Source organism: Fistularia commersonii, chromosome 22, assembly GCF_037954325.1.
Source record: "Fistularia commersonii isolate RoL2024-O1a breed Wild chromosome 22, RoL_Fcom_v1.0, whole genome shotgun sequence".
Lineage (NCBI taxonomy): Eukaryota > Metazoa > Chordata > Actinopteri > Syngnathiformes > Fistulariidae > Fistularia > Fistularia commersonii.
The window spans coordinates 8613213-8678207 of record NC_141305.1 but is presented as its reverse complement, the minus strand read 5'-3'; the positions used below and the strand labels follow the sequence as shown (position 1 = coordinate 8678207).

Genomic DNA, 64995 nt, shown 5'->3' with positions numbered 1-64995 from the left:
TCATTTTAAATTCCATTTATTTATCTATTTCTATAGACGCATTTATAGGTGTATATTTTCTGACAGTGTTTTTCAGGGGTTTGCCGCAGCCAATCATCTGCCTCCTGCTAACCTTATTTTTTGCACTCTCTTCTCTTACACCCAGTAACTTCATGTCCTCTTTCACTACATCCATAAATCTTCTCTTTGGTCGTCCTCTTGACCTCTTGCCTGGCATTTCTAACCTCAGCATCCTTCTTCCCAGGTATTCACTATCCCTACTCTGTACATGTCCAAACCATCTCAGTCTGCCCTCTCTGTCTTTATGTCCTATAGGACAACATATTGGTCGGACAGATAAAACCATGGATGGAAACAAATACCTGCCGTTTAAATAATTCGAAGAACTTGGCAGCTTTTTTTTCAGTTTGATCAGTATTTTGAGGTGTCTCCTGCAGATGGTGCCAATGTGCAGTGATAGCAAGCTATTCATTAAATAACATTTATAGAAAGATGATGAAATAAAGGTAATTTTTTCTGTATTGTGTTTATTCACCAAACACCAGGGCCGTGTTTCTTCTTCTATATGTGCAGTTATACTGACCCTTCAGCCGGCTGCTTTGCAGGAGACTTTTTATGGACCGCAATACTTCAGTTGACCGGCGTGAACTGGGATATAAAACAGAGGTCAGGATTTACTGATCAGATTTGGTCAAACAGAGCATGTGACAGCAGTGTTTTCATTGGCTATCAAAGCTATTAAATTCAGGAAAAAAAAGCAGCAAAGAGTTGCTGTTTTCATCCTTGTGATACAGATTATTGGAACAGGCAAAGTAATTAGGGAGATGATTTTTTAATACAAGTCCAGTATCTAGATCTAGGACGATGTTTCTCCCTGCTGAAGGAAGGGATGCCGGTTCTTACTGAAGTAGAAACAGTGAGAAAGCCCAGAGTTGGCATATCGTGACCAGGACAACACTTGTAAATAGGCATTGATGCAACTGATGTGTTCACTGGGACAGGGATAGTCCACGAAGAAAGGGTGATGTTTGCTCACAGGGTAGTTTTATAGCCATAACTGAATACGCCATCAATGAAAAAAGAAAAAAATATATTTTTAGAGTGTCACTGGTCACTACCTTCCAAGGTAATAATGTTTTCTAATATATTCATAATTTCTTACAGCGTCATTCAAATTCTCAGGGTTTCAGAGGGACAATCAATCCCCACAGGCATTCCTGCGCCAAATGTATTTTGTAGCCTCATTATACTTTCCATGGTTAGCAACTATTAAATGGTCTGATACATCTTTAAGGTAATGCTTTCATCAAAAGGGACCTTTCTTAGAGACTGAATGGCATCTCACAGTAACGTGGTCCATTTTTTGCTGGATTTCACTGTAGTGACCAATAAACGGGCAAAACAAAACTCAATATACCAAACAAAAGCAAACTGATTTAAATCCTTTTTTTTGTTTTTGTTATTTTGGCACACAGTTGATATCTCACAAACTCCAATCAGGTTGTTGCTGGTCTCCAAACATAAAGGCAATCCCAATAAAAGCCATAATTTAATCATCTGAGGTTGGGAGGGCTTGAATATGATCATGGCACTGAAAGAAGACAATGCATTGACAATTTTGATTTCGATGCAAAGTTAGTTTGTGTAGAGGCAGATTTTTTTTTTTCAAATCATTGTCACGGGACATTTAAATAAAAATACGACTTGTAACGGTCAAAGAAATCTAATTATTTAAATTGTATTACTGGAATAATATAATTTCTTTTTGTGAAGAAGCACATCTTCACTGCTCATAGGGGGGCCAACAGTTGCTTAAGGTCACTCAATGTCAGACACCCTTACTTATGACCACAGACACCGTTTATTCTTGGCTTGTCTGGTGGCAGGATTTTTCAAAAGAGATCATTCCTATTGACCAAAAGCCACCAGGAGACCCTCCCATTAACCACAGATAACCCTCCAGCCATCTCCTCTGACAATGATCCACTCCCTTCAGCTTGCCTGGAAAGGTGACAATCAGCTTTATAAGGATATCTTCTTTTAAGAGACTGATAATAATCTAGGGTCAATGCTGTTGTGCGGTCTGGAAACTTGAGCTGATTCCTGCTAGAGCGTTCTCACTTGCAGTGACCAACTGGTTCTGCCTGCTTAAAAGTGACTTCAGGAAGCCATCTTCACCAACACCATCTGTTACCTCCCTTTTCTACCATCCTGTCCATCCATTTCACATTCAAACTATGTAACACGACTGTGGTAATATCGATATAGCAGTATGGTTCCATTTCCTGTTTGACCATCTTCCAACTTGTCCAGCAAGGCCTTTTTCTTTTTTTTTTTTTTAAGTTTAGACTCTTTGAGCTTTTCAGCTTTTGTCTCTCCACACCCTAATACCTGATGTCCCTGGAGTCTCAATGCAATGCCACTCTTTTTCAAGACACCCTAATCTGGGATGCAGATGTGTAGCTAGACATTGCTGCTTCTCCCATTAAGTTGCTGATGTACTTTGGCTATAAAGTAAACCACACCAACTGTAGAGGTAACTACTGACTAGTAAGAGTAAAGAACTTAGGATAGAATGCAATGTTGGTCGCGTTACACACTAAACTAGCTAGAAACCAGACTTACATCCTGTGGTCAGACAGGTCTCACACCCATCAGTGGTTATTTGATCAAAATGCATCGGTAAAAATGGATTAGCTACCCGAATTACGTATGATTTTTAGTTGACTGGTGGTTTTATAACACTAACCATAAAAAAAACAAAACCTGTCCCCACCTTTTTCCTCAGCAAGGCCCTGGACTCTGCTGGGTTAAAAATCACTGTCATTGTTGAGAAAAGCTTTTGTATTTCCTCACAGGACATTACCCTCTCCATACTGACCATTTTCTCATTGCCTAAACCTTCATCATGGAAAAAAAAAAATTGACGTTTTTGTAATTAGTAATACATTTTTGTATGCAAAGATGTGATTTAAACAGTTTGATTTAAAGGAACAGTTTGATTTAAAGACCCCTCCTGTTCCCTGAAGCACAAATAGGTGAAAAACTAAAAAAAAAAAAAAAACACATTCAAACATTACTGTAGTTTTGTAAGCCATAAAAAAAAATCCCCTCTGCCTCATCGAAGCAGTTTTATGTGTCCCATTCAAGCACAGGTCCTCTAACAGAGGCCTGGGAACTTGAGGGTTCTGCATTGCTGGCTGTTGATAGGACTGCGCTCTTCTAGACAGAGATCTCAGATGTTCATCCAGGAATCTGCTGGAGCCATTCTCCCAGCTTGGGAGTTACTGCTTTAAGTGACCCGATCACTACTGGGAGTTTTTTTCGCCTTCATGCTCCACATCTTCTCATACTCCTACCTCATACTGGTATTTCCTCCTGATGTTGTTGTCACTTAGGATCGCTACATCATCCACTACGGCTGTCTTCTGCTTCTTGTCTGCCACTACTGTACCACTGTATCCAGTTGGTTCCCTGTCACTAGTTTGTCCATCTGGAAGCTTAGATCAGTCATTCTGGATCACCATTGGAGGTGTCTTCCGTTTTCCATTTCCTGGATTTTGTTCTCGCCATTCAGCCTGCTTTGAAGGACTTCCCTTATCCTCTGAAGGTATTTGGCTGGGGCTGACCTCTGTGCTGCCTCATGGTTGCTGTTTGCCTGTGGGATCCCCGGGTATTTACAACTGTCCTGTGATTTTTCAATATTGCCTTCAAATAGTTCAAGCCCTTCAGTAGCGATCATCTTACCTCCTCTCCGTCTACATTTATCCAGTCCGACTGACATCCCAATGTTATGGCTGTGTATCCTGGTGAGGTGAATGATGTCATACTCATTCTTGGCATACAGCTGGCTGTCAACCGTGGAGTTAATTGATGTGAAGTAGTGGTCGAAGCACACTTCCTGTAGGAACACTTTCAAACTTGCATTGGACGACTGCAACCCCAATTCCCATCCTTCGACTTGCAAATGTACCCCTCCTTTGACATACCTCGAAGTACTTAATCTGACCATCTGGAGACTCAAATACAAATATCTTATAACCTGTAGGGCAGGTCCTGTCTGGAACAAATTGTCTAATGGGACAGTGGCCCTCAAATGGGGTAGATTTGCTCATCGAGGAAGACTTTTCCTGGTTTCAGGAGGTGAAGGTAGTCTTATACGCCCCCAGGAGCGTCCTTGCTTTTCAAAGAATTGTCTTTCTTCTTTCTTCTCCTCTGTCACATACAGACCTTCAGTGAGTTTCTTAATACGAAGAACCTGTTCCTTGTTATTTTCCACATTATTAATGGCACTTTGGTTTTGCTGCCTAAAATATTTTGATTCTGGGAAAGCCAAGGAAGGCCATGCGGACAGACATGCCCAAGAAGATCCTCATTTCTTCAGTGGTGGTGTTTAGGGAGACACCCCTCATCTGTAGCTCTACGATTTGTGAACGCTGCCAAGTATACAAAGGCTTTGTCGTCAATGTACTGTGAAAAGAGCTGAAAAGGACTTTAGTTTCTACAAATGGCATAGGTTTGAATATATGATGGGGAAAAACCCCACATACAATCAATGATGCAATTACACTTGTATTTTCTATCTGTCAATTGATTTATCTAAGTGCTGCTTTTGGTCCACAGAAGATCAGTTTTCCTGTTCATCTGTCAGCTTATCTGATGAGCCTCCTGCCTCCTCTAGTCTGCTCTCTCTTCTCCTGCATGAGCAGTGTCAATTTTAAAAATGTCCTTGTCTGACAATTACAGATCTGAAATTCTCTCTGCCTCAGTTCTGACTCATACAATAATGTAAAAATTAAAGAGGTTAAATATTAAATGAAAAAACTACAGTATTTATTCATTCCTTAAATGATTTCTCATAGAAAATATATTAGATGTGTTTGTTGGGTTCTGGGGCATACATTTGAATGTAAACAAAGCTATTATGTAACCTCATTAAATCGTCCTCATGTCAGATAGAGTTGATAATTATAAAACTATAATTTTCAAACCTTCAAACAAAAGGTTTAACTGAACTCGGACTCATATTTGTGTTCAAAAACACCAAAATATATAATAACCACAGGTTAGCTTTATTCGTCTAACCTTTTCTCTTTCCCTGGCATGTGCGTTTTAATGCAGTATCCCTTTTGTCTCTGCATGAAAACAAATTACATTATACATAAGTTATCATTGTAAAGGCCAGGATCTGCTCTAATGAACACACCAGGACATGGTAGGGCAGCTCATATGAGTTAAAAGATATTTACCAAAAACAAATGCTAGCAACACAGGACATAAATGAATAGCCTGGATCACAGCAGACAACGTTCTATACTGAATACTAAGAATGAAGAATCAGTATCAAGATTTTTTCTCTATCCCTCACAATTGCAAGCATCAATCCACCCCTTGGACAACATCCAGGTGTACTCTATGTAAGAAATGAGTGAAATAGTGTCCAAATTGGAGCTGATTTAAAATCCACTAAACAGATTCTCCTCCCTCTTCTATTCTATATTATACATTGTTTTTTTCATCAATGTAAAATCAGTTTTTCCATTGTGTCCCTGATGCTCTATTTTAGTAGGTCCTAATGAAAAACAAAAATACCTAAATCGATACATTAATGTGCAGTACTGTGGTGCCCATCCACAGTGATATTATAGACAATTTGTTTCACCCGTATGACATCATCGCTACAATGTTATAAAAGAGACAATTTCCCCAACAATACAGTAAGACACTTTTTCCTCAGAAAGATGTTCTTGGAGGTGATTGTTGCTGTGGTTGCTGTGATTATACTTGTACATATACTTCACCGCTATTTGTCATGCACACACAGGGAAGAAACATGAAGCAAAAAACTTTTAACAATTATCCATCCATCCATCCATCTTCTGCCGCTTATCCTGCACTCAGGTTTGCTGGAGCCCATCCCAGCTGTCATTGGGCAAGAGTTGGGGTACACCCTGCACTGGTCGCCAGTCAATCGCAGGGCGACATACATAGACAAACAAACATTCACTCACTCATTCATTTGGGGCGATATTCCCAATATCTTCCAAATTAACCATGTTTTTGGACTGTGGGAAGAAACCGGAGAACCCGGAGGAAACCCACACAGACACGGAGAACATGCAAACTCCACACAGAAAGGTTCCCTTGGCCGAAGCACTAATACAAAAAATAATAAAGGTTTTCCATCTGGAAACTAATTTAGAAAACATCTCAATATATTGTAATTGACCTGTGAATATTAATTAATTGCCCTTATTGCATTGACCATATTTATTGGCCAATTTATTGCCAATTCTAAATAGACAGGCCATTCAATCACAGGCCACATTCACTCCCATTCATACATTCTGGGTAATTTAGAGACTACAATTAACCAACTGCACATTTTGGACTGTGGGAGGAAAGGGATAAACCAATGTAGACACACGAAGAATGCAAACTCCACAAAGAAAGGCCATTGTTGGTGTCAAACCAGGAACCCTTCTCATTGTGAAGCAGGTCTCCTGCCCAATATGCCCCTTATATCACCCAATTATATATCAGATCAAGAGTTCTCTTTTGCAGATGGTAGGAGAAGGGAAGGTGTGAAGCTGCAATGTCACAATGAAAACAAACTTCGATGCCACAGGCAACAGAATTATTACTGGTATCATCTCACAATATTGAATTCACGTTTCTTATAAATTGCACACTATGTTTTTTTGTGGTGTCACAATGGCTACTGTGGTCATCTTATAGTTATATTTTCTCTCACTGTTTGATTTCTGTATCCTTGTTGCAAGCCCTATGAAATAGTGGGTCATAAAGTTTTCTATTGCAGCCCTTAGAACAACATTCAAACATTATATCAATCGTCACTGAAAATGCCGTTAAGAGTTGTGACTTGGACATTTTGCACATTGGCTCTATGGCACATGCTTTGATTTTAGCATCACAGACAGTGATGTATCTTAAGTTTCTCTAATCAAACAGAAAACAGTAAAACAGCACCATCATGCAAAATAAGGAGGAGAAATGGCTGTAACTTGGACAGTGCTTGAATCATTTATGAGGTGACTAGATGGAACTGTGGGGTGGAGATGTAGGAGATAATCCAGAACCATCTAATGCATTTGCAGCATTACTTGCCCATAAAATAAAAAAGTGAAAAATTATTGCTCTCTCCGAGGCAGACAGTAAAGAAAAGAGGCAATAAACCAAAGATAGCTTCAAAGGTCATGTCTCAAAAAGAGATCCCAACTTAAGTCATAGCTCTGCAAACCATATTTTCAGAAATAATTTAAGACTGCAATAACGATTAGGACAACTGCTTACACCGATCTTAATAAAACGTCTGCCGTTCTGTTCTATATCATAACATCAGACTAATCTATAATGTCTGAAAGGCCATACTTTTTACTATTAGGAGTATTTTTATTATTCAGAATCAAGTCATCATATGCTGTTAATAGGCTTTTGAGTCAATATTTCCTAAAGGGTTTAAATTTTGTAATCTGAAGAGAGTAACTGATCCCCCCAATTAATATAAATGTTGGACCAATTGGACCAAGAAGATAAGCTTATCAGCCTTGGCTCTGGAAATGCTGTTCAAGGACCTCCATATATTTCCTACCAAACAAGAACTACAGAGAGACATTCAGTGGCCGAACCACTGGCAACTGGTACAGATGGAGATGAAACCTTGTGATGGAGTGTCAACTGTGATGGCCTTTGCAACCATCGTGACAGCTCTTTGTTGCAACTTTGCCTTTCACAAAAGCTAAGCCCTGGGTTTTACAGCAGGGGTGGAGACCTTTTGACCTCGACTATGGACATTGTTAAGCAGTGAAAAGAGCATTTCAAGGAACTCTTAAATCCAACTGGCATGCTCTCGGTAGAGGAGGCTCAAAAGACCTGAAAGAGTCTGACAAGACTTTGTCCATATATGTGGCGGAGGCTACTGAAGTAGTCAAGAATCCCCTCAGTAGCAAGGCATCAGGTATTCATGATGTTCTTCCATAGTAGCTAAAGTTGGTGGACATTGTGGAGCTGTCTTGGCAGGTATTCCTCTTAAATGTTACAAGGAGGTCAGGGATAGTACCTTGGGAATGGTCGACCAGGTCAGCTGTCACCATCTTTAAAAAGTTGGACTGGTGGCTGTGTGTAGGAAAAGAGATATGTAAACAAATGTGGATTCCATCCAGGTTGTGAAACAATGAAAAATTTCTTCTTTAACATGGCGCTGCTGAAAAAGTTTGCGGACAGATCCTTCTCTGTATACATTTGCTTTGTGGACCTTGAGTCCTATGTTTGAGTTGGATAGGATTTCTTGGTTCCTCGGGATCTCTTCTCTGTATGGAGGGTGTGTCTTGTTCACCTCATCACCATATGACCTCCAGCTGGCACTAGGCCACAGTTTATGGCCAAATGTGAAATGGTCAGGGTGAGAGTCATTACCTCTAGGTCAGAGTCTTTGGTTCAGTCCAAGAAACTAGGGGAGTGCCTCCTCCAGATCAGAAAGGAGTTACTTTCTTAAGTGAAGAAATTTAAACATCTTGGGGCCTGTCAATGTGTGAGGGTACAATTAAGTATGAACTGGACAGACAGATTGGTATAGGATCCACAGTGATGGATGAGCTGCATCAATGTGATGTAATAATATGAAACTATTATGTCATGATAATTACTACTCTCACCTATGAGAGGCAACAGGCAATAGAATTAATTTCCTCTGCTTAGTGGCTGGGTTTAGCCTTGGAGATAGACGGCACAGACATCTGAGAGGAGCATGAAGTAGATTTGAGCTTCACATCAAAAGGAGTGAAATAAGGTGATTTGAGTATCTGATAAAGATACCCTCTTGGTGGATCCTGTTTTCTGAGTTCCATGCACCATCTGATAGGAGACCTGACGGTCAACTCCTAAAATCTTGAATGGATTATAAATATCGTGGGCTGTAAAACACACACACACACATGCACAGAGTACATATCTATATCTCTCTCTATATCGGGAGAGACAGCATCAGCATATGGTTCTGAAATTGAGAAAAAATAGGCTTGTAGTAGGTCATGCTGGCCGTACACAAACCTTCAAATCATCACCAAACTATTGAAATGGACACTTGCAGTTCTTATCAATACCCTCCTATACTGTCTGTGATGTAACTGTGATGACCATTCAATTTAATGACAAAAATGACAATGACTGTTAAAGCATGATACACACATCAATTTAGCTATGGAGCTAGGTTTCAATATTTGCTGTGAAAGGGGAAGTGTCATTATCAAACTACAGCACCCTGTAACATCACAGCATCCTCTATGTACTTAATTTGTGATATTACTACCATAACCCAATGTCCTGTGACATCATAGCATTCACATTACGATTGTGATATTACAGCATCTGAGAACACCATACTTGTATTTCCTGTATTAGAACCATATAAACTAAACAAGGGCATGAACTATGTCGACATCAAAAGCTACAGATAAGACTGAAGATTTGGAATTAAATCCTTGCATTTCATTAGAATTAACAGTCTCTGAAAAACATGAAGACTTTGGCAGGAGGACTATGTACACCCCAATCAACGTCAATGCTGCACTTCACAGGTATTATGGTGCCAGTGATGAAGTAATGGACATGATATGGGAACCATATCCTGCATTTCAGCCAGTGTTCATGAACTCGAGCAAACTCAAAGAAGAGGGCAAGCCACCCATCTATGTTGGTAGGGTTGAAGAGCTGCAGAAGAGACCATACCTTCCCATAAATCACATGTACATTGCACTTCGAGACTACTACAGCGCTAGTGATGAAGTTATGGATATGATATGGGAACCTTATCACGCTTTTTACCCATTGCTGACAACTTCAGACAGGCATAAAGATGAAGGCTTGAAGGCAGCCTGCAAATCCTAACAGCCCATCCTGACTGGCCGTCCATTGCATGCCAATTTCCATGCTGCAGCAATTACTTTATCTCAATCTCGCTACAAGACAGAAGTATGAATTCCCTATAGCAGGACACTCCATTCAATTCTGCATGTGTACTGCAGGATCTTCACAGTGAGCCATCCATCTATTCTGCAGTATAAGGACCCCATGGCATTACACGGTGTCTCCCCATGAGGTCTGACATGCAAAAAGCCCACACACGGAGCCTCATGGAGTGCTTACAGCCGTCAATGGGGTGTGAGTGTCTTGGGCGCCAGGTGCCTCCTTCATGCTGCTAAAAATGTCTAAAGGCTTCCGGTTGGGTCCTGGGTGCCTTTATCAGGTCTAGAGCACGACATGCCGTCTGGAGCCTCCATTCAGAATATGAAGTCCTCCAGAGACCCGAGAGATTCCTCCACCAAGGGCTTACTGGTCATCCTGGTACGACCTTCACCATCCACAAGCCTCCAGCTCGGTTTGAGGGCTGACACTGCAACCTGGATAAGGCAAGACACAGAGTGAAACAATCACAATAGAAACTGAAAACTGAATTGGTCAGACAATCAACACAACATTAAAATTACTAATAGAGAAACATTAAACTGAATCAGATGGTAAACTTGAAAAACTACCTACATTTAAGGTTAATTAATGTACTCAAGAATGCCCATATGTCTTATTACAGTTGTATGCAAGGGCCTTGTCATGACAGAATGACAACAGTGATACCTGGACAGTTCATTTAACTATAAATATCCGGTAAAATATTTCAATTTGGTCCAGTGCTTTCATAAAAAAACATATTCAGTGAAAGATTCAACAAATGCACAGTCTCAATAAGGCATCATTCACCAAAAACACAATTTACAGATTTCTTTTTGTACATTTCTCTTTACTTTTTTTATATATATCTAGAGCAATAATTGATGCAGTCGATGCCTATGATTAAGCGAGTATTCCAAACCCACAAAAAGATCTCCGTTTAAATCAGTACTTGTAGTGAATGGGACTTCTATTTGAAATTTTTCCGGTGAACAAAGAGGCAGGTGATTCAAGTCAATTATTCCGAAAATTGGTTTTATTAGACATGTTTACAAGAAATAACCAAATACATTTTCCCATAGTTGTTTTATAATAATAAAAATAATGATGTTGCATTTAATTTGAAGGTTTTATGGATGTAGCAAAAACCACAATATAAACACCTTATATGAAATTTTATTTCAGGTCCTATCCTTTAGAGCAGTAAACAAAATTCAAGTGTGAATCAAATTTAACAAATAGAAAGTTAATATAAACTGTATCATGTGTTGTATAGGCACTATTCAAATAATAGCTACAGGGAAAATGCAACTGTCAAAGACGAATCCTGCAGTAAAATGGACAATATACTGCATGACCCTGGACTCAACATAGCCGTGCACTGATGTTATTATCTCACCATTTTTTATTTTGTTGCCTCATATATAAATGAAAATTTGATGGGTTACAGGTGTCTACTAAAAGTAACCATCATAGTGTCAATAGTAATATTTTAATGCTGCAGAATTCCAAGTTCAAAAGCTCAGGAGCTTGTGTCTATTAAGATGGCGTCAAAACTGTTTTTCAAATCTACTTTTCCTTGAAAAATTAAATATGTATATAATCCACTCAACACTTTCTCCACATCCTGATTTACTTCTGGTTCTCCCATCCGCAACATTCTGTGCGTTTCAGCATTACATTTGGCACACGTTAAAGAGTAAATCCTTCAATTCATCGAGAATATGGTGACCTGGTTTATCCTCAGACATTTTACCCTCTCCAAATGATGATCTTATGTTGACTTGCGTGACTTTTTTAATAGTAAATGTTGCCATTTGTCTGCACTTTGCACTGAGCGTGGATGTGTTGAACCCCACCTGGAAAGTCACAGTGGTCATCTGACAACCCCGTTGCTGGTGTAGCTGGTGGCGGCGGCGGATGAGGTTTACGTCTGGTGCTATTCTTTTGCGCTAGCTCGCCGGCTCTTGAGCTGTCAAATCGTGATGTCGTCATGTATATTTCATCACTTGATTCTTTAATCTCAGAAAACTTTACGGCGTGTCTCTCCAGGAAAAGCAGTAGGATCATAATCACGCCTCCTGGACCCATATTCTCCGCGCTGTGTATTCTGGGAACACACACAGTAGTTTCAAGATGGCGGCGAGCAGGAGGCTGGCCAAGGTAAATCTCCCGATTCCGTTGTAGATTTATCACCTGTAACGTTGTTAAGCGCATTGGATATCACGGGATGTTGACAATCGTCGCGGAAGCTACCACTAAACAACATCGTCGTGTGAAAATGGAGACAACCTCGGCGCTCGTATTGCTACGGATGTAATAAATCGAGAGGTCACTACTGGCCAACTAGCGTACCAGATATTTGGCAGCAAAGCACCCGGCAAATTAGGCCAGCATCAAAAACTAACCGTCCGGTGTGTACCTAAGAACCAGTGTTTCGTCCACATGGAAACATCGGTTTTTAAAGCGATGGGGGTTTCATAAAGATTTGTCTGGACTCATCGTGTTCCGATTGCTAACGTCAAACCGTGAGCGAATTACCGGGGCACAATGCTAATGAGCTAACTTGCTCTCCCCGGTCTGAGCTGCGTTTAGGCTAGCTAGCCTCAGCTAAAGTTGAAAGCTTTCACAATCGGTATGTAAAAGACGAGTTGAGGTTGAGCTGTTTTAATTTTTTAAGGATTCCTGATATGTATATGTTCTGTTGTAGTAACATCAAGGATTTGGGCTAATGGTACAAGTGCCAATCATACACAAATTGTTTGATAGTGTTTTCTGTACGGTTTGCACGTAATGAACTGAAGCGCTGCCGTTACATCATCTAATTCCTTTATTCTGACCCAACGAACCAACAGATCGAGTTCCTCATATCAAACTCTTTTATTAAGTTGGCTAATGCAGTTTTCTAACAAAAAATGAACGGGTATAAATCTAGGTTGTATGTAGATATTTCATCAAAATCGCATGTTTCACGGCTATTGTTGACGGAAATGAAGTAACGTCAATAAATCGGTACGGTTTGTCTTGTTTACTCCCATTTGCGCAGGCGTGCTACGACCTAGTGCAGGCTATGCCATATGGGTAGAAGTATCGTTCTGATAATTCATTTTAAAAGCATAAATTAATATAATGAATTTACATAATGAGCAGGTAAAGCAATTCATATAAAAGTGTTTGAAATGGCAGTAATAGTTGACTGAACCCCAAAGTTGCACAGCAAGAGAAATAAGCTTTGTGGTATAATATTTGTTGTATATGTGTAATAAAATAGTATGGTATTGAAGCATATGGCAAGATAAAGTACTAAACACATATGACGGGTGATCTGTATGCAAATTGAAATGCGATCAATACAAGGTAATTCAAAAATACAAGATTTTTCACGTGAAGAGCAGGGATACTGGAAGTGACAGTGACAACAGTACTCTTCTTGGCAGCTGCTGAAACTTTGCCAGATCTGTGAACACTCAGATGAAAGGGTGTGACAGGCTGTAGCTAAGACAAAATGTTGAGCTTATGGATTCAGTATAAACTTGCCTTTGTGCTTGTTTGTTTGTTCATGTAAACAAAGTTAAATCTGAGCTTTACTTTTTCATCCAGGCCACGAGAACCAAAGGCAAACAAACATACAGCATTAGTTCTTTTCTTTAGTTTTCATTGCCTACAACCCCCAAAATGTATTCTGTTGTCACTTCCTGATGGACGTGCCGATAACATTTAACAAACCAAATTAACAGCATGGGAATGATACTAAAATATAGTTCAAGCTAGGATTAACAGCTGGTCAATCAAACAGAACTTTGGTGTGTCCGTGTTTGCTTCAGTGGGCATAATTTTATTGTGTTGCTATTGCAACTGATTATTTTTTAAAACACTGAATGTATTTTTCATGTGTTAAATGAGATAGGGATCCATGTTTTTATTTTGCATCATTATTAGCGAGGTAATCAGTCCAGTTGCATGGTCATATGTCTCAAAAGTCTACAATCATAAGTAGAATGGAAAACCTTTTTTTATTTTGTGACAACAGAACTGAGTAATTCCATAGTAAAATGAGTCCTGCTGTCCTTGCAGTGTGTTGTTTGGATAGTTTGTCCGTGATGGAGGGCAGTTTGTTCTTTGATGTCCTGTTCCTCTGTGTCTCACATGTTTTTGCGTTTTAGCTTATCATGATTTCAGCCTGGCAGATTAGTTTATAGATCCTGTCAGCCTATCAGGTACTTTTCCCAGGACCAGAGATAACATTTGAAGTTTACAGGAATTGAATTTTGTATGTGAAAGTCTTAAGCTTTGAAGAAGAATGCCTTTAAGAACAAGTAGATCACTTTCTGTTTCATTTTCTGTCAAAAGCAATGAGAAGCTACTATGTCAATATTGTCTCCATCATAAACAGCGGGGCCTCTCAAATAATTTGATTCACACCTTTTAAAATATTAACTAGGAAAAAACAGCTTCACAAAGCAATTGAATATTTAACCAGCTATTACTAGCAAGTTTGTCTGTGCCCTATTAAGTAAATTCCAAATAGTGTGTCCCCCAAGGTAGTTCATGCTTTTACTTTCATAAAATAAAACCATATTCGTAAGTAGTTTCGAAAATTGCTGCCACATTGTGATTCTCACAGCATGATTACCAAATCAGAAAATGAAATAATAGAGTATTCCATTGTTATTGTTATAATCCATTATTATTGCCCTTTTACAGAACAGATACTATTTGTTGTAGTCAAACTAACAGTAATTCAAACAGGAAATATTTGTATTAATTTGTGTGACATGACAACTGCTGTCGCAAGCAGCCTTTTTTATCCACGTTTACAAGCTGAAGCCACCTTTTACATGGTCAGAGCAGACTGAATGTATGTATCTTATACACCTTAGTGGTCAAAAGTGATTAACAGTGGCCAACAAAAAAGTGAAGTTGGGAATTCTGCAGTCTTTCATGATGGAAGGAGGAGTCGGGCTTCAGGGAGAGGATTTAAATTTATCATGTCATAATAAACCCTCACAGTGTTCAGAGGCCATGGACAGTGCTATAACAACGAGAACGCAAGCAGCTTAAATGAAGGAAATTTGTACGGCAGCTTGCTTAACCAAATATCAGAAAGTGAGGAGCAACTGTGCCTTCAAGCTAAAGTGTCTCTCCAATACGCCTTAAAGCGGAAACTGATATAAAATATACAAACAGTGGTAACATTAACTAATGTCATATATATTTGTGTGTCTCTTCACCAGTTTTCCTCAGAATATATCATGAGTCCAATATTGTTGAAACAAATGACATATGGCACCATATAAATCAGGACATCAATGCTGAACAACTAATGTAATTAATATCAGGTCTAGCCTGCCCTTCATCAGTGGAAGTGGGTTTCTTAATCAAATTTCATAACTCATGAATATCCTTTTAGTTCTGCACAGTTCTGTGACATATGTCACATAACAAGTTTCTTAATACTTGTGTGTTAAATCATTGCAGTAGGGTATGTGTAGCTACATACTCTCTCCCATTACCGTTTGAGTAGCTTGAAATGCAGTTCCTCATAACCTATTCATAGTAGTAAAATCAGACTCCATGAACTGTACTATGTAAACACCAAACAGCAGTGTCTGATCCTCCTTTGAATATTGGATTTTCTCTGACATTGCCAGTCTATGTTTTCTAATTCCTCCCCTGGACCTACCTCTGTCTGTGTGTCAGTAATTCAGTTTAATTAAAGCTTGATAAATATTTCTTAGCTTAACAGGCCGCTCTGTCGAAAAAGGTCAGGATTCGACACTAAGGTCCAAAGGGAACCAGTGTTTCAGCATATTTAATTAGTTGATGCATGAACAGCACAGCAGGTGTAAAGTGGCCCCCAATTGCATAATATGTTAAATAAATGCAGTCATGTCAACTAAGCTTTAGCTGTCATAATATGCTGACACTAGAATACTTAGTTTTGATATTTGCTTTCACTTCCATTCACATCTCTTTGTTCACTTGTCTTAAGATGAAGGTCACTCCTGCACTTACGAATACTATCGGCTGAAATGAATAAGGAGTTAGGAATGAGGAGTGTTTAGATTTGAGGCATGTTGTGAACCAAACATCTTATTTTGTGTTTAAAATATTACAGTGGTGAAAATTGATTTTGATATTTTATGATATGATGATGACTTTGGGTGATATGGCATCAAACTTTTTTTTTTTGCGCATATATTTACCACCCGTGCTGAAAAAGTACAGCTTGCAAGCCACCTGACTGTTCAGAGGAGGTGGGATTGTTACATGCTCTCTTTAATTTTTTGTGTACTGTGAATCTGGCTTGATGAAGAGGAGTAAACCTGGCGCGCAAATAATCTCTAAAGACTTTGAGTCTGTCGTGGCTGTTCTGGGAGATCAACGGTTTACATTGCACTTTTCATCATATCTACATGTCAAGTACTCCTATCCCTACTTGTGCAGCTCTTTTTCCATACAGTGAAAATTGGTTGACTTTTTGAATTGGCCTTGGTTAAAGTCAAGTATTTTATTAATTCTTGTGGAAAATTAATTATGCATTTTAAAAACCCTGGCATAATTACATTAATCAATAAAAATTGGCCTTGTATATGTAGCTGAAATGTTTTGGTTTTTTGTTTTGTTTTAGCACCTACCACTGAATGAGATGACAGGATACACTTCTGTGTCAGCTTGTATGAAATATAGCAAGTTAACTGCATTTCATTTATGTTGGTGAAAAAAAACAACTGGAGATTCAAATACAGCGGGGCTGGCTTGCTGCACTTGAAACTATATTGATGAGTCTTGTATTCGCACACACACACACACTCACGCACAAATGCTTAATCTTTGGCAGCAACATTGACTTGAGCTAATCAGGAGCCATCACAAATGCCCAAGATATCATTTTGTTTCATTTTCTATCTATACTTTCTTACAGAATGACTTAGCATGTCAAACTAAAACGTTAATGTGAAATATATTAGACGCTGTACATTTTCAGCACTGCAATTCATAATTATTCTCAACAATGTTTGTGCTTATTTTAACTCAGGATGTGACAAGTTCCTGACAGGTTAGACTTGTCTGAGCCTGTATACACTCTTGTATTTCTTTTGTTTCCTAAATTGTTTTGTATTTTCTTCACATTGCTGCATTCATTTTTTATATTTTTCTAAATTCTTTACTTACTACTTAACCATTTGATATTAGATATGCAGTGAATAGTATTTGTACATTTATACATGTATGCAAATGTGCGTGTGTGAGCACTTATTTTTACACATGTACAGTAATTTCCAGACAATCGAGCGCACCTCAGTATCACTATCTTGGGCTTCCTTCTGCGCACTAAAACCGTCAAAGTCGTCTTCTTCGGTGTTAGAGTTGAACGGACTCAGAATTTCATTTTCATCGGTTTGATGTGGCGAGGATAAATGTTTTAGCGGCATGAAGCTTTATAGCCCCTCCCCCCCAAAAATCCATATATTAGCCTTATTGTTGTTAAAGTGAAAAAAGTTGCGGCTTATCGTCCGAAAATTACGTTATAACTATAAGGCTTATGATCAATCGGGAATCTTTTGAAGGGTCTTTTAAAGCCAACTATTTACTGACCAAGTTAAACCACGACAATGTCCTGCTTTCCTCCAGTGCAGTGGTAAAAAGCGTGGCAAGCTTCATATAAAATTTAGCTTTGAAAATATTCAAAGTGAATGTTTAGATAACTATTTGGTAGGCACTGTCAAGTTAAAGGCTTTGCAGTGTGTGTAACTTAGCTGGAATGACCTTTGCATTTGATAGTTTACATGTATGAGAGGATGCAAAACCGTGCCCTTATTTTGCATGCATATCTTATACTATTTGTTGGATCTTGGTGGGGATGCTATCATTATTCACAACTATCTTTAAACAATCATTGCTGAACTCTGCAACAGGGTCATGGTTCTATACTCACGGTGTATACATCCATGTACATTCACTGTGCCTTTAACCGGCTAAACATTTTTAATTCACTCAAAAAATGAATTAAGGTGGCCTGTACTGAATTGAGTAAAACGGTGCCAGTGTGTTAAACACATACTACTACAAAATGATTAGCTGTTTGTTTTTCATTACAAGTTAATAGGAGCCTCATTTAAGGAAATGCCAGTATGTCAGGAACTCTTACTTTCCTAGCTTTCATTCTTCCTGTAGGAAAAAGTTTAAGCTAATGATAATCAGCTTATACCATCAAGGTGACAACTTTTTTGAACAATAGAACCTACCAACCAGAGCTAAATATTACTAAATTCATATGTTTTTGGGGCAGGATGATGGGTAAGGTACTAAACTTCACAGGATGCTCACTATAACCAGTAAAGTAAAAATAAAAGTCATCAGAGTAATGAAGGCAGCAAAGTCCAAACAGATATCCCCTTTCAGTAGTTTGCTTTATGCCTGTGCTTTGGATGTACAAAAAACGAGCAAGTAAGGTCCTGAGCTCTCAGGACACCTTCAGCAAAAGGGTGTTGGACTGTATCTATGTCACTGGGTCAATGAATGGCTTAAGTCAATCACACCGAGGGGCATGAGCCCCCTGAGTCCTGATTTTGATGGATTAAAACATTTGAGGAAATATCTCTTATTACTTTACTGCATTCAAATTCACATATTACTTTTCACATATTACAGACTATACACATCTTAAAATACATTCAAAATCATTGGCCAGATTTCACTGAATTCCTCAAAACTGATGGCACTGGTAAAATGTAGGTCAGCATCCATAAAATCTTGAGTTTGTAAATATTTTTAACGACAAAAAGCAGCAGAAGGTACCTTGTGTCTGCCTAGACTTTAATATTTGGTTGACAAGTATAAGCCTAAACAGAAATATAATGTGTCAGCTGCCAAAGGGGGTTGCAGGTTTTCCCAATCAGCATCAAATGTAAATGTCTGTTGTGGTATTTTTAGCATCTACCTGGTATTTGATTGACAAGCAAATTACTTGAACATCAAGTAGGATGGTATACTGTTAGTGAAATGCAGCAATGTTTTTTGATTAGTATTTGTGTTCTTCTATGTGTTTTTTTTTTTTTTTTTTTTTTTTTGACTTTTTTTTTTTTGGAAAAGTCAAGTTAGCGGCTCTTTAGTCAGTGAAAGGATAAAACAAAAGTCAGACTTTTGGGAACAGGCGCTCCTGTTTTATCCAGTGTGTTCACCAGTTTTGAATGTGACTTTTTTCCACCATTGACACAGATGGGTCTATTGTATTTGTTCATGTTTGCTCAAATAAGACAGGGTGGAGGATGGGGCAAGAGAATGAAAGCATGGTGTTTTCATATATACGTAGATGCTGTAGAGAACATGCTGAAGAGAATCAATTTGTATAAAGGTCAGTTGTGATCATGCTCCATTCCACTCAGTGTAAACTCAAAAAAAAAGCATAATTTTGTGTGGAATTGCTGTGACTTATGCCTTCACTTTTACCACTGGTGCAGGTAAAAACGTGTTGAGCTTGACCTCTGTATGAACCTTTTGATATAACTTTCTTAATAGCACGTTGGGAAGAAAAAAACAAACATGTAATTCATATCTCCTTATCCGCCAGGAACTCGATGAGATTCGCAGATCTGGAATGAAAAACTTCAGAAACATCCAAGTTGACGAATCAAACCTATTGTCATGGCAAGGACTCATTGTTCCTGTAAGTAGTCGCTCCCTCTCCCAACGACTCCACGCCTCCGGCTCCACGATTTACCCAAACTTAATCCATCATTTTGCCTCCAGGACAACCCTCCCTATGACAAAGGTGCGTTCAGGATCGAGATTATTTTCCCCACCGAGTACCCTTTCAAGCCTCCCAAGATCACATTCAAGACAAAGATCTACCACCCCAACATCGATGAGAAGGGGCAGGTGTGCTTGCCTGTGATCAGTGCAGAGAACTGGAAGCCAGCCACCAAAACTGACCAAGGTGAGTGTGCGACGCCTCGCCAAGCCATAATTTGCAGAACAGCCTCACTATCATTTTTGCTCTTTTCTGTTTTTGAGGACTCATCAACTTGCTGTTAAAAAGCAATTTGGTCAGACTTCTAAACCGATCTGTTTTGGAGCATTGAGAAAAATGTCATATTTTTTCCTGTGCTGTCCCATTCGTGACAGGAAATTGTTAAAATCAAATCAAAACCCTTGGTCTATAGAGATATCTCACTTCATTTTGGGTGTTTGCTGTAAGATTGCAGAGACTGCAGGAACCATGTTACACAGACACTGTGTGCCCAGCTAACTTGTTCATAATCCCAGCCAAATGTTCACATCGCATGTGAGACGGGGGCCCAGTACGCCTTTGTGATCATGTAGTATCCACATAGAAGCGTGTGTCCATGTTGTGACAAAGGGGAAAGAATTTGGCTGAAATGTGTCAATAACTGAGCTAATCCAGGCTTTTGTGCCAAAAGAAACTTAGTGCAGTAAACATGTATTTTTTGCTCGGTTCCAAACGCTAAACCAAACCTATTCTTGTTGTTCAAACTGAACTGAAAGCAAAAGAAACTTATGCGATTTACTACCTAAATTGAGAACTTACAGATGTGCTGCCCACAGTGACTCAACTCGTGTCTTTACTCGCACTTCCTGTTTTGGCGACTTGTGTAAAGTGATGGTTTGCAGCCCTTCTGCTCCAAATAGTAGGATGCCATGTAAAACCCATATGAAACAAGGCAATGGTATGCAAATCCTTTTTGTTTTGTTGCCTAAATTCATTGCAATTAAACACAAAAACAATATGTTTTCTATCCAAACTGATAAACCCTTTCCCTCTGCTGGAATAAGCAGGAAGTCCAAGAAAACAACATGTGGATTGAAACATAAAATGGTTTTGTCAGAGAAGAGCAAGTTACCGCTCATCTTGGCCACTAATGCATCCCAACATATAATACATACTAGAAATATCCTGCACACAGTCGTTTTTATCTCATTTTAGCATAAATCAATTTGAAATGTGGACTTTTCCATTGAAAACTTGCTTATTATATAATGATCCAGTGTTGAGAGCAGGCACGCATGTTGTATGTATTGACGTGTCTGTCAAATTTTCCACATAAAAAATGTATATATATATATACACACACACGTCTTGTTTGTGCATAAAAGCATCGTTATAGTTCTTTGGTTAAATAGTATTTTGGCGAAATGGTTTTTTTTCTCATTTCTTTATTTATTTTTGCTTTGTTTTACAGTGTTATTTTATAACTTCTGTAATTGGGTTCTCCCTCAAGTTAATATCACTAATAAAAAAAGTTAAGTTGAAAAACAAAGGTCACAGTTGTGTGATGAGCCATTGTTGGCCCATAAAGTTGTTAAAGCACAGTTAATGTTCTATGGAACCTTCTGGTGGACTGAACAGGTTTGCCTTTTGCATTTAAGGCACTGGGGGAAATTAAGGGCCAGCAGGATATTTTTATTAATTTTAAATTTCAAAGATCTGAAATCGATTTTGCTCATTTTGCTATTTCTTAGAATGTGATTGAATATGTCTTTGAACATCATGGCACAGTGCGTATCCGCACAGCTGCTATGCGTGTTGAAGTTGTCACCTCAAAACACGGTAAGTAGAAGCCACATCTAGAATTGAGGTTCCAATGACTGGCCTTTTGGAGTTTTCCAATTATTTTTCTTTTGACATTTTTGGAGTTTGGTGTATATTTTCGCCTTATGCTCTGTGAGACTGGGGCAGGCCAGGCGTGGCCACCACTTGCAGTGGAATGCTTGGCGTTGATGCAGCACTTTAAGCTCAAAGTAATTCCAGGAAAATTCCTTCCTGCAGAATGTGAAAATGTTTTTATGTCAGTTGATTGTGCTATCTTTGGTTTTTGGACTCCAACTTCCATCAAGGGAGCCGATGTTTTGTTTAAAACCGTCCATCTTAATCATGTAGGTTCTGTTACCAGATAGTATTGGAGCACCAATGCCCACCTGTGAGTAGAATTGTGAGATTTCAAGTTATTGTGAGCTGTATTAACATTTGTAATTAAATTAATTATGCAATTAATTTGTTCATTTTGACAGCATTAATACACACACACAAATATATATGATTTAAAAATCTAACACGACCAAACCTGCCCACTGCCAGACATATGAAGCTTCTCGCATCCGTTACCATGCCACTGCGCAGCAAGCTCAGGTGGAGGTGAAGCATGATAAAGGCTTCCCAACAGGTTCAAACCTTGAAAACTTATGCTGTGGAACAACAATGTAGAAAACACATTTAACAGCAGTTGAAAAAAAAAAAAAAAGTCCAAAACCCCCAAAAATTGGCAGTTGGAAGCCAATCGTGGGGCCAGTATTCAGTTAATCCACAGCACTGGAGATAGAAGTGTTAGTTTTTGATTGGTACTAATTTTTGCTCTTTCCATTAAACGCACTCTGTTTGATAGCATTAGGCCAAAGACGGCACACTGCTTTTCCTGTGTTCTGAAACTTTCCTCCGAGAAACCTTAATCTGTAGACCACTCCAGGTTCCAAATGTTAATCCAACTTCAAAGTAGCGGTATTTTTTTATTCTACTTGTCGAACGGGTGACACAAAGACACGGTTCTGTAGGGACATCTTCTCTTCCATTTCTAAGCAGACCCTTCTGTGTGCTTGTGTTGTCTTGCAGTCATTCAGTCCCTCATTGCGTTGGTGAATGACCCCCAGCCGGAGCACCCCCTGCGGGCAGACCTAGCAGAAGAATACTCAAAGGACCGTAAAAAATTCTTGAAGAACGCTGAAGAGTTTACAAAGAAACATGGCGAAAAGCGGCCAATGGACTGATCACCTGATGAGCGTTTAGCCCTCTCTGTCTCTTTCTCCCTCTTGCCTCCTATTCCACCTGCCCAACAACCCCTCCCCCCCCCCTCACATGCATACACACACACACACAAACACACACACACACACACACCCACTCTCTCTCTCACCAGGTGTCAGCCTCCTCCCTCCGCCCACCAGACCGGTCCTCCCCGCAGTCCAGAAGCTGCCTGCTGATGCCAAGCAGCAGCAAGCTCAGCCCACCAACAAACCAACCACCCCCCCCTTTTCCATCCAGGACTCTTTTGTGGATCAGACATCCCCCCCCCCACCCACCCATAGCCCACCACCCCTTCCCTCTGGCCATAAACCTTCAGACCATAAGTTTCTACTCTTTTTCTTAAATTTAAACATGGAGAAGAAAACGAGGGGAGTGAGATATCGAGATAGAAAATCATCAGAGTTGTTACTTGCTCTTCCTCTTCATAAAGATTATTACACATCTCACATAGGCATGATTTTTTTTTTTTTTTTTTTTTTTTTTTTTAATTTTTATAATTATTCACTGTATTTTCTCTCAGAGCAGGAAAGCTGATTGATTCCTTTTTTTTTTTTTGCCACGTTAGCAGTGAAACTTTCATGTAAAAAGAGAAAGTGAAGCTAGTATCCGGAGGTCTGGTTCTTTTAGCGGCCTCCACCGCTTCTAGATTTGCACTGGAACAAGCCCTCCTCCAGCCCCCTCCCCACTATGCATCACACCCCCCCTAGAGCAGAAACTCAGCATATGATAGTCAGCTGTCCTCTCCTCCAAACATAGTTCTTATCACCAGGCTCTTCTAAGAAATGGCCTACAAGTTTTAGATCGACTTAAGCTGTCCACAACGTTCACATTCTTTTCTGCACGACAAAATTTGTCCGTCGCAGTCTTTCATTTTAAAAGAGTCATTTTTTTTTTTCCCCCCCGATGCTTTTTTTAAAAAAATTCTTTTGATTGGCGCCTCTCGTTACATCGCTTCAGTTAGGTTGAAAGAGCCAGTCGGAATCAGACCCACCCGTCACGTAAGAAGGCGATTCCCTTCACCACATTGAGACATAGTCCGGCGGCAGATCGAGCCGACCGGCCAAAAAAGGGGCCCCAGGTTGCCCAGGAGCGGGAGTTTGGGGGGGTGGGTGTGGGACATCAAACTCACCTGGAAGGATGGCTGAGCTAGAAATGAGCAGCTTGCAGGCACCTGGAAGAAGGCCGGCTGTCCAGGGAAGTGTTAAAACATGGAAAGGGAAGTGAGCAGCCAAAATCCCCACCATGTAACAGCTGTTTGATCTGGTCCCAATGTTTGTTTCATAATAAAGACGGCTAACCATTTGGCCTCACTGTTTGCCTGGGAGTCCAGTGCCTGTGTCGTGTGTTTGTGGATTCGTAGACGACCGCGCCCAGCCATGATTCGCCAGGATTTCTTGACTGAGGAAGATAAATGCCCGCCTCTTCTCAAAGGACCCCATTCCTGTTACTTGCAGTTTGTGGTGTCGCCTGACAAACTTTCCCAAAACAATGGTACGAACATGTTGTGACACACCTATTCGTCATATTACAAACCGATCACAAGAACTCATTGAAAACGCTGGGTCTGGTGAGGTCACGCAGGCCAGTAACAGTGGCGATAACTGAATTAAGCAGATCAAAATTATGCCGAAACCAAATGTCATGTAATCTGAACACGACAAGAAAACTACATGCAAGATGACGGGGCATCTACTTTCTCGAGGGATCGTAGCAAACCTTTTTGATTTATTTAAATGATCACAACGCCGCCTTAAACGAGAACAACTGTCGTAAACGCGACTGGTTTTAATAAATCTAACTTGCAGTCAGTATATTATGTGATGTCCACCAAGTCTACAGGAGCTGGTCCGCCATCTTGCGTCTTAGCAGGAATGACCGGCCATCTAACCTCAGCAGGCAAAAGGCAATTATCAACAGCAACCCCTGCGGCGAGGCACGCGTTCCTCTCCTTGGAAAGCCGTAATTAACACTAACGTCACGGTGGAAATCCTTCCCGTTTGGCACGGCGAGCGCACACGCAAGGATCACGCGATTACTTCCCCCGGCACATTTGGATGGCCCGCTGGACGTGGTAAGGATAGGCGTCAGTGAAATGTTCACCCGGGCACAGGTGATTTCAGTGGGTGAAGTTCACATCGTTCACAACGTAACTCCTTTAGTCACTGTTTTATGGCTGTATTTCATAATGGCTCCATTGTTTGATGTGTCAGGACAAAGCTGAAGTCCAGGCTTTGATAGTAGTTGCGATGAATATTCAAACAGTAACTTTTGTTGTCCAGTGAGTAACTGAACAAAGCCAGTACTAGTCGTTCATTGGATTTCTGTGTTGGAAATTTTCCATCAGTTTTAATCGTATTAATGATCAAGTTGAATGATGGATTTCTCAGTTTTAGGTTCAAATTGAGCCATCGTAAGTCAGGTGGCGGGGATGTCAACCCAAAATCTTCTCCGGCAAGTGTTAAGCAAGACACTGAACCCATAACTGCCATCTGCTGCTCAGAGCTCATCCATAAAGGGTTCAATAACAAGATCATGGCAGAATAAAGAGATTTCTGTCAGAATAAAAGAGGAACTGGGTGACATGAATAAATGAAAATCTTAGAAATTCCTTCAGAAACATTTTCCATTTAGAAGGACTCAAGATGCATTTGTTTTCGTTGATAAAGATTTTTCTTAAAAGTAACTAAGCAGTTAAAACTGCAAGCACTCACATTGCTTTTAAGTAAGGTACAATGCTCAGCTACAGGCAATGAGTGAACAAATATATTTTCACCATATTAAGAATGGTTAGAATTCAGCTTTGGTTCTCACATTAAATATATTAATGGATTACAGTATTTTATTATTATAGTTGATAAAAGATTTTTCTTAAAACTAAACAGTTATAACTAAAAGCACTCACATTGCTTTTAAGTGAGGTACAATGCTCAGCTACAGGCAATAAGTGAACAAATATATTTTCACCATATTAAGAATTGTTAGAATTCAGCTTTGGTTCCCACATTAAAATAATATATTAATGATTACAGTATTTTATTATAGTTGATAAAGATTTTTCTTAAAAGTAACTAAGCAGTTAAAACTTAAAGCACTAGCATTGCTTTTAAGTAAGGTACAATGCTCTGCTACAGGCAATGAGTGAACAAATATATTTTCACCATATTAAGAATTTAGAATTCAGCTTTAGTTCTCACATTAAAATTAGAATATATTTATGGATTACAGTATTTTATTATTATAACGAGAGGATTTACTCTGTCATACCCAAATCCAGTTATCTTTGCTCTCTGTCCCGCTCAGGCCCCTCACTCATTATCTATGATAACAGATGGACTCCTGGTCATGTTGGGTGGTTTTGTGTCACTCTGTACTATAGAAAGAGCTGAAAATTCATGATAAAGGCTTTGAGAAGCGAGCAATGGCCTGAAATCTGCTGGAAATACTAAAAACTACCGGTCCGTGTGAGCAAGTTCTGGATCCCCGGGCACACGCAGGTGGGTGGGAAATTTTCAGGTATCACGGAAAAGTACACTGCTCAAAAAAACACATCCTAGATCTAAATTAATGAAATATTCTTATGAAATACTTTGCTCTTTACACAGTTGAATGTGCTGACAACAAAAATCACACAAAAATGATCAATGGAAATCAATTGTATCAACCCATGGAGGTCTGGATTAGGAATCACACTCAAAATTAAAGCGTAAAAACAAACTCCAGGCTGATCCAACTTTGATGTAATGTCCTTAAAACAAGTCAAAATGAATCTGTGTTGCTTCCTGAGTGGACACAATGATTTCACAGAAGTGTGATTGACTTGGAGTTACATTGTGTTGTTCAAGTGTTCCCTTTATTTTTTTGAGCAGTATATTAATAATGGAAAATAAGTTTTATAATACAGTAGCAGTCCCGCCCCACAGCAAGAGGATCCGGATTCGATTCCGACAGGGCCTTTCTGTGTGGACCTTGCATGCTCTCCCAGTGTATTGTTGGTCTTGTGAAGTGTGAATGAGAGTGGATTGGTGCATGTCTATATGATTTGTCATTTAGCGGATGAATGGTTATGCCTATGTGACTCATGAATGACAGGATGAATGGTTGCCCGTGTCTATATGACGTGTGAATTAGAAGGTGAATGGTTGTATGTCTAGAATCACTCCCATCCATTCCTCGAGGTGAAGTTTGGTCTCTTCTTTTTTGGAGTTGCTCAAGCTAACAACCATGTAGTAACAATAAAAATAAGATAAAAGTTATTTATTAATGTTCTGAAAAACAAAATATTTACAATTGAACTTGGTCAAAGCCCATCTAGCAGGATGAGGCAACAATGGGCTGATCAGCTGAGCACTTCAAGAACAACTGAATGGTGGAGGAAATAGGAAATGTGACCTTGGACGACAGTCTTTAGTTTCTCTTTGCATTTGTCATTTTTTGCTTTCCTGTTCGTTGCCTGTGTCCTTCCACCAGTTTACCTCCAGATGTCAGTGCAGGTCAGGCTGTCTGGAGGCCGGTGGGTGTCAGACGAGGCGGAGTGATGGGCACTTTACTGTATCTCCTCGTTGTGAACATGTGTCTTTTAGTCCGAAATGCCCTCCTCCTGAATGTGAAAAAGTCATAGAACAGCTGATGTTATTGACACCGGTGATGCAGCTGAAAGACTCAACCTCAGAATAAGTGAATTTAGCTTTTAAATTAAAAATAAATAGATAAAAATATTAATACAAAGAAAATAAGCACCACCACCAAGATATGGAAAAAAAAACAAAAACATGCTGTAATAAAATGAGAAAAGCAAAAATCCTGTGACGGTCTACAATATGTTGAACTAATAAAGTATTTAAAAAAAAAAAAGATTAACACACCTATATTAAACATTTTTCTGCAAAAAAAAAAAAAAAAAAATCCTGAGTGTCTATTAAGTTGAATTCAAAAGAAATTATAAAAACAGGAAACTCTTAAATCGCAATGTACTACCTTTTGAATTTAATATTTATCATTCGAGGTGATCGGCTCACACTACAGCCTCGGTCGATCGGGCCCCACACCTACTTTGACTAAATCTATCCGTAACAAAGTGTCGGGGAAAGCAGCTTCAACTGACTTACCTCACGTTACTGAGGATGGTCCTTCCTAGATGGGACTGTGGGCTCACACACTTCCTCACCCCATTAACGGTGAGACTGGTGGGGAAGAAAAGTGATGTGTCAGAGAAGCCGAATCACAGAACAGTGAATGTTCAGTTTTCTCCTCACTCACATGATCTCCACCTCTGGACAGATGCTCCTCGGTTGATAGATCTCAGGCTCCCCCGAGATCTGGGAGCGATTGACGGCTGAAATGTAACTCCAGGAACACAGGCATTTTCTGGAAACGCTGGCTGGAAGCCCTGTGGAGACAAGCGACGGAGACGGTTTCATTCTTCCATCCTCAGACATGTTCAGATAGTGGCTGACCTTGCGATGATTTGTTTGGACATATCGTTTGGTTCTCCCAGGATATCGAGCATTTCACTTTTACCAAATCAGAGTAAACCGTATCTGAGTTAGAATATAAAATACAAATTCCAAGCAAATTTTGTGTGACAGTTCAGTCCGGGGAGGCAAAAATGATGATTAAAACAGGAAGAACCACTTTAGTAAAACCAAGTGTTATTATCGTGATGCACCTTGTGATGCACCTTTGTTTCTAATTTTCCATTTTATCTCACAGCCTGATTTGCCCAAGAGATTATGATCAGTTAGATACTAATTAATAATGTGAATGCAATGAGGCAATTATTAATCTTTTTTTTTTTTTTTGTCATACCTTGAGCGGTGAGCAGCAGCAGCCAGCAGGCGAGTCCAAACAGAGCAGGATTCATTGTGGCTTGAGGCGACAGCGCTGCCAGAGATCCCGCTTGTGGACTTTTTAAACCCAGCGTGGCTCCAAAATCAATAAAGAAACGCCCACATTGGAGGACTCAATTCCGCAGTTGTCACTTTCACTTTCACTTTCATTTCCCCAGGATAGCAAGATTTCTTAGAAATGAAAACCCAGCATATTTCAAATAACATAAAATTACTTCTCATTTTTTGCATGAGTCATTCATTTCTTCATTATTTATACTACTTCTCCTACAGTCAAACATGCAAACATTCACTAATTTAAATAAGACATATTTACACCTCATAAAGAGACGTAAATCTGTTCATTCTCTCGTTCACATGTCATATAGCATCCTTGCTGCAAAAAGGTCTTGTAGTAGTACAAGACCTTCATTTGTTTGACTGATGGTTCATCACAAGAACATAAACAATTTTTGTGAACGCTCTCTTTTTCACTGCCCCACTACCTCCCACCCTTATTTTGCACGACCTCTATCTCTACTTTGTGAAATATTTGTTTGTATTATATTTACATGTTCTCCAGAACACCTTACTCATTATCTTTTCATTTTTACGAGTCACATCTCCTGCTGTACACCGGTTATGTTTATAACCGCTTTCTGCAAAAGGTATTTCTTTTCAGATTTATATTTGTTTTCTATTGTCGAGATCATACATAGTCTCTTCATTTGCGTACACACAACCGTTATTTGCATATTCCTCTATTATTACTATTTGCACATTTTCTATTACCGCTTTCTGCAAAATGTATTTCTTTTGTTTCTTTTCATATTTATATTTTGTTTTCTATTGTCGATATTATACATAGTCTCTTCATTTGTGTACACACAACCTTTATTTGCATATTCCTCTATTATTACTATTCACACATTTTCTATTACCGCTTTCTGCAAAATGTAAGTTTGTTTCTTTTCATATTTATATTTTGTTTTCTATTGTTGATATTATACATAGTCTCTTCATTTGTGTACACACAACCTTTATTTGCATATTCCTCTATTACTATTTGCACACTTTTCTACCCTGTAATGACAATTGAATTTCCCCATTGTGGGATCAGTAAAATCTTAGACATACATGCATTCGCTGTCATTCATACATCAAACAGAGGCAAACACACTTCCTCACAGAAAGGTCCCATGTTGTAATTAAACCAGCAACCCTCTTTGTATGATGTGGGATTACGAAATTCCCTAACCGCAATCCCCTGGTTACACATTAGTTAACACACAAAAAAAAACCCTCTTCAGCATAATGTTTTTCTTGGTCGTGTCACTAAAGGCCTGGGGCAGACAATACATTTAAAGTATAATTTTCAACATATTTCTATATAGCGAAATGGTCTCTCCAACTAAACACATTTCCCCTTGCAGATGAAAGCTAAATCAGCTAAACGTTACTTGTTGCATAATTTTGCGAAAAAACATCACTATCACAAACGGGCCAGTGCAGATCAAAATCAAACTGTTAAATAAATTAAGTTCAGTAGGTTTTACAATTCAGATATATATAAATAAAATAAATCTCAGCTATGATGTAATATTTACTTCCCCTATCACAGCAGGGGCTTTCCAAAGATACGATTGCGTATTCCTCAAGATGGTCATTGTCCTTCGTGTTTATTAGGCCCTGGCGGGTGGCAGGGAATTTCCAGCCGGATGTTGCAGCGTTTGACAGAAACCACATATTGGGATAATGAAACAAACCAGACAAAAGCTGCAAATTAGACAAAGGAGCTATGGGATAGAGAGCAAAACCCAGGGACAGTAGTCTGAACAGGAATCATTCATTCATTCATTCGGTAGAGGATTACATGAAAAAGGCAAGAGGGTGAAACTCAAAACTAAAATTCATCATTGCACATCTCTTATTGGGAGTTGTTGAATTTACAGTCTTATGTTCAGTGATTTGAATACTGTGAGAACCAAGATCCAGATGTAGAAATCTCAGTTTTGTATCATTTTTCAGTGACATGACCTTGATTTATGCAAACTGATGAACAAAAAATTTTTTTGAGATTTGTTTTTGATAAAGCATGCGGACTCTCCGCTGACCAAAACCTGCAGGACAAAACAACGCAGTATCCTGCCATTTAGTCCAAGAAAAAAACAAAAAAAAAACAGTTTTGACATTTGTTGCATCTTCCACATTACTTATCCATGACTTTGGACAGTGTGTGACCAAATGCTCGGACTTGGTTTTACCGAGCAAAGCCAGATGAATAATGTGGCACAGACCATCACAGGGCCAAACAGACAAAAAAGAACATTCACCCATTCATAAATCTGTGCAGCTTAGGGTCACAGATGAACCTGCAGAATGTTTTTGGACTATATGGGAGGGAAACAGGAGAGCTCGGACGAAACCTGCCCAGACAGGGGGAGAACGTGCAAACTCAAAACACTGTTGGAAATCAAACCAACCACCATACCGCAGTGCAGCCCATGTTATATTATAAATTGGGAATATGGCAAACAGATGCATTTTCCCAAAAATGTATGTCTTAGTCCAAATACTTGCTGGGTGGGTATCAATCTCAACAGCATTACTAGTCAGGGTCACTACATTATATGGCTAAAAGTATTTACTCACCTGCCTTGACACTTAGGCGAATTTAAGGGCAATTCCATTCCTAATCCATAAGGTTTAATATGACATCGGTCCACCCTCTGCAGCTACAACAGGTTCAACTCTTTTGGGAAGGCTGTCAATCAGGTTTAGGAGTTTGTTTATGGGAATTTCTGACCATTTTTCCAGAAGCAGATTTGTAAGGTCACAAATTGATGTCGGATGAGATGGCCTGGCTCTCAGTCTTCGCTCAAATTCATCCTAAAGGTGTTCTATTGCCTTGAGGTCATGACTCTGTGCAGGCCAGTCAAGTTTATCCACACCAGACTCTGTCATCCATGTGTTTATGGACCTTGCTTTGTGCACAGTCATGTTGGAAAAGGAAGGGTCCAGCTCCAAAATTGTCCTACAAAATTGGGAGCAAAATGTCTTGGTACGCTGACGCTTTCAGAGTTCCTTCCACTATAACGCAGTCAGACAATACCGCTCTCCTGGCAACCGCCAAACCCAGACTCACCCATCAGATTGCCAGATGTAGAAGCGTGAGTCATCACTCCAGAGAGTGCGTCTCCGCTGCTCGGCGATGGAAACCTTTTCTATGAAGCTCTCTGCGCACTGTCCTTGAGCTAATCTGAAGGTCACATGAAGTTTGAAGGTCTGTAGCTACTGACTCTGCAGAAAGTTGGCGACTTCTTTGCACTGTACGCCTCAGCATCCGCTTTCCCCGCTCCGTCAGTTTACGTGGCTTATCACTTCGTGGTTGAGTTGCTGTCGGTCCCAAACACTTCCATGTTCTTAGAATACAGCCGACGGTTCATTGTGGAATATTTAGGAACGAGGAAAGTTCACGACTGGATTTGTCGCACAGGTGGCATCCTATCGCAGTTCCACACTGGAATTCACTGAGCTCCTGAGAGCGACCCATTCTTTCACAAATGTTTGTAAAACCAGTCTGCATGCCTAGGTGCTTGATTTTATACACCTGTTGCCATGGAAGTGATTGAGGAAGTGATTGAAACACCTGATTCCCATTATTTTGATGGGTGGAGCAATTGTAGTGTAGGTTTTCTTTTTGCCTGCATTGTTTTCGTCATTCTCACTAATTCACACGATATATGCAGTTGCTCTTGCAAGGTAATTTTTTTATAGATTACATTATGTACTCTTGCAGCATAACAGAGAACAAATATTACCCCCCTCCCCCCCGCTTCACCGTTTTTTCATTGGTTGCAGATTTACATGTGTCTTGCTGGAATTCCGTGGTTTCCGAGAAATGTTATCCACTTGCCTGCCAGGTGTTAGAATGGTTATCCACTAATGATGCAACACAAGATCTATAAATAATATATAGAAATGTATAGATCTGAGCATGAATTTTATATGATCCAGTTTGACGGAATAATTGTGGGTGACTTCAAACTGATTTCTTATAAAACACTTACTTTTCCGTGATTTTCAGATTTCTCCCCCAAGGAACTCTGACTTCATGAGAAATCAGAAGTGAAAGAGATCCAGACAATAATAAGGGGAAGTCGGCTGTTCCTTCCTGAACATCAGTATTTACCCCCTGAATGATAACCAAACGCACATGCTTTAGCCATTAGGTCCAGACTACCGGACATCACACATTCACATGCACGAACGCAACCCACTCAAACATGATCATTTCTATAAAAATGAAAATAAGACAGCATCAGAACTTTGTCACGATCTTTATAGTAAAATCTGAAGAAATATAAGATAGGTGCCATTGACCCGAGTGTGTAGCAGCAGGACACCTGGTTCGCCGAAAGCAACGAACCAAGCTCTGTGGTGTCTATAGCCAACCACTTACTGAATCCTATTATTTTAATCCGCATGTTTTGATTACAGTGCTCACTGCATTGTGAAATGATATGATATGCAGCTCAAACCTCAGCATCCTTCTACCCAGAACTTTATTTAAACTCCTCTGTCCCTGTTCAAACGGGACAGAGGAGTAATTAATTTCCCACAGTGACAAGACTTTGTCTTTTAACTCAACAATATTTTCAGGGTGTAATTTCATCAATTCTTTTTTAATATTAATTCGTCGTGTATTTTTTTAGAAGAACAGTTCATTACATATACAATTTTTTATAATTTACCTGTTTACCTCCTTTACACTGAAACAAAGGAAAAAATTGGACTGAGTGTTACTTCTAGGTAATGGTTTTACTGGTCCGGCCCCCTTGACATCAAATTAGGCCGTACATAGTCCCCGGACCAAAATGAGTTTGACACCCCTGATCTTAAGTATTTCAAATCCTCCCCCGTCTTTACCTCCATTTCCTGTAACCTCACCAATCCACTTGGCTCCCTGTCATTCACACACATGTATTCTGTTATTCTTGCTAACCTTCATTCCTCTCCTTTTCCAGGGCATACCTCCACTTCTCCAGTCCATGGAGATTCCTGTCTCACCCCATCTGTCAGCCAGTCCATCAACACTGCAAACAAGAATGGGCACAGAGATGATCCCTGTCATAGTCCCACCTCAATCTTAAACTTCACTGACACATCTATGACATACCTCACCACTTCCCCTTTTTATTTTATAGCTTTCATTTTTGTGATCTTAAGAAGTGAAAGTTTCAGAAGGCTAAAGGGAAATACCCCTGTTCAACAAGCTTGAGTGCAATAATCACAAACATTATCTCTTAAACCCACTTGCTTCCTGTCTTTATAGGTAAAATTATCTTACTGCCTGACAACACACTGCCTTAGTCATTCAAAATCCCGGTGTGTCAAGAATCAGGGATTTTCAGGAAGCCACCGTATATCATGTTTTATATCTGCCTCTGACATTCCAGGTCCCGCTTATTCAAAATAAATGAAATGCTCATGTACATCATGCAATTTTTGTGGCCACACTGTGCAAACAGGAACATCAAATGAAACTGCACTTCTCCATTTGCTATTATTCGTTAGTCATTCCGTTAATTCCAAAAAAATCAGATATTAGGGCAAAATGTTGAAGTTGCGGTTTGCCTAACCCCCAACTCCCAAAACAATTGGAATTCAAATTGATCCATGATCTAATTCCAAACAAATCTTACTTTTGCCATTTCCCACAAACCGAATAGCAGTGTTCTGCAAAACACTGACCGAGGGGCCTGTTGAAACATAGCGAGGGAAACCCATATCCTCACAACACTGCTTTTTCTAAGCTTAAAAGAGAGTTTGCTATTTTTTCATCCATACTTCCAAGGACTACGTTTACTGAAGACCATATGATATAACATTTCACCTCTAAATGTCACTATGAAATGTATGATTAGAATTTGCACTTTGCTTTATAATCAATCCATGGGCAGACATGAGTGTCTGAAGACATGATTGAAAGTCAACCTCAAACACCAGATCATAAACTAAGCACTTCTCTATTAAGGATGCTCACCTCAAAAGTGTAAATGCACGAAAAACCAAACCCAGAGCAAATGTCGGTGACATTTATTATTTTGGATGAATATCGGATTACCAAAATTTAGTAAAAGTTAAACCCTTAGAGCAGCAACTATTAAAAACATACATTCTCAACCAGTGACAAACTGCTACATGTCAGAAACCCGATTGTTTTACTGTATAAAACGAGACATTGACACGTTCTGGTTCCTTTGTGAATGTTATATAAACTGCAAACAGAGCTGGGATCTGTCATTCCTTTTCCAGTTAGGTGGCTGCGGCTCTCAAAGGAGAAGTCAAATCAGGTGCCAAACCGCTTGACGTGAGCCATCTCTTTTTCGACTATTGATCGTCGACACTCAGACTCGGTCAGCATCTCAGCTCAGCCAGTCCAGATCCTCTTCATCCTCTTCATCACCGAACAGCGGCGCAGGCGGGGGACGTCCCTTCAGACTCTAGACATGGAACAGGAAGTACGCAATTCCTTAAAACCAGTCTGATGACCTCATGTAATGCGGGGGTTCTCATACGAATTTATGTTTTAATTAGTTGCATCGTTTTAATTTCTTTTATATGTAAATTGGAACTGTTGAGTGCTGTTATTCACAGGTAACAATGTACATTTTCAGATTATTTTTTGCTTATTTGTGGTCAACCTCTTTTTTGCTAATTCCCTGTCATTAACGGTATTTTGAAGTGACAAAGTCAAAATGATCAGATGAAAAGAACCCAACAAGAAATAACCGATTGGAAAATAGCAACAATTATTTCCCGTTATTTTCCTGATTTTTACCGTTTTGGAATACTTATGGCTGCTGTATAAGCAGCTGCGTCTGGACCCCTCCTGACAAAGTTAACAGGTTGGGGTTCAGCCAAAGCAGCGAATAACTGATCCTTCCTCACCAGCTCATCCTCCTCTTCCTCTACACTGGGTGGAGCAGGAGGTTTGGTGGGGGTCTGGAAAAATGGCTCCTCTCCATTTTCCTCACTCATTCCCCCAGTCACACTGAGGGAATAACAGACAGGGTAGCAAAGAGACAAGACGAGGGAGGTGGGGATCGAGAAAGAGAGAAAAAAAACACACAAAAATCAAGGGGGTGGAGGGAAGGGGGGTGAGGGGGTGGTGTTAAAAGACAAATGGTCATCAAAGCATTAGTTAGAAAGACTCAAAACTGTATCTTTATATGAACAAAGTTAAATACCAAAATGATTAGTCTCTGTTAGTCTGTGGGATCAATGTGTTTGGCACCCTGTTTTTGGGGGGGTGAGGGGTTGGGGGAGGTCACCTCACTGTGAGGATCTCTGCTATACTGGTCCTGTACGCAGGAACCAACGTAATGTGAATAACTGCCAGGGCCAGGGTGTCGATCAAAATAACCAGAAATTTTGATTTCTCTCAGACCATTCGTGACAGATTTGGTGTTAAAAACAGATAAAGACATTTTTAAGGTAGGAAAAAAAACAATCAAAGAGAGCCAGACAATTTTCATGTCAATCAAAAGTGCAAGCAGACACACAGACACACTGACACACACACACACACCCCATAAAGTGCTGGTCTATTGATTTCCATCTTTCTGTCTTGATATCCCCTTCCAGCCGGATTCCCTTTCATAAACTTTGGCCTTTTTAAGTTTTTATAGTGACAGAAAAAATGGAAACTGTTATAGCCACAAAACACTTCTGCTTACACCTTTAGATGAAAGAAAAACTGAGTATCTGCAAGTCAGACTTTCTCCATTGAAATGGGTCTTGTAAATGTCGAGGCTTTCACACACCTGCCGTCCTCATGTGCACTTGGCGGCGGCGGAGGGTTGGATGGCGGTCCGAAAGCTTTCGGAGAGTGTTTGTCATCCACGCTGCACTCATCTACCTCACTGCTCGCATCTTTGACCTGGACCTCAACCGGAGAGCTCACTGTAGGTCCCTCCTGCTGCACCGCCGTCGGCGCCTCTTCCGCCGTCTGTGCTGTGAAATCTTTGCCCGACTCCGCAGGTGCGTCCCCTGAGGCCTCAGCCTGGGTCCCAGTCACTGATTCCCCGACTTGCTGTGCCTTGCGCTCAAAGATATGGCTTGTCTGGGTCGCTGCCTGTTGGTCTTCACGTTCACCGTTGACACACGGCTGCTTATCAACAATGTCCTCGGGTTGTTTGACGCCCTCGCTCGCTGCCTCCTTGTCCTCAGCGTCCCCTGCCCCCTGGCTCGATGACGTCGGCTGCGGGCTGTCCAGCAGCTCAAGAGTAACGCTCTGCAATCCCCGGTGGACAGATTTTCAGATTTGTTCTCGTCTCTTGACAGTAAATATTCTGTGCAATATTCAGAACTGTGCAATATTTCATTTCATAACAGCTACACTACAATTTTTCCTTTTATCATACTATTGTGCACTCCTTACCTCACTTGTTACTAAGACACTTAAAGTTTTATCACTTGTTTACTAAGATACTTTATAGTTTCACTGAGACACTTTATAGTTTATAGTTTATTTTTAATTCTAATTCTGCCTTTTTCTTTTTATTATTTATTACTTTTATATTTTCTGTAACTCTGGCACAACAATTTCCTTCGGGATTAATAAAGTTGTTCTTATCTTATCTTATAATCGAATCAAGCACAAAATTGCAGTCTATCTTTAAAGAAACTGCATGTCCACGAAATGAAAAATCACATGTTTGGATCAAGCAGGGAATAATTATGGTCATTAAGGGTGCTAAATCAAATAATAATTTCTTATTTATTATTCAAAAGTCATTCTCTAGGTCCTGAGACTCACCTTAATAGTGCCGACGATCACACCCAGGACGGCCTGGCCGCTGTATGATTCACTAAGGTCAAACTCCCTGCGCAGTGAGTGAAACACACCGTTCATCACACGCTTTACCTGTGAAAACAAAAGATTGGGTCTTTGGGAACCGCTCACTGTTCTCTTCCTGTTTCCACAAAAAGACTCAGCAAAACAGCCATTGCAAAGGAAAACACACAGATCCTGTACCCCATCATCTGCATGTAGCTGGACTGGGTCTTATTAAAACAAAATATAGCAGAGTAATCCTGATATTATCAATTCAAAATCTAATTTCTGCTAGAAATGTCAAAAACCTTTGGTATGAAAACATTAAAGATCTGGTTTAGTCTGAAACATAATTGAAGTTAGGATAAAGCTTAGGATCAGTGGAACTTTTGCATTATCAGCTGATCTCTCTAAGGTCCTATGAGTTGATTTAAAGATTCATAACTAACAGTCACTTATGTTGTAGTCTTTTATGTAAGATTTTACATAGATAACTGTTTGTAAATTACCCTTTTACCCTGTCTCGGAAATCCCTCACAGGGATGACCAAAGTCTGAGTGCGCCTTAAAACAAGTTGCCTTGCCCCTAAAGCTACATGTGTACCCCCACAATAATATGTATACCATAATTTCTGAACTTTTTTGTGTGTTTCATCTTTTTTTTTTGCTGCTGAGAGCTTGTCATTGTCTGGTACAGAGAATTTTTTTTTTTTTTTTTTAGGGTCAAACTTATTTCTTTCTTTTTGGCACATTTTGTTCTCAACATTTTTTTTAAAATATAAATTTTGGTTGATTTCTCTTCGTTTTTTTTAAAGCAGTCACCTCTGATGCAGTATCTGCTGGGGCCTCCTGCTCTGACAGTTTCTTCTCCAGCTCAAAGACTCTTTCCTTCAGCCTCTCCTTTTCAGCAGCTGCCTGCTCCTCCAGGGACATCAACTTGAAGGGAAACATACGCTTTTATATGTAAAGTTTCAGTGATTACTTATAAAGTGAAGTGCAATCATTTGATTGGCTAAGACTAACCGCAAATGTACCTTCGCTTGGAGGTTCTGCAGCTCCTCGCTTGGCTCCCGCTCCTCAAGAGTGCTCTGTTCTTGAGAATTTTTTGCCAGTTTCATTGATGTGAACTGTGACATCGAGAGAGACCATGTCAGATATCGTGTTTCCAGCACCGGTTTCCCTCCAACTACCAGGGTTTTGAGTTTACTAATGCGATCGAACCTTGTAAGCTAAAAGGTTTTTTGTTTTGTTCTTTTATGAAGGTTTTTCACTGGAGGGGGAGCTTTTGCCTCAATCATTCAGTTGAAGTCAGTGAGGGTGTGTGTGTATGTGTGTTTGTTCTGACTAGCTTGCCTTCTCCTGCAGCAGGGTCAGCTTCTCCTGTAGAGCATCCCTCTGCTCTACCAGCTCAGCCATCTCCCTGCCATGCTGCTCCCTGGCAGAGGCCACAGCCTGCTTGACTTTGCCCTTCCATTCCTCCTCCATCTCTGCCTGGACCTGACACAGCTGAAATCCAAGGCAGGTGGTCAGTTCATGAGGTAAATATCACATCAGATCCAACGGTGCTGTTCCATGGTTGCAACCTGTATGGATGAGGCACTGTCAGTGCTGCTCCTTGCTTTGTGGAGCTGGTAACGCAGGTTGTCCAGCTCCTGCTGGTTGGTCCTTCTGAGGTCCTCCATCTCATCGTCCCGCCGCTGACGCTCAGCCTGCCAATTTGACTTCCTGTCTGAAAGGGTCTGAGCAGAATAAGAAAAGAAAACAACTGATAAATACTTCAGTTGATCTCTGCTTTACCCGTTAAAACCCTTTTAGTAAAGTATTTCTAATAAGAGGTGAAATAATTCAGTGAACTCTGTCCAGGCTTCGAGTCTACTTTTTATGTAATTTAAGTTTAAAGCATGAGAAATTATTAATACTTTTTAATACGTTTTTATAATACTAGTTGCAATTCATCTGGCTAATATATATCACTACTGCTATATATTTTTTAAATGACTTTTTAAAATGTATTTATATATTTAAGTACTCATTTTTAGCTCCTTTCATTTCTTGGTTTTGTCCAGTCTTGTATTTCCTCACAGCAAATTGCTGACAGTATAATAGTACATTTCTTCTTCTTCTTTCGCCTTTTCCCGTTAGGGGTCGCCACAGCGAGTCAACTTTCTCCATCTAACCCTATTCTCTGTATCCTCCTCTCTCACACCAACTACCTTCATATCCTCTCTCACTACATCCATAAATCTTCTCTTTGGTCTTCCTCGAGACCTCTTGCCTGGCAGCTCCAATTCCAGCATCCGTCTACCAATATATTCACTATCTCTTCTCTGTACATGACCGAACCATCTCAGTCTGGCTTCTCTGACCTTCTCTCCAAAACATCGAACATGTGCCGTCACTCTGATAAGACTCATTCCTGATCCTATCCATCCTGGTCACTCCCAAAGAGAACCTCAACATCTTCATCTCTGCAACCTCTAGTTCTGCCTGCTGTCTTTTGGTCATTGTAACAGTTTCTAGTCCATACATCATCGCTGGTCTCACCACTGTCTTGTACACCTTTCCTTTTATTCTGGCCGATAGTCTTCTATCACATAGTACCCCTGACACTTTTCTCCACCCATTCCAACCTGCTTGGACCCGTCTCTTCACCTCTTTTCCGCACTCTCCGTTGCTCTGGACTGTTGACCCTAAGTACCTGAAATCCTCCAGCTTCTTGATCTCCACTCCCTGTAGCCTCACCGCTCCACCCGAGTTCCTCTCGTTCACACACATATATTCTGTCTTGCTGCGACTAACTTTCATTCCTCTCCTTTGCAGAGCATACCTCCACCTCTCTAGATTTTCCTCTACCTGTTGTCTGCTCTCACTACAGAGCACAATGTCATCTGCAAACATCATGGTCCATGGGGATTCCTGTCTAACCTCATCTGTCAGCCTATCCATCACCATTGCGAACAAGAAGGGGCTCAGAGCTGATCCCTGATGGAGTCCCACCTCCACCTTGAACTTCTCTGTTACCCCTACAGCACACCGTACCAGTGTCTCACAGCTAGCATACATGTCCTGCACCAGTCTAACATACTTCTCTGCCACTCCAGACTTCCTCATACAATACCAGAGCTCCTCTCTTGGCACCCTGTCATATGCTTTTTCTAGGTCTACAAAAACGCAATGTAACTCCCTCTGGCCTTCTCTGTTCTTTTCTATTAGCATTCTCAACGCAAATACTGCATCTGTAGTACTCTTCCTAGGCATGAAGCCATACTGCTGTTCACAAATGCTGACTTCTGCTCTCAGTCTAGTTTCCACTACTCTGTCCCATAACTTCATTGTACGGCTCATCAACTTTATCCCTCTGTAGTTGCCACAATTCTGCACATCCCCTTTATTCTTAAAAATAGGCACCATCACACTTTGTCTCCATTCTTCAGGCATCTTCTCACTCTCTAAGATCCTGTTGAATAATCTAGTCAGAAAATCTACCGCTGCCTCTCCTGGACACTTCCACACCTCCACACCTCCACAGGTATATCATCAGGACCAACTGCTTTTCCACTCTTCATCCTCTTCAATGCCTTCCTCACTTCACTTTTACTAATTTTTGCTACTTTGTAGTCTACGATAATCACCTCTTCTACCCTTGCCTCTCTTTCATTTTCCACATTCATCAGTTCTTCAAAGTACTCTTTCCATCTTCCCATCACTCTTCTAGCATCTGTCAATACATTTCCCTCTCTGTCCTTTATCACCCGGACCTGTTGTATATCCTTTCCATCTTTATCTCTCTGTTTCGCCAACCTGTATAGATCATTCTCACCCTCCTTACTATCCAACCGAGTATACAAGTCATCATAAGCCCTTTGTTTTGCCTTTGCTACCTCTATCTTTACCTTTCGCCGCACCTCCCTGAACTCCATCTTTATATGTATGTGTGTGTGAATGTATGAATGAGTGACTTCAGAATATGTTTTCGTTTTGTTCTACTTCCTGTAATTGTGCAAGCCACTTTGAAGAATATTTTTTGTTGTATTAAAGTGCTAAATAAGTCATGTGACCGACTAAAATAACCATGACGTTCCTCACCCGTTCCAGCCTCTCCTTGTCTGATCTCAGATCCTGCACCTCCTCTTCCGAGTTGTTGACCTTCAGCTCCATTTCTTTGCGTCTCTGCTTCTCAGTGCGGAACTGAGCGTGGGCTCTCTCGGCTGCCTCCTTGAGCTCTACAACACACACATATCACCAGTTGGTTAGATCTCGCGGGTGTTCATTTTGACATGACGTTATAAGCCAAATCCCAGCAGATTATTTTCATCTTGATTTGTTCTCACAGTGTGTTTCAGCTCTTCAGTAATGGTTCACAGTCTCTTTGCTCACGGACAGTCACTGTTACTACAACAGTTACCTCTACAGTTATTCAACCTTACCTCAAATTTGCATTCTAATTATTTCATATTTACTGTAAATTTCTCTTGTGCTCTTTGTGCTACTGTGGCTCAACCTAATTTCATTCTAGGAGTATTTCAGTCATAATAATATAACCCTTTTCTATAATCATGTTACATTTTATACAATCTCTGTTGTTCACTGCCTCGCCGCATAGGGAAAATAGTCCCATGTGGAGTAGCATCAAAGAAATGGTCCATTTTTAGATTTCCGCTGTGATTAGAACATAAAAAAAAAAAAATGCCAGGAGCAAGATGGTATGGTTTGTTGCATTGGTGGATTATTTACATTATAACAAGCATAGCGATCTGTACCTGGTGTTTTTGCTTATAATCTAAACAGCAATGCATCTATCTGACGCTAATGGAATTACTTGCGGTGTAGTTAAGACTTTGCAATACAGTGTGTGTGGTATGCATTATATCAGTATAAAAAAGCAAGTCTTTATTAGTGAGACAATCTTTTGTGTAAATGTTGATATCTGAACAAGTTTCTGTTTATATAAAGATTAAATAAATAAATAAACATGTGAGGGACACACACACAACCCAAGAGACCATGACCACGGACCATCAAGTTGCGTTTCAAGGCCAGCGATGCGCTGTTGACTGCTCTCACTGTCCTGCAGCACTGAGTTCAGTTTGCTCTGTAGCTCCATGGCCTTCTGCTGCTGGGCAGTTGCCTCCAGCTGCAGCTGAGACAGCCGGGCGGTGGATGATGCCAGGTCCTCCGTCAGACGAACCTAGCAGAAAGGAAGCAGGAAAGGCGGATGGGGTGAGATGGGGCGGAACCCGTCGAAGCACACGGAGACAGTGGAAGACGGGATTACTGGTCACTGGTACGAGTGGAGTGATAAGCGTGAGCCTGTGGGAGCAACATGGCGGGTGAGTGAAAGCTGATGGAGAAAGGAAAGACAGAGGGAAAGAAAAATTAGTTAAAATGTCAATGAATTATGGAATAACAGACGAGTCAAATCTTGGTCAAGCAGTTACTAACTTTGGGATTTCCATTGCGATTTCCAAGCAATTGATGGATGATATCAGAATTACCCATTTATTGTGTTCACTGGTCATAATTTCATATTAATCAAAGTAGAGTCTTAAGGCTCACAACAGATAAACCTTAACCCCAAATGGTGACCAGATTTTGTCTGCAAAAGAATTAAAAAAATAATAAACTGGAGGCTGATTTGGGAATAAATGAGACTTTAATAAGAGCATCGCAGTCTCTTTTTATTGAACCATTTGACCACAGACCAGAGAGAGTGTACAGAGAAGGGGGCTCACCTGGCTGGAAATGCAGTCCTGAGGCAGTGCATGCTGAGAACAGAAAGCAATGAATGCGAGGTTTGCCTCAGAGGGGCCAGGCAGAGGGTTTATTATGGAGCAATTATTCTCAGCATTTGATTAGAATCTGCAGCAGATCACAGAAGGGAAACCAACACCTCTTCTGTTATGATAGTTTAGCAGATTTTCACAGAAAAAGGAAAAACAATGGTTGTATGACCATCATCTGGGCTTGGAGGAACTGCAGAACCAAAAGAGACATGCCCTCCATGGTGCTTCATCCACATCCCTGTTGGATGAAACGTAGGGAGGTCCTCAGAGGTACCTGATGTACAGGATATTAAACCAAACACGCTGAAGATTCTCAAATTTATCTGACTTGGTAAATTTACCTACCTGTAATACAGCACATTTTGTGCCATGGTCTTGTTAAGGGTTAAATAAGGGTGGGGTGGTAAAGACGTTTTAAAGATGGTCTTTGTGTGATGAAGAGGGGTGGCATATAAACAGAAGAAATCAATGGATTGAAGGAAATGTTGCCAAATCATTTGTAGCAAAAGGGTTCTGCTACAACTACACTTCTTACAGAAGAGCTTGAGCGAAATACATGGAAGTACTGGCTGCATTATTCTTCATTTATGCAAGAGTAAATGGAAAAACTTTGGTTGGTAGTACAAACAAAATATACTACTTGTAGCCAAGTTTATGAAAGACAGCAAGATTTGTTTCTTGTTTTTTTCGTTTTAAACAGGAAAATAATCAATACATTTTGAACTTGCAAAGAAAATAAGTTAGTTGACACATAATGTTTCCCTTGAAACCAGTAAAAATCAAAAGTTTTTCAAACTGTGACATTTTTAATCAACATGATGCTAAACAGTTTGTAGATTACAATCATTTTAGCTCAACTAATGCATGAGACAGTTTTAAGGGTAGACTTTTGACCCATAAATCACTCCCATTTATTTAAAATTGGAAGATGAGGCAACAAGTTAGTTCTGTAGCAGCATGATGCCAATAAATATTAAAATAAATCTTAGAATGGGGACAATTTTCACAAACAATCACAAGTTATATAGTTTGTCAGATCCTTATAGTGCAAAAGCATAAAAAAACAACAACAAAACAACATAATTGAGATGTGTTCTGATGAGAGCCTCTTGTCACAAAGAGCTGGTTTGCATTAATTATGTTGGGATGTAAATATTTTCATACATACAAAACGGAGTATGGCATATGTTAGAATTTAAAAAAAAGATATGGCTCATTGTTATGTGATAAGATACAGCTGTTACAATATTGAGATTTCAAACTGGATAAGATACCTAGAAATATCACCATGCGATACTTCTTTAATTCAATGAAATGCCCTCCGCTTCCTGGTGCTGCTAAATTACATTTTGAGTAAGTATTGAAATTCAAAGTGAGAAAAAAAGTCTTTCCTTTTTGCTAGGCCTGAAAATATGCATCAACAGGCATTTGAATTTTGTGTTTTGCGTATCCTAAACTGCAAATTTACATTTAGTTCGGAACACATTTAGTTTACATTTAGTTCGAGGAATACGCTAAGAATCAGTAAAAAGTGTTGCTGGCATCATAGTGACAATGTGAGATGTCAAGCAGACGAGGGTGAAACGACTGACCTTGTCCTGCTCTGCCTGCAGCAATCGAGCCTGACTCTGTTCACTGGACGACTTGAGGGAGTCGTTCCTCTGCTCCATCAGCAGGTTGCTCTGCTCCATGTACCTGGAAATGACACACACTCCAAGCTGTGATTCTTATAGCTGAATTACACAGAATACCAACAGGTATCAAAAGCAAATGTGAAATGCTTTTAATTAACACCATAAATTTGGGTCACCATAATTTTTTTCTGCCCAATATTTTAAACATAAATTAATAAATAAATACATTTAAAATGTTTTCGAGGGCCTACGGAATGTCTTTTCTGGTTCTGATGACATAAGGTTTTGAATACTTCTCACAGTCATTATGTTAGCGACTCACCTCTGGTTTTGGTTGATTAGCTCACTAATCTTGTGGTTCTGTTCCTCGATACGAGAGCTTTTTTCAAAGACCTCCTTCTTCAAGCATTCGTTTTCCTACAAGAAAAAATTGATTCATGGTGAAGACGGAACAGCGCTTGGTAATATTATTTTGGTCAAGAAAGAGATGCTGGTCTAAGGAGAGTACCTGGATGATTCTTTGGATGTTGTGCATGATCATGGAGGTTTCCATTGACATGGATGCGCCCATGGACACATTGCCCTGCCTCTGATAATCATCGATCTATTGAAAAAGTTTTCTGTCATTGAGTTGTTTCATGTCAAAACCACATCATGAATTAGCTTGATCATTGCTCTTTGACCTTTGTGGTTAACTGCTCCACTTTCTCTGCTACTTTGCCAACAGCTAACCGGACCTCCATATTGTGTTGCCGGGCCTCTGTCATCAGGAAGGAGGTCATTTCACCAGAGCCTGACAAAGACAATAAATCTGTGTTTCTTCACCAACATTTACATTCGGTTATTTTTCCTAAAGGGTTATTACAGGAAAAACAGTGGTAGTGAACGATATACTTGAGGGATACTGGCCCCAAACACTATATTCATCATTGTTTCACAACAGTTCTGTATATTCTATTAGTGCCATGCAAAAAGACTTGTGCACCCCCTAGTGGCAGTTTATGAAACCCTTGTGGTAAAAGCACAACTCACCCTCATCCAGTGGTGCGAGTGAGTAGTTTGCCTTCAGAACAATTTTTTACTGGGGAAAAAAGGAAGGTATCTACCAGCTCTAGCTTATTAGCTAAGATCTATCACACATGTGTCAATCTCATGGCCCGCGAGCCAATTGTGGCCTGCCACGTCATTTTATGTCTTCTGCAAGAACGTCTTATAAGGTCTGATTGTCTTAAAATAAATAAGTCAAATGCATGCATTGACCATAAACCAAATTTCCCCCAATTCATGCCGATCATGTGACCATTAGATTGCAGTGTATCCACATCAACAACTGGAACTGAGAAGTACAAATGATCCCTAAACGTCCAGGAAAAGAAAAGTTAATGTAGACGGAGGACTGTTTCAGGAAAGATGGGAATGCATAATGTAACATTTTGGGTTCGAATGAGTGATAAATTATTTAACATTAAGGAATAGTTACATTTATACTATTACCATTACATTACATTAAGGCAACAATTATGCTGATGTGGCTCCGGGTAAAAATTAGTTTGACACCCCTGATCTATCAAAACTGTATGATTTATACCCACTTTCAACAAGATTTTACTAAATATCAATATTACAAGAGTGACAGATACTACAGGACAGTTGAGGATTCTGTCACAAACAAAACATCTTAAGCAAAATGGCAAGGGCAAAATTAAATTAAGATTTGTACAACAGATTTGGATTAATCAGTCCGAGGGGAGTGACACTGAAAACTACTAATGCCCTAAATGTTGTGGAGACAAAACTGCATAATCTGACTGCTGTTGCAGTTGGATGCAGTCACGTCTGAAATTCATAGGGTTTGAAAAGACAATGAACTTTGGCATGAAGGAGACCCCACCTTGATTACTAAAGCAAGCAGTCTTACCGATGTAAGGGACGGTTTGTGTTGGGAAAACTTGGCTGACAGGTTGCAGGTGAGTTGGAGCCAAGGAGGTCTGTGTATAGGAGTAAGGCTATGACACAATGTGATATTATGATGAATTAATAGACAAATAGGTGTGACGTGACAGCAAAATTTTCGTGAAATCTTACCTGAAAAGCATGGCTGTTGCCTGGCTGTGCAGCAAAATTGGGGATGACAGGAAGCATTGTAGAGGGAGGAGCCGTCCGAGGATGAGGATGCGCTTAAGGACATTTAAAACAGAGGGAACAAATTGGCTGAACTGAAAATAATATGATTTATTATGGACAATGCATTAAGAGTAGTACTGGATGGGATTACACTGAAAAATTGAATGCAGCCCTTATGTCCTCTATTGTAAGTCGCTTTGTATAAAAGCGTCTGCCAAATGTAATGTAATGATAAATGCTTAACAAAAACTGTGAGGCTGGACCATGACCTGAATGATCATAATAATAGTCAGATTTAAAAATTTGATTCTAGGTTTGATTGTCCTGCATCCTACAATTTTTTGTTGTTTCAACATTTCCAAATTACAGACCTGAATTTGAGAGAGCAACTGCTTTAAAACTGAATCTTAAATCCGAACACTGAAAAAGCGTGAATTTAATTTCTTAATACAAACAGGTTGAAACTCTTATATGAGGATGCATCACTATGACTTATTAATCAAACAAATCAATCAGTTATCAGATGGATTTATGAGGTTACCATTAGCTGAACCTGCAGCTGCAGTGGAGATCTGTACTGGAGATGGAGCAGCAGGTCGGTCCTTCACCCGGCCTCCACTGGTGTCCTGCAAATAAAACACAGGAACCGACGAACTCACATGTCGTGTTTTGACAACACCGGTACTGTGCCTGTTGAAAAGAGTCAACTGTATGTTCATCATTGTTGAGCTTAGAGTGATTACTGCGCAGTTACCTACCCTAGCAACTGTATCCGCAAAGAATTAAAGGCTCAACAGTTATGAACCCATACAGTGTATAGACATCTACATACCTCAAGTGTACAGATTTTAAAAGATGTTATTCACAACTGTGCAGGGATAAAGCTTATTCTGAATAGAATTCACAGTCATGAGGACTGAAATATTTCTATTGTGAACAGTTGTCGAGCAAAAACTTCACAGAGTGCGTTTGTACCCACACTCAGTCACATGGTCGCAGATTTCATAATTAAGTACAGATTTCTAATAGAAGCATAAGGGGGGAGGACTACCAAAGAATCAGACAAAGCTGGGATAAACCATGCAAGGTCAAAGCATTGATTGATGAATTGCGATGGGATTTTCACTCTCTTTAATCATTGTTTCATTTAATACATTTTATCAAAATACTGCTCAATACTATATTACTCAGTCATCAATTCTTGACAGACATACTTCTTTTAAGCTTCTGATAAACATCCTCGCATGCACCAAAAGGCTCTAGATTGATAAAGAAAGTGCTACAAACAAGATGACAAAAAAATATAAGGCATATTATACGCCTCCCTCCCTTTTTTTGTTTTCAAAGCAAGTCATTTGATAATGCCAGAAAAGTGCATTCATTTGGGGCTGTTCGTGGAACACAAAACTTCTTCGATAGATCTGCTTTATAGGATTATGTTGACACTATGTGTATTGTTCCAAGAAGTCTTTCCACCCACCTCGAGCTCAGAGTCACTGGATTCTGGTTGGCAGGCCGCTCCTGTGAGAAAGGGCAGCATGGGCTGACCCATCTTTGCCATGCGGGAGATCAGCTTGGCTTTTGTGGCATCTTGAGTTGGATTCTAGAAAAAAAATGAAGAGAGGACACTACTTTTACCAAAAAAAATAAAAATAAAAAAATAAATCACTGAAGAATGACAGGTTATTCCTTGCTATGAGACAAAACACACAGGGAAGGTACTTACAGTCAGCTGTTCACTGAGTGAGTTTGATTTTGCGCGGAGAGGGGGCTCCCTAGAAACAAACAACAAAATTACAGGTAAAAGAATTGAACCACCAGGACTCAAAATACTGGTTGTAGTAATGACCTTTTTCAGACTTATAATACCAGTGTATCATGACAGACGTTAAAGCAATTAAATGAAAAGACTGGCACGTCCCTGAGCAAATAATTCATTCTTACAAGGTGTTAATAAAGTTGCTTTCGAAACTGACCCGAAAATTCTGTCACATTGATGGAAATGGCAAACAAATAAGGGTTCAGGTTAAACATGGAAATGTGTTCCCAGTCATAGTTTCTCGGTGCTTCCTACCAAATATTTACGGTACTAATCTGATGAAATCAATACAGTGCAACGGACCATAAATATATCGACATGTGATCTGAAGACTCACCCTGGTCTTCCTGGACCCAAGGCAGCTGTTTGTGCAGGGGTCTCTACAGTCAAATTTTCCAAACTTGGTGCCGGAGAAGGACTTGGTGACGGAGCTGTGGAATCTCTGGAGCTGGCACTGGCATGGTCTGATCCACTGTCCTTGGAAAATTTCACCTGGGGGGCAAAACAAGCAGCTGAGAGTGTGTTCTGTAAAAACCTAAGCAGTTTGAAACTGTTGTCAATCAACAAAGATAGTAGATACAGTATATCGGGTAGGTAAGAAAAGGTACAGATACAAGGATAGCCGAGGGCAACTGCCTATAATCGGAGGCAAGAAAGATATAGACCTATCATCTGAGGCAGAGCACTTATACTTGCATATTGTCTGATACATTGGTCTAATGCACATTTTATAGTCACTTGACTATTCATATAAACAAGTACTTACAATTCTAGATTTCAAAAAAAGAAGATTCAGTTTTCATTACTGCAATATTCTTAAGAAGCATAACCTGCTTAGCTGGGAAAACCCCAGCAAAATGCAAGGTATCTGGTGTATAAGCATGGTCTAATATAGCTCCACCCCCTGCATCCCAATTTATCAGTGCACAACCCCCTTAAGGAAAACTGCTTTCATGCAGGGAGTGTTCTTTTAAAGTATAACGTGACCGGAACATGGAACCACAGGCAATCAGAGTGACCATAATTTGCTTCATTTAAGTACAATGCTGAGAAATGGCTTTTAAACACTGAAAAATGAACATGTCATAGAGGTAAATTGAATTCCTTGTTTGTCATTCTTATGTTATTTAGTTGTATGTAATATATTAATATGGTTATTTATTTTGTTATTAGTACTATTGATTTTAACCATATATATTCTAGGTTGCTTATTTACATCAGGCAAAAGGACTAGATAAGATTAGATGTAGCATTTTAGCTAGCTTGGGTATATTTACATTTATTTGATTGTTCATTAAGGTAAACTGTCCTTTCCTTTTTGAGATAAATACATTTGAAACTTACCCGTTGAAGCAATGCTTCAAAAATAAGAGTACTGTTGGGTGGGACACGATCAGGGACACCCTTAGATCCGTAGGCAAGATTGGGAGGGATAATAATGAAGCGGCTGCCAGCCTTCTTCATCCCCAGCATCCCCTCCTCCCATCCCTGCAAACATCAAGACAGACAGGAAAGAGATGGTAAGCTGGGAACACAATGTAAAAAAGAAAGTTGCTTTTTCAGTGAGCCTAAAACTACAGGAATATCACAGCTGGAAGATCTTCATTTAGGGTTTTACTTCACCGTACTTTGTAAAGTACGGTGCAAATTGAAGAGCAAAAGATGAAAAAAAAAAAACAATCTACATAGAGTAAACTTGCAATCCACGGGAGTTTGTCAGTGGATCGGTTGAACTTTTCAATCAAACTTTATTCCTGCAGTTTAAGTTGACATCAGCCTTTAAAAAGAATTTACTGTGAATTAATCCTAGTACAAATATCAGCTGGTGTAGTGTGTAAATAGGCTGCACAATTATATTTCATTCAACTTTAGTTTTTACAACCTACAAAGCGTTTGTCTGCCTTCCTGCCAGAAAACCTTCAGGGGAAACTTTATCTTGATGTTGGTAAGGCCAAGGAATGCAGAGCAACAAACAACTCTTCACTACGGTAATTCAATTACAAGTCACCAAAGGACACAGCTGTCTTACTGGTATCAAGCATGAACTCATGATGAGACCGGTGACAAACAGCTTATTAGAAGGGGTAGGTGGTGGGGAATAGGTTCAGGGTTTTGGACAGTAAGTCCAAACTAACAGAAGTTAGTTAGTAAATCTGCCCTCAGGGGTTAAGCCCTGTGGTAAAATGATAAGCCAAAAGGAGCCACCACTCATCCTGTCATCCTACAGTTTGACAGCAGCAATCCTCATGTGTCCATCACACCAACAGCTACTTAGATGCTCTGGACTGACCAAAGCTCAGAATACTTAGTAGCAGAGGGCAGAGGTCAGCGTTAAAGCCTGGTTCAAGTAATTGGAGCCCAAATAATTTAGCAAGATCCTCGTGCATGACTTACTTTGATCACCTTCCCTGATCCAATTTTGAGTCGTAGCGACTTGTCTTTGTTCTGGTTTGAGTCAAACATCTGAAAGGAAATGAGAGGATAAATCAGTCGCGCACTTTGCGTGATAACTGAGTGAAAATACGAATGTAAAGCTGGCGGGGACCGTAACCTGTCCGATTGTGTGGTTCTGCAGAAGCCAGCCTGTGTATGACACCTGCAGAGAGTCTCCATTTTCCACCCCTGGACCTTCACCGAGACTCAGATCCTGAAATATCACTGTGTCCAACGTGGCGTTGCAGTTTACTTTGGCCAAACACACCTGATGCAAATAACAGAGGAGTCACTTATCGAGCAGGATAACTTGATGGAAGCATCAGAATCTTGAGTCCAACAAGTATTTATACAACGTCACTCACTTCCTTGCAAAAATCTGAGGAAGACTTCTCTGATTCAAACATGAGGGACCAGTTCTGCCTCTGGTCGTCGTAAAAGGTATAGTAATTGTTGGACTGGACCTGCAGGAGAGACAAAGACAAAAACCTTGAAAGAACATCTGTGCAGAGCACCTGCTTGAACCAAACCTGCTCAGTGTTATGAAATGCACCAAATAAGAAATTAACAAAAGTGATGGGGAGCGAACAGAAACAAAATTTAACGTGACGTAACGTAATGTAATGTAACGTAACATTCAACTTATGCTTGACTGTCAAGGTTAGAAAGTCACACTGAACAGAAATCTCATGAGAACATTTATTTGTTTGCAGCAATGTGAAATGTTTGAATAGTTCCAAAATGATCCCATTCATTAAGGGATTTTCTGACAGTTTCATCTTTGTTTTTCTTTGAGCCAAAAATCCAGTACAGAAAGGTCAGTCAAGCCAAACTGAGAAATGTACTGCATCCCCAGTGTTCTGAGCGAAACAATTTAACCCCTTAATTCTATAATACATCAGCTTAAAATTGCAAATAATTAAATTTTAAAAATTCTCATTCATTCTAAGAAACACATCTATGATTAATTTTCAAAAAAATTAAAAATGATTGCTTAACTTATTTTTGGCACATGAATTAATTTTTTTTGCAACGTATGTGCCCTCACATGTGCAAACATTACTCAAAATCAGAGATAGGTTCTTTTAATAGTAAAGATAAGACAGGGGCTAAGCATGATTAGCTGTCTAATTTAATTGTCTAATTTTTAATTACTCAAAGCAGCTCAGATATATTTAAAGTCTGTTTCCACTCACAGTGAGGACGAAGCCACTATGGATCTTGGCGGCGGTGACTTGCTTCTGCTGGCTCAAGTATAGAAGCAGCTTGTACTGCAAAGAGGCATTGCAATATTTGTAAAGTAAATCTAAAGTCTGTGCAAAAATAATCTCAAATAAAAAAAAAATCTCCTAAAGTTTGAACCTCTTTCGTCGAGTGGTTGCCCAGCACTGCTGCCCCCAGCTTCCCCTGCTTCACATACTGTCCGTTAATACTGCACAAAGACAAAACAACAGGAATGTGCATTATCAGATTGGTTCGCAAGATGATTTATTATTATTTTACAAAAGGCCTGATGCTTGCATTTTTTTGAGAATTAAAAATAACATGCTGCTCTTTAGACTAAATGTCTCTGACAACTCAGCTACTGCCAGGCTTAGACCTCCACCAGCGATGGAATAGTGGCAATCTGACAAACGTCTCAGATTTGAGCTCTTGACAATTAATTTCAACATTTGGAAATCTCTTCTGTCAAATATTTGTGATATCTGTGATTTTCAGTTCCGCAACCCTGTTACAAAAAGAAAAAGTGTTGCACTGGTATCCTGACATGGACATTAAAACATTTGGGGATTTTTAAAGCCAGTAGCTCACTATCTGAAGGCTTGGACGGCTGTGGCAAACAGCACTGCTGGGGCTCCGGGTGTTGGTGATGCTTTCTGGGAAGCTGGTGCTGCAGACACACAAAAAAAAAAACAAACACATAATTCAGCACATTATGAAAAAATGGCTGAAGACTTGCATGTTTGTGTTGTTGGTGGGACCTGGATTGGAGCTCTTTCTGGGCTGCTTGGGTGCCGTGTACTGGAAAGACTCGTTCCCCTGACTGGACTCCTGATCCAGTCCGAAAAGGGAGGCCAGCTTGGCCCTGCCGAGGGAATGGAAGAGATTGTCAGGATATGGTTATGCTCAGCCTTGAAAAGTCAGATTAACAGCATGAAGATTGTCTTGATATACGATTACACACATGGAATAAAAATAACCACCACATAAAGCGAGTACAGATACGTGACTAGTTGAAAGGTAAGTCTGGAAAAAAAGTGTTTAGAAACAAAGCATTCCATAGATGTCTGGAGAAAGATGTTGGGAATGTTCAATGAGCAGGAAAATGTGATCTTGACAGTTCCCAGATCTAAAGACTGGGATAAATAAGTGTTCATATATATCTTCAGATGATGTTCAGGTCGCACCAGGGTGTAGAAATTAAGATAGAGTAAAGGATAGAGTAAAGGAGTTTAGGATAGATCCTAAATTCTAATTTGACGTGGCACAGAATCAGTGTTAAAGTCAAGTAGTCAAGATGCCCTACAACACAACACCACACCTAACTGAAAATCACAAAGACATCTCCTGAGGGTCAGCATGGAATTCCCTTAGTCTACATAAGTACTAATACCTCACCAAAACAAAATGATAATTATAATAATTTATCCTTTATTAAACCCATTGGGGAAATACATTCTCTACAATTAACCCATCATGGATGAACCATAAGCAGTAGGCTGCCATCAGCCAGCACCAGGGGAACAATTAGTGGTTCAGTATCTTGTTCAACAACACTTCGACAGACTGGTAGGAGCCGGGAATGGAACCAGTAACGTTCCAAATGCTCTGCCTCCTGCGCCATGACTCCCAATGACTAGACAAATACTACCTGAAAATATGCACAATATTAATCAAATTTAAATGACTTGGACAAATGTGATATTGTGTTTTATTTGTCATGATCAAAAGCATTAAGAGTTTTTTTTTTTTTACTGGTATCAATATGGGTTGGGGTGTTGGAGGAATTTTTATTCTTTCCTGCTGAAGATGAATTTTCAGGTTTTATTTTTTTCTATGAACAATTCATGCTTATGATTTCAAACAAAAAAAGAAAACAACAAGGGCTGTGCATGGGTTACAGCAGATCTGGGCATTTTATGGCCCGCGGGCCACATCTGGCCCGTTTTGCTTTTTTATCCAGCCTGCCAAACCATTTTCTTTAAACATCTCAACAAGCATTTTCAATCAATATTGAATTTAGAAACGCCTTATTTTTTCCTTTTGTTTAATTTTGTACGGATAATTACATCTAAAATAATGTTGATACATTTAAATGATCATTCATGATTTTAAAAAATGAAAATATTTAAATTGTAATTTTCATTTGGTTCAATTTACGTGATACCTAGTTGGCCCGTGCGTAAAAATGAAATAAGAAATGTGGCCCGCTAGCCAAAATAATTGCCCACCCCTGGTTTACGGGGTTAACTCGTGTGTGTAGGTGTGTGTGACCTTGGACGCTCCGCTAACTGCAGGCGCGTTTGTTCTGTCTCACGAAGTCAAAGCTGCTTATCTGAACCTTCCAACTCCCTTTTGAGAACTTGCGGGGTACCAATGCTGGTTCTGCATCTCCCCCAGGAGCATAATGTCCTTCAAAAGCCAAACTATACAAAGGGCAATGTGTGACTTTTCATTCTCTATTTAATGGTATTTTATCCCATGTGAAACTCGTGGTCAATATGTACTTCAAATAGTGTTCTGTCTGTGTTTTTTGCTGAGTCAGTGAGCAAATTACCCATAATTTCTTTACTTTAAATTGCTTAGTACTCTCCAGATGCCTCTTTAATTCTCAAAATTCTCAAATAAATCATATTGAACAAAAGCTGGTGTGCTGAGCCTTAAGTGAGGCTGTTGGAGTCAAGCTGAGACCGAAGGCAACTTTTCCTGTGAGAGGCGGACAAAATAATTTATGGGTAGTCGTCAATAACAAGAGACGGAATTACTTGAAAGGATAAATTATAAATAATAGATAAACAATTCAGCATTGTGCAAAGGGTTGGTAAAGCTCTGTCCTCTTCAAAGGCCAGACTGGTCAGCACCATGACGCTTCCTCGTTCTAATCACTTATCAGAACACGCTTTTTAAATTAATATGCAATTGAGGTATAATCTACAATCTAATCAAATCCAGCAGCAGAAACATGAAATTATCTACAGGTGAGAGTTAAAAGCCCTTCGACCATATTGTGAATGTTTGCGAGACAAAGATCAAAGATCGAAGATCCGCTCCATAATGCAGCCAGGAAACAGTTTGTAAAGGAGTAAATGTTATCACACTAGATAATATTTGCACACAACCCTCAGCATCTCACTCTGAAGTACCAACTCATAGCAATACAGCAGCAAATGAACCGCGTCTGGAGGTACTCCACTGACATTACGGTAAAGAACTTTATAACAAATAACTTTCAAGAGGTTAATATTTAGAACCCCAATTTCATTTCCAATATTGACCAGATATCCTTATTGACAGACACAAAATGCAAAGACACTGTAGTGAAAGTTTTTTTGTTTTTTTTTAAATAATGCAACATGAGAATGCAAGTTTCTCTGAACGGCTATTTTTTATTAAAAAGATAGGTTATAAAGAAGTTTTGTACATATATCCGTAGATTTTTTTGTGATATTTAAGTAATCTCATGACAAATACTAGTTAATTTCTCAAACTGACTTCTGATAAATATCTTGAATATCAAGCTGTTTTTAAATGACATTTGGATAATAACCCAAAAAAACGGTGACTGTTGTCCTGGTTTTTACCCATTCATTTCTTCATTTAGGCAATTTTGTTGCGTAGTTTTCAGTCGAGTCTTTACAATTTTTTGACTATTTCTTGATGATGTTGCGGTATTTTCCCATTATTTAATTTCTTGATGAGATTTAGGTCATTTATTTGATAATTTTGAACTTGATCTAACATTAGAAAAAAAAGAGTATCAGATAATTCCTTAATCATTTTCTGATACTTTCTTGATCATTTCAAAGTAACATTCATATTTTTGATGCATTTTTGGGACTTTCTAAGGCAACTGCTGCCTGAATGAGATTTAAGGGATTTCTTGATGATTTGGGAATCAATTCCATATTCCATATATTTAAGCATTACAATTTCTATTAAAAAGTAAATACTTTGAAAAAAAAAAAAACACCAATTGCACATCTCGGGTGTTTCACACATCTTAACTAAATGTAAATGGTCAAAATTCTCATGGTATCACCTTCCATTACCTTCCTGTCAACACTTACATTGATAACTAATAAAACTGCTGTCAATAACTTTGCTGCACAACACATCCAATCCAAAACCAAGTCATTAGACATTTGACATATTTAACAGAGTAACCAAGCGCCAAAGTCAGGATTAGAAGAGACAGCACGAACACACAGTCAAGTCCTACTGACCCCTGGAACTCCTTCCACTGGTAGTCATTGGTGTCCCTCAGAACGGACATGTTAAATGCCTTAAGATGGTCATCTCCCACCGGGAATGTGTGTGATAAGAAGCAGTGCTGCGTTTGCATATGTGAGCGAATGCTCTCGTGGTGTCACCCGCCCCTTCCTACCCGGTCAGGTCGCACCATTGCGGCACATTCAACAGCACGACAGAAAAATCTCGGTCTACAGAGGAGATGGGACTCCTAACAAGCAGCATGTGAGAGGAATTAGCCACCATGAACACTGCCTTCTGGGATAAACCCCACTCCACACTGACGCTGCAGTCGCACAATAGCACCACAGAGCCGCAGAAAAAACCAAAGTGTAGCACTACAAAGCTGAAACTGATTGCATTGAAACTGAAGGAGGAGCTTTTTGAACATTGATTTTGCACAGCATTATGTTTTAAATTCCTGGAGCACTTTGGATGTTGAAGGACATGATCGCAGCCTTTTAAATGGACACAAGACAATTGCATAAAGCCTGACCATTATAGCAATAAATGTTAGCCTTTCAGAAATGAAAAAAAAAGCAACTTTGCATACAAGGTTGATACATTCATTTATGATATCCATATTTCCAGCTGAGATAATATTCTGGGTTTCTTAAGTAAGCAAATTCAAATAATCTCTTTAATGTCCAAATGTTAATTTTCAATTGTTACATTATAACCTTTTGAATTTCCTCAACGTTGAAAAGGTTTTTTTTTTTTTTGCTGACAGTAAGAATGTAAAGTCAGGTCTGACTTATAAAGCAAATTACCTTCATCCCTGCATTTGCTGTGACCTCGTGTTCCAATAATACACGAAAACTTAGAAGTCGGTTAACGCTCTTTAACTGGATATTTTAATCAAGGCAACGGTGACCAAAACAACACGAGTGGGGTCTAAAAACAACTGAACTATCCTTATTGAAACAGCATAGAATTCGATTCACCTCACGAAACAATGGAAATGCCATGGATTCATTTTGTGAAAATTTATGCCCTTGAAATTTTTCCGCCTGTCCATTGTATTTCCTCAATATTTTACTGCAGCTTGAACACGGCACATGCTCTTTCTATGTTTTAACTTCTCGTTTTTTTAATCTAAACTGCCGTTGCTCCACGTTCCCTTCACTTCTTCTCCTTATTATTATCATTCTCCGAGAAGTATAAATTTTAGGAAGTACAAAATCAAAGGTGAAATCGAGAACACATGGATTTTAGTCTACATTATTTTGAATGTTTTTATGGACAACGCAAATTACAATTTAATTCCTCACCACAATTTACTTGATCTAAGATTTGTTCTGGCTGCAAAATTTCCATGCCAGCCAATTGCAGGCTCACAATCAGACTTCCCAATGATAGAACTGTATGAATAGATGTATCATGGCAGTTCTGTATTTCTTAGCTTTCCTCAAACTGTCTTAAATAAAAGTAGAACCTTCCTGACAGCATTATTAGTCTTTTAGTGAGAGTTAATGTGCGGCATGATCACAGTCTCGGATCTGAAACTTACTCTTCCTTATTTAAACACAGTTACAACAGTTACAACATACTGTCAAACATTAGGGTTGGACAGTATGCAGTATCAATTATCATATTATATTATTATACTTTCTTTTTTACTGTCCAACATTAGGGTTGGATAGTATGCGCCTCTGCAAAAACAACCGGAAATGAACGTTTACTCAATAATCTGACTCGTCTCAGATAAAGCTAGACGCCTAAAGGTAAAAACTAATTTTTATGTCTGATTACTACTGACACATCTTGAGTGTGGTATGACTTGAAACGATGTCAGACCTGAACTTGCACAGCAATGCGGAACTTCATTCATAAATATTAATTTTAGGAAACGTAAGGAAACGTTTATATGAGGGCCAGTGAATTAGCTTCTTGTTAGCTTTGTAGTTAGCTTCATTCTACCCTCAATATAGAATCGTTAACAACTTGGTTTTCAGTAATGCCATTCCTCAAGTTACTCTCAATTACAATAGTATTGTTCATGTATTTATTTAAAGCTTTGCCTCTTTAATGATAATCCACAAATAATCCAGGGAGGCGCGTTTGACCCACGTTGCTTGCTGAAAGGCCTGTCTCTCTCATTTAACAAAAAAAAGTAGAATAAAATAAATGGAAAGTGTTAAACGCTAATCTGGCCCATTCACTAAAACAGTTAGCTCATACCGGCTAAGCTAGTTAGCCGTTGACTAGCAACAATAGATAAAGCACTCACCCTCCTGTTGGAGAGAGGAAGTCTCCATCTTCGTCATCCCCTCCGAACATCTTTGAGCTAGACTGTTCTATCAATAACGTAAACCGAAATGAGTCAGTTTTTATTTCATGAGTATTATGGTGAAGTACTTCTCCTTCCTGTTTAGGCTGGAATCAGCTGACTTTCCAGCTGACCTGATTCAATTCGGCCTTTCGGCCACTAGGGGGCGTTACAGACCTTTGAAGATGTCGAATAGTTGAAGGTCGTCAGGTGTTCAGATTTAAGGCTCCCAGCGTGGAGGAGATCATTTGTTAAAGCTGTTAAACCAAAAAAGAAGAAAAAAAATATTTAACGTGTATATCTGAGAAGGATGTCGTGATTTTAATTTTTAGTTGTCCTATCAAGCCCTTAAGATTTTTGGTTTCCGCTCAATTATTAAAATAGGAGGGGTAAAATCATTATAAAGTTCTGTAAAATTTAACGTTCTTCCTTTTTTTCCATGTCACATGTTAAACTGCTGGACAAAAGATATTTTGAAAGTTGTGTTTACATGTTGTCTAAGTCTCAAGAGGGGATAGAATAAAAATAGGCGATTTTTTGGTATGGAAGAATTGTAAAAGGAAAGGCTTTATGTAAGAATGTATGTGTGAATGAATGAAAGAATTAATTCATATTCTCTTGTAACATTATAAACTCCAACGTAGTGTGAGTCTATTCAGTCACATGACATCTTTTAGCCATTAGATGTCTATTCTCAAACACCCCTAAGGTGGGTCTTTCTAAGCTCATATGACTAAAGACCCCCAGACGGAATGTGATGTGCTCAGTGTCATGACTCTTAGAAAATGGTTGACAACGCACACGTTGCGAACTCTTAATAGACCTTTTTCTGTATTGTATAGTCGTGATGCTGTCTCTCTACATGCATCATACTCCGTGTGGACAATTATTAGGCAAGTGATTATTTTGACCATATCCATAATTTCCAACTACAGGCTGTATAAACTTGAATGCTTATTGGATTTAATGTATAGCCGGTGATGTGTATTTGTGTAACGAGGGAGGATGTGGCCCAAGGATATCAACACCCTATATCAAGGTGTGCATAATGATTAGGCAGATTCTTCTCCTCAGGAAAAATGGACCAAAGAAGAGATTTAACTGACTCTGAAAGGTCAGAGGGATGCAGCAGTCTTGAAATATCTAGATATATATATGATATTGCCCCAATATGAGATATTAAGGCGTGATCACAGAACCATTAAACCTTTTGTTGCAAATAGTCAACAGGGTTGCAAGATATGTGTCAATAATAATTTATCCTTTATCAATACTCATGGGGAAATTTGTTCTCTGCAACTAACCCATCATAGATGAACTATGGGAAGTAGGCTGCCGTCCACCAGGAGAGCAGTTAGAGGAAATAGAGGGAACCTCAAGGGATCCTCCTGAGGTTTCCTCTATTTCGTTCCTCTTTAAAAGTACCTTATACTTAAAAAGGAGCAGCGTCAGAGGGACAGCTCAGGTTAGATATCTCTGAGACAAAATCAGAGGCCAAATTGAGATGATAATTTGGACATGAGGAAGAGGAGAGAGAGTGAAGAATTGGCATAAGGGGATGGAGCTGCCCGGCAGGAGGAAAAGGGGAAGACCAAAGAGGAGATTTGTGAATGTGGTGAAGGAAAGCATGCAGTTCGAGGGTGTGACAGAGGAAAGGATGGAAACAGATGATCCGCAGTGGCGACCCTCCTATTCGGGAGGAGCCAAAAGAAGTAGAAAAAGAAGAAAATGGGCGGGTAATTATTAATCACTCGATTTATGGGTTAAGGATCTGAGGTTGTTGTGCCCTGCAGAGATTTGAAAACCCCTAGTGACTGTGTGGTTATGGGCGGTACAAATCAAAATGACCTTGACCTGAACTTTAGGGAGAATGGAAAGAAATCACACAAAAGTTAAAAGAAATTGTACTTAAAATCCAATGCTAGTGATGAGACATTGAGCAAAAATTGCTGAAAGCATTCATTCTTAATTGAGCAGGAAATGACTGAAACATCAGCTGGAAGTACGTTAGAAATGAACAATAATGAAAACTAAATTATCTAGCAATCGGCTGGAAGGAGTGATCAAAGAATGTTTAAAAAAAAATCCTCATCCATCATTTGTTGCAGAGGAGGAACAATATTATTACACAGGGTACTTTCCTGGAGATCGTTGATAAATGGACAGCTGTGCACGTTTGGAGACAGCAAAGCCTGCCCTTATGTGTTTCACAATCTATGTGAAACATATTCTGAATTCAAAATTTTATGCAAAACCTCTGGGGTCCAGTAATGTGGCTCTTTGACAACCTTTCCTAGCTGAAAAAACGAGTGAGTAAAGACTAATATTCAACCGATCTATTCCACTTGACACTTTGGTGACACTTGTCAGTTTAAATTTTTGTAACAAACCTGTGTCATGTAATTCACTTTAGGTGAAAAGAAACATGGTCTCTGTTTTAAGAAGGGTTTTAAGAAGAGAGCCAGAGATGAGGAAAACATCATGACTCATAATTCAAGATTGTTGAAATAATTCAAGATAATGCTTTCAGAAAGTGTTTGTATGGTTATTAATTATCATTTTGTATCATTCATCAAAATTCCATCAATATGGTCTGGACTCACTAGTGATTTCACTCAGAAGGGACCCTGTACTCTAAAGGATATTATGTTTGACAATAATAATGAATAAATAAATATATTTATGGAGCACTTTCCATAAAAGTGCTGTACGAGTTACGATCATTCAAACATAAGACATGTCACCCATCTCAGGCATCTCTAGAAGGTGAAGATCTTTTTTCTTCCCTTTCCCCTGCAAATTCCCTTCATTTGTTTTCCAAAAAAAGAATGCTTATAACAATTTACCACACATAAATTGGCAAGAAATTCCAGGCAAAAGAAAATAATTAACAAGAAAATGGAAAGACAGTTGAGCAGGAAAAATGTTCAATAAAGCAAACTAAGTTGCGGTTCGTAAACACTGATAAGGAAGCTAAATTTTTGATCATTAAAATTTATTTATTTAGAGGTTTGATCAGTAGTTTCCCGTGTTCACAAGCAGTAAATAAAGGTTTGCGACGTCCCCTTTCGATGAGGACCCTCATCTACTGTACAGCTGACATACTGAGGTTTGTCATTAAAAATTTGACATTGAAATTGTTGGACTCATACCCAGTGCAGCTTCACTGAACAGTTAATGACAGGCACTTGGTTTTAAAATGACATCAGAAGCCTTTTAATGAGATTGACCCGCGCCCAACCCGCCCCGCCCCCTCCTGTCAACACAGATGCATGGGACGATTAAATAAATCCATCTGTTTTACTCTCTGTCTGTATGTACATAAGATCACTTTACAGCAATATAACTTTAGATGTTATGGCCTCTGGACCATATTTTACATTCCAAAAATATACAAAAATAAAATGGGAATCTTTTTTTTCCTACATCACGGCTGTCATCAGTCCGTATTTTCTGTACGTGTCAGTGAGAGCTGCGAGACTTCCTGTTTCGCTTTGCGCGACGAGTGGCCGGAAATCGGATGAACTCAAAGTGTTTGCTTTGGTCCATGTTTGGGAAGGGTGGCGGGCCTGTGTGCAGCCGCTTGATGAAGTGGACTTCTCTCTGGTTCTGTCTGGTCCGGGAAGCTTTGATGGGCCTCCCTTTCCTTGTGAAAGCCACATACCAGCCTTCATACTTGGCATTCTGGAAGGCCGTGTAATTGTTCTCCAGGACAATCTCAGTGAAGATACAATCCCTGTTCCGGCCAGTGGGCTGCAGGGGGGACACAGACCTTTAGTTTCATTTAGCGTACAAAATGCTGTGATAATTTGCTTTTAAATTTAAATACATGTATATTGCTTAAATACAAACATACATATGGTTTCATTTCAATTTTTTTTTTACTTAACATGCATAAAAGTCACTCTTGTCTATATGCTGAGAGTCATGTCATTCATCCTACTTGTACGTTTTCAACCTCAAAGTGCCTCAAGTGGCAGATTTTGGAACGACCTAAGGAAATGAGCAGACTACCAGAAAGTATCAGAAAAAAATGAAACTAAAATATATAATAATATGAATAATAATTAATATCATAATATATTATAATATATACTAAAATATATTTTTTATTAAAAAAAAACACATCAAGGAAAAGGAAGAAAATGTAAAAAAAAAATATATATTTTAGATGAAAATTTTACATGTATTAAATAATATAAAATATGTGTTTACAATGTCAATAGATAGATAGATAGATAGATAGATAGATAGATAGATAGATAGATAGATAGATAGATAGATAGAATTCCTTTGAGTTCCTTTCTGCAAGCTGGAGCTTTGATGGTGGCGGTAAGACAAATGATTCTCAAATGATTTTAACGGTGAAATTTGACTGCCAAACAACAGGGTCCTTTGGAAAATAATCTCCCCCTATAAAATGTTCAGCAGCGGAAGCTGTAAAGTGTGTACTTAAAATGTTCTGTGTGTGATTTTATTTGAAGATGAAAAGTCGTGTTTGGTGTGAAACAGCTTTTGAAAGACGTAATATTACCTCACGTTCTTAGTGCGGCGTATGCAAACGAACCAGACTCTTGGCTTGGCATTGGACAAACAATTCAGAGGCTTGATGATATGACCTTCTCTAACCTGATCAGAAGAGCTTTCTGGATTTTCTGATTTCTTTATGGCCTGTGTTCTGTTTTCTGGGTTTGACTGAAAAAAAAAACTCTTAAAGCCTCTTCTCTGAAACATGCTTATGAGTGTGTGAAAAGACACTTTCAGCACCCTTAAAGCAAGACGAGGAGATTTATGACTTGTCATGTCAGCCTGCCCGCTATGTGAAGCCATCTTTTCCATTTCCATGGAGGAAGTGGAGAGCTGACCCCTGACCAAATACACAGGCGGGGCTTGATAGGAGTGGACTTTCCCCCCCATCACTGAGAAAGACCGATCCCTTCATCCTCTGGGGATGCGTTTTTCCCGGCATGTCATGTCCTGAGATGACTGATGTGTTCTCAGACACTTAATCAACCACCCAAGCTTATATGGTTATTTATCTATATCTTTTCTTCTAGCTTATAATAACCTATGTGTACCAGAAACATTCAACATCTGCAAAAGAAATTGAATGAATTTGTCACTTGCGATGGTTACCTCTTTAAAAGATCAGTAAAGTACAGGCTGCTTCCTTGAATGATACTTGAGTAATTCTCCAAAATCCATCATATATCTCATTTCCTGTGTAGAAAGTGATACATTTCTTATTGAAATCTTCTTGTCTTGGCAACTGGACTTGAATTTCTTCACCTGGAGATGTTTGACACCTCATCCAGGAGGCTTCTTCATTTCTGAACTGATTAGATTAGATTTCTATCATAATATTAATGATTGCAGTAATAAGTATATTAATAATGATTATTATGATAATAATAATAAAAATTATGATGGTCCATCTTGACATTGCCATGTAGCCAAAGACAAGATCAAACTCAGACATAATTCAAGTTCACTTCTGAACTGAAACAGTCTCTTGGATGAGGGGTGAAACGTCTTCAAGTGAAGAAATTCAAGTCCAGTTGCCAAGACAAGAAGATTTTGACAAGAATAGTGTCATTTTCCACACGGGAAGATTTTGACAAGAATTCACCATGACCTGGTAGACTGACCTCCACAGACAAAGCAACACTATCTACCGCCATCGCTTATTTTGAATGTCTTTCCACCGCATCAAAATACTTTTTATCCTGAAAGTATGAAAACCTTATCTCTTTGCTGTCGTCAACACCTTTCCTGATATTAAATATATTCAAACTGAATTCCATTCTGTCCGGACGTGACGCTCTTTTTTCGTTTTGTGGCTCAGTTGCTAGATTGGGAGTTCAATTCTCAGCTCCTCCTGTTTGAAAGCTGAAGTGTACTTGTGCAAGATGGTGAACGTATACAGGACTGTCTCAGAAAATTAGAATAGTGTGATAGAGTTCTTTATCTTCTCTAATGCAATTACAAAAACAAAAATGTCATACATTCTGGATT

The 64995-nt window shown here is 39.4% G+C and overlaps 4 protein-coding genes across 9 annotated transcripts in view; 1 reads left to right on the top strand and 3 right to left on the bottom strand.

The window, feature by feature from the left end:
• Window positions 1-12065: 12065 nt before the first annotated feature.
• Window positions 12066-24098, top strand: ube2l3b (ubiquitin-conjugating enzyme E2L 3b). Its single transcript, XM_086169258.1, has 4 exons — window positions 12066-12126; window positions 19538-19633; window positions 19717-19903; window positions 22592-24098. The coding sequence occupies exons 1-4, from the start codon at window positions 12100-12102 to the stop codon at window positions 22744-22746; spliced, it is 465 nt and encodes a 154-aa protein (XP_086025384.1). The 5' UTR covers window positions 12066-12099; the 3' UTR covers window positions 22747-24098.
• A 1410-nt stretch (window positions 24099-25508) lies between these two features.
• On the bottom strand, window positions 25509-28729 carry LOC147221612 (C-X-C motif chemokine 10-like). The gene is made up of 4 exons (XM_086169482.1): window positions 28589-28729; window positions 28040-28169; window positions 27889-27963; window positions 25509-27380 (listed from the first exon to the last, which is right to left on the bottom strand). The coding sequence occupies exons 1-4, from the start codon at window positions 28641-28643 to the stop codon at window positions 27275-27277; spliced, it is 366 nt and encodes a 121-aa protein (XP_086025608.1). The 5' UTR covers window positions 28644-28729; the 3' UTR covers window positions 25509-27274.
• A 5962-nt stretch (window positions 28730-34691) lies between these two features.
• fkbp15b (FKBP prolyl isomerase family member 15b) lies at window positions 34692-59119 on the bottom strand. Of its 5 annotated transcripts, none has more exons than XM_086169503.1 (30): window positions 58942-59119; window positions 53225-53328; window positions 53055-53133; window positions 52605-52674; window positions 52439-52513; window positions 51608-51706; window positions 51361-51510; window positions 51204-51272; window positions 50154-50297; window positions 49147-49301; window positions 48717-48765; window positions 48471-48593; window positions 47532-47616; window positions 46952-47043; window positions 46785-46872; window positions 45550-45659; window positions 45375-45470; window positions 45189-45283; window positions 44825-44927; window positions 43182-43214; window positions 42466-42637; window positions 41536-41672; window positions 39033-39188; window positions 38803-38955; window positions 38484-38576; window positions 38272-38385; window positions 37433-37540; window positions 36438-36907; window positions 35563-35665; window positions 34692-35114 (listed from the first exon to the last, which is right to left on the bottom strand). In XM_086169503.1, the coding sequence occupies exons 1-30, from the start codon at window positions 58989-58991 to the stop codon at window positions 35037-35039; spliced, it is 3453 nt and encodes a 1150-aa protein (XP_086025629.1). In that variant the 5' UTR covers window positions 58992-59119; the 3' UTR covers window positions 34692-35036. The 5 variants fall into 5 exon arrangements, with proteins under 5 accessions (XP_086025629.1, XP_086025630.1, XP_086025631.1 ...); XM_086169504.1 differs by having other exon boundaries at window positions 46785-46854; XM_086169505.1 differs by lacking the exon at window positions 43182-43214.
• A 3174-nt stretch (window positions 59120-62293) lies between these two features.
• The window catches only part of fgf17 (fibroblast growth factor 17), a 7114-nt gene continuing 4412 nt past the window's right edge, over window positions 62294-64995 (bottom strand). For both annotated transcript variants that reach the window (XM_086169509.1, XM_086169510.1), the window contains exon 5: window positions 62294-62733. In XM_086169509.1, the coding sequence (XP_086025635.1) occupies window positions 62443-62733 (291 nt within the window). In that variant the 3' untranslated portion in view covers window positions 62294-62442. The remainder of the gene's footprint in view (window positions 62734-64995) is intronic.

What these genes read in the sequence shown, in the direction of transcription:
- ube2l3b (XM_086169258.1), top strand. Translation starts at nt 12,100, where the DNA reads ATGGCGGCGAGCAGGAGGCTGGCCAAG. An exon ending in CGAGCAGGAGGCTGGCCAAG is followed by an intron (nt 12,127 to 19,537) that starts GTAAATCTCCCG and finishes CTTATCCGCCAG; the next exon opens with GAACTCGATGAGATTCGCAG. An exon ending in AGCCACCAAAACTGACCAAG is followed by an intron (nt 19,904 to 22,591) that starts GTGAGTGTGCGA and finishes GTTGTCTTGCAG; the next exon opens with TCATTCAGTCCCTCATTGCG.
- LOC147221612 (XM_086169482.1), bottom strand. Translation starts at nt 28,643, where the DNA reads ATGAATCCTGCTCTGTTTGGACTCGCCTGCTGGCTGCTGCTGCTCACC. An exon ending in GCTGCTGCTCACCGCTCAAG is followed by an intron (nt 28,170 to 28,588) that starts GTATGACAAAAA and finishes TTGTCTCCACAG; the next exon opens with GGCTTCCAGCCAGCGTTTCC. An exon ending in ACCATCCTCAGTAACGTGAG is followed by an intron (nt 27,381 to 27,888) that starts GTAAGTCAGTTG and finishes TTTCACATTCAG; the next exon opens with GAGGAGGGCATTTCGGACTA.
- fkbp15b (XM_086169503.1), bottom strand. Translation starts at nt 58,991, where the DNA reads ATGTTCGGAGGGGATGACGAAGATGGAGACTTCCTCTCTCCAACAGGA. An exon ending in CCAGTGACTCTGAGCTCGAG is followed by an intron (nt 47,617 to 48,470) that starts GTGGGTGGAAAG and finishes TTTTATTTGCAG; the next exon opens with GACACCAGTGGAGGCCGGGT. An exon ending in TGACCCTGCTGCAGGAGAAG is followed by an intron (nt 38,577 to 38,802) that starts GCAAGCTAGTCA and finishes TCGATGTCACAG; the next exon opens with TTCACATCAATGAAACTGGC.